The sequence below is a fragment of the Eublepharis macularius genome, chromosome 5, assembly GCF_028583425.1.
Source record: "Eublepharis macularius isolate TG4126 chromosome 5, MPM_Emac_v1.0, whole genome shotgun sequence".
Taxonomy (NCBI): domain Eukaryota; kingdom Metazoa; phylum Chordata; class Lepidosauria; order Squamata; family Eublepharidae; genus Eublepharis; species Eublepharis macularius.
In genome coordinates, this window is record NC_072794.1 from 150,994,899 (window position 1) to 151,066,987 (window position 72,089).

Below are 72,089 nucleotides of genomic sequence, written 5' to 3' on the forward strand. Positions count from 1 at the left end.
ATTTTCACACACTTTCCAAAGGCAGAGCACATTGTATTAGCCAATCCGAAAAGGTACATCTAGGCATGTATGATCATCCACAAGATTCCAGGGAAGGTACTGGTAAAATCTGGATATGATATTTAATTTCATTATTTGAAGATACTGTTTTATTTGGGACTTCCTGTTTGGGATCCATGGAGGTCTAACACAGCTCTGGGAGCAGAGCTGACCGGGCTGCCGTTTTTAGTGACCAGTGGGGGCAAACAAGCCCGTGGTCCCCTGTTCTCAGGCGGAGAACAGGCTTTGAACGCTCAAGTACCTCAGGGCGCGTCGATCTCGGGCGAGGGGGGGTTCTGCGCAACGGATTCTCCCCCGTCCCTTGAGGTCCCACCCTAAGACAGGTCGGCCTATATCTCTGCGGCAGTTCTGGGGCCAGTGACGGCTGGCATAAGATCTACATGCCCAAGCATCAACAGGAGGAAAGAAGGTGAAAGAGAACCTGGTTTGAAGCAGTGATTACAACCCAGAAAGACGTTTGAAAAGGTAAAGATCACTATCTCTTGAAACGGGATGAATTACTTAAAGTAAAGAAGCATTAAAGGGGACTTTTAAACTGCAACAGTTTGATTAAAAGTAGAGGAAGACTCGGCAAGAAACAGATTAGTAAAAGAACTAAGCTAAAAGAAGTAATTAGAGAAATTGGAGGATTGTTGTTCATACCTGTGGTTGTGAGGAGATAATAAGACTGTGAGAAAGCTTCTACCATCGCGAGAGCTGCTGTGAGGAGACGGGAAACAGGAAGTACGTAATTGTGATAGAGCTGCTGGAGAGAGACGGCCCTAAGGCAGACAGGAAGAGGGCAATCACCATCTTTGAAGAGGGAAGGGCACAGGCTTCAGCAGAAGAGGAAGTATGCCATATTGGATTACAAAAATATAGAAAAACCATAGAGAAAAGACGCCCGGCATTTTGGATCTTGTAAGTGCTTTTTTTCCCTTTTGAAACCGGGACATTTGAATTAAATTAAATTAAAGGGACACTTAGCCAAGCGCCACGGAGTTAAGGAAACGAGCAGATTCGTGGGAGCGAGGCAAGTCAAGCCCCACGATGTCGAAAAAAGAGTGGCAGACGGCTATGGAAAATTTAGACAAAAGATTTTCGGAAATGTTAAAGGTCCAGCAGGAGCTGGTGAAAGAGATCAAAGAAGTTAAAGAGACAGTTAAAAGTGAATTGGCAGAAATGAAAAAGGGAATGGAAGCAACACAGCAAAAAGTTAACGTGGTGGAGAAGGCGATGGAGAATCTCTCAGACACGCAACAGACAGATATGAGGACGATGAGGGGCAGAATGGCTATTGCGGAGAGCAAGTATATGGAAAAGCAGCTAAGGTTTCGCGGTTTGCCGGAGATGGAGGGAAAGACAGCTCAAGAGCAAGTTGCTGAAGTGTTAGCTGGATACCTGGGGAAGGAAGAAGAAGAAATCGTGGCTATCCTAGATGTGGTGTATCGTATAAACTCAAGACTTGCGACCCAGAGGAAGTTACCAAGAGACGTGATTGTGCAATTTACAACCAGAAATATGAAAGAAATGATTGTGAGCAAGCAATTCCAAGACCCATTGGAGGTTGATGGCAAGACGGTGATTATTATGAAGGAGTTACCTAGATCGGTGTTGCTTGATCGGAAAAAATATAAAGCCTTAGTCCAAATTTTGAAGGACGTGAAAATAAGGTATAGATGGGAATTACCGGAAGGACTGGCATTTGAGTTTGGAGGAGTGAAAAAGCGCATCAGATCTGAATCTGAAATGGAAAAGTTTATGAGGGACAATGAAAAAGACTTACCAGCAACAAGGCTATGAATATGGAATGTAAGGTTATATCTTGGAATGTAAATGGACTTAATTCACCCAATAAGAGAAAAAGTACTTTCACTGGCTATTAAAACAGAAATGTGACATTGTTTGTTTACAAGAGACTCATATTAGAAAACAGGATGTAAAATATCTAAAACTGAGCAAATTGGGCACTCATTTTGCAGCGGCCATAAAAAAGAAAAAAAGGGGAGTGGTCTTGTATATTAGAGAGGAGCTGCAGCCAAAGTTAGTGTTTAAGGACCCAGAAGCCAGATTTTTAGTTGTGGAATGTACATGGAATTTAAAGAAAGTGCTGGTGATTGGAATTTATGCACCTAATGGAGCAAAAGAAAGCTTCTTTGAGGATTTGAGGAAGCAATTAGATGAACTTTCTTACGACCAGATAATTCTTGCAGGAGACTTCAATGGAGTTACAAATTTGGAGCAGGACAAGAAATCAGCAACTGCACAAAAGAAAAGAGGACTACTACCAAAAACTTTTTTTGCATTAATGCAGCAGGAAACTTTGGAAGATGTATGGAGAATACAGAATCCCAAGGGCAGACAATTCACATTTTTCTCCGCAAGACACTCTACTTTATCATGAATCGACATGATCTGGGCCTCAAAGGACTTAGTGTTATGGACTAAAGAGGTGGAAATAATGCCTATGGTAGGCTCAGATCACAATCCAATTATGTGGAAGTTTGGGAAAAGAACCAAGAGGAAAGGATGGAGAATAAATGAGGACTTGTTGCAAGAGGGAGAAAACTTGGAGATGTTGAGAAGGGAAACTAAGTTCTTCATACAATACAACATGAATCGAGAAGTACCAACCAACAAGGTATGGGATACCTATAAGGCAGTAATTAGAGGCATACTAATGGACTTAAACGGAAGAGTCAGGAAAAAACAAGAGGAGAAGAGACAGGAGATTACAGAGAAAATAAAAGCCAAAGAAATACTACTAAAGAAAAGACCAGGGAAGAAGAAAGTTTACCAAGACATTAAAATTTTACAAGAACAGTTGACAGCAATGAATAATAAAGAACTGGAATGGAATCTGAAGAGAATGAATCAAAAGTCGTTTGAAGGAGCAAATAAACCGGGGAAATATTTGGCATGGCAATTGAAGAAGAGAAAGGAGAAGAAGACAATAAATAAAATATGTGAGGATAATAAAGTATATCTGGAACAGACTGCCATTAGTAGAGCCTTCTACAAATTTTACGCTAAATTGTATAATAAAAAAGAGGTGAATAAAGATTCAATAGCGACATATTTGGGGAAAATGAGGCTCCCAGTGATCTCGGAAGATTGGAGAAATAAATTGAATAGTGAAGTGACAGAGGAAGAGATAAGGAAGGCAATACAGTCAACAAATCTGGGTAAGGTGCCAGGGCCTGATGGACTCACAGCTAAATTTTATAAGGTAATGGTCAATGAACTGGTGTCATTCCTAAAAGAAGTGATCAATGGTGTTATGAGAGACCAAAGAATTCCAGATACTTGGAGTGAAGCTAATATATCATTGATCCCTAAAGAAGGACAGGACTTGACTAACGTCAAAAATTACAGACCTATTTCCTTACTTAACAATGACTATAAGATCTTTGCGAAGATCTTAGCGGAAAGAGTAAAGGGATGGCTATCCGAAGTTATGGGGGAAGAACAAGCTGGTTTTTTACCGAATAGACAAATCAGAGACAATTTAAGGACAGTTATAAATGCTATTGAATATTATGATAGGCGTTGTGATAAGGAGGTTGGGTTCTTCTTTGTGGATGCTGAAAAAGCATTTGACAATTTGAACTGGGATTTTATGTTCGCCACTATGGAACAGCTACAGTTGGGAGAAAGATTTATCAGAGCAGTAAAAGAAATCTACAGAGACCAGAGTGCAGCAATTGTGGTGAATGACGAGGTGACTAAGAAATTGACTATAGGCAAAGGTACAAGACAAGGTTGCCCGTTGTCTCCACTGTTGTTTATAATGGTTTTGGAAATTTTGATGATACAGATCCGAGAAGATAATGCAATCCGTGGAATAAAGATAAAAGACTTTTCCTATAAGGTCAGAGCATTTGCAGACGATATAATGTTAATTGTGGAAGATCCAATTGAAAACATGCCAAGGGTAATAGAAAAAATCACAGAATTTGGAGATTTGGCAGGTTTTTTTGTAAACAAAAAGAAGTCAAAGATACTGTGTAAAAATATGACTAAACAAAAACAACAGCAACTTATGGAAATAACAGACTGTGAAGTAACAAATAAGGTGAAATATTTGGGAATTGAACTGACTGCAAAGAATATAGATCTATTCAAGAACAATTATGAGAAATTGTGGACTCAAATAGAGCGAGACTTGATTAAATGGAATAGATTGAATTTGTCATGGTTGGGAAGAATTGCAGCAGTCAAGATGAATGTGCTGCCAAGAGTGATGTTTTTGTTACAGACAATACCAGTTATTCGGGATTCCAAGCAGTTTGAGAAATGGCAGAGAAAGATATCGGACTTTGTTTGGGCAGGCAAAAAGCCTCGAGTGAAAATGAAAGTGTTACAGGATGCGAAAGAGAGAGGCGGAATGCAACTGCCCAACCTAAGACTTTATTATGAGGCAATCTGCTTGGTTTGGCTGAAGGACTGGATGATGCTTAAAAATCGCAAATTGCTGGCCTTAGAGGGATACAAAAAAATATTTGGATGGCATGCATACTTATGGTATGATAAAGTAAAAGCGGATTCTATGTTTTTACACCATTACATTCGGAGAAGCCTCTTCACAATATGGAAAAAGTACAGAGATTACCTACAAGAAGGAATTCCCTCCTGGGTGGTTCCTTATGAAGCGATAGATCCGAGAACTGTTGATAATGAACAACAGTGTTTAACGTATAAGGAGATAACACGAATAGAATTTTCTAAATTAAGAATAAAGACGCAAGAAGAGTTGTCACCAAACTATGACTGGTTTCAATATAGACAGCTCAGAGACCTTTATAAATCGGATTGTGTCAAGGGAGGGATAAGAATGGAGAACTTGGACTTGGAGGAAGTAATTTTACAAGAAGACAAAAAGGAAATTTCAAAGGTCTATAAAGTGTTGTTAAAATGGTATACTGAAGAAGAGGTAGTTAAGGTGCAAATGGTGAAGTGGGCTATAAATTTTAATAAAGAAATAACAATGGAGGCGTGGGAATATTTGTGGAAAAATACTTTGAAGATTACGACATGCACTAACATTAAAGAGAATGTCTATAAAATGATCTATCGTTGGTACCTGACACCAAAGAAAATTGCACTAGGGAATGTGAACACGTCTAATAAATGCTGGAAATGTAAAAAGCATGAAGGATCTTTGTACCATATGTGGTGGACTTGTGAGGTAGTCAGGCAGTACTGGGGGGAAATAATAAGAGTAATAAGTGAGATTTTACAGTTTCAAGTTAATAAGAACCCAGAACTCCTGCTACTGAACTTGGGAATGGAAGATATTCCAGCACAACATAGGACATTGCTTTTTTAAATGACAGCAGCGGCTAGACTTTTGTATGCGCAAAAGTGGAAAGTACAAGAAGTGCCAACTATCGAGGACTGGATTCACAAATTGCTGTACATGGCGGAGATGGATAAACTGACAAGAAAACTAAGAGACCTTGATCCAGGACAGTTTAACACAGATTGGGAGAAGCTGAAACAATATTTGGTGAAAAAATGGCAGGTGGGAGGAGAACTGTGGCAGTTTGAAAATTATTGAAGAAAAACAAAAGAAGAGAGAAGTGACTATACCGGGGGGAGGAGAGTTAAAGAAGAATTACTAAGCAATTATTCTATTTGATTATTCTATACAGTATTAAGTAATAGTTATTATGTGATATATAAGAATAGAAATTAATTAACTAATTATGTTGCTGGCAGATAGGGGTGTAATTGAGAATTAACAGAATTAAAATTCATGAATACAAGAAGGGGGGGAATGAGAAGTAGCATATAGAATATAGGTTAAATTGATTGACTTATGCTGAAGGTATTTTTGGTTATAGCGACATTCAGAAATGTGCAGAACATGGGTCAAATTGATTGACTTATGTCGAACGTATATTGTGTTTATAGGTATATTTAGAAATGTGTAGAATATGAGTCAAATTGATTGACTTTATGTTATAAAGATAAGAGATATGAGAGATATAAGAGGAAGTAAAGAGTAACATATAGAGTATAAGTTAAATTGATTGACTTATAAATGTATTCATCACTTATGAGTAGGGATGTGCGTTTCGGCATTCAGAATGCCGAAAGAATGCCGAAACAAAAGTGTTTCGGCTTCTTTCGGGGAATGCCGAAACGTTTCGGGGAATGCCGAAACGTTTCGGGTAGCCGAAAGAAAAAAGCCGAAACGTTTCGGGATTCTTTCGGCTTTCTTTCGGCTTTTCTATGGGAAAATGCCTCCGTCTTCCAGGACGCCTGGAGGAGGCATTTTCCCACCGAATAAGCCCAAAATTGGTGGGGACCTTCCTCTAACCCTTCTCTAACAACCACCCAAGTTTCAGACAGATTGGACTTTGGTGGGCCATGTTATGGCCCCCCAAAGCAGGTCCCCCCATCCTCCCATAAGAAAGCGAAGGAGCAGCATATTGTTAGCATGCTGCTGCAGATCTTTCTTCATTATTTCCTATGGGGAAAAAATGAAGAGGCAGGCTTCCTTTGCCAGGGGTGGCATTTTGCATGCAAAATGCCCCCCAGCCCTCAGGGGCCCTTCTCCCACCCCTCCTCCCACCCCCCACCAAGGCTCAGCCTGCTCCCACTTGGGGGGGCATTTCATGGCCTCCCCAAGTAGGTGCTCTGCTCTCATCTCTACCACTGACAGCTGGGGGAGGCTTGTGTTGCCAGGGGTGGCATTTTGCATGCAAAATGCCCTCCAGCCCTCTGGGGCCCTTCTCCCACCCTTCCTCCCACCCCCCACCAAGGCTCAGACTGCTCCCACTTGGGGGGGGGCATTTCATGGCATCCCCAAGTAGGTCCTCTCAGCCCCTAAAGTCCACCCCTTACAGCCCCACACAAACCCAATTCCCCCCCAGCTGCCACACACAGACCCAAATCCCCACATTAGCCCCTCACAGACCCAAATCCACCCCCACCTGCCCCACACCCATAACCCCAGGAACAGGCTGGCAAAGGCCAGCCCTCTCCCTTTGTTCCCTATGCTGGGAACTTCTAAACTCTCTTTCCCTAGGCAATTCTGCACAGCCCAGGGGTGCCACAATGGTGGGCACACTTCTGAGTGCCAGCTGGTCCCTGTGAAAGAGCACCTGAACCACAGACACCCTCCCTCAAATTCCCCCACCACCTACAGAGATGGCTGGCCAGCCAGCCCCATTGTTCCCTATGATGGGAACCAACTGCACAACAAAGAATAAAACAAGAACAACACAAAATAAAGTTTTAAATTTTTTTTCTCCCTTCCAAAGTACAAGTAGGCAAAGCATTATGACACATTACACCAGCAGTCCCCCACACAGAAAAATAACACAACTCACTTAACATCAGAGAATCACAAAGCATGATACCTGTCAAAAACACTTTATTTCTTGAACAGCTTTAGGTTACACAGCAGGGGGGAACACCAAAGGGCATGGCAGCACTATCTTACACAAAAATAACACAACTCACTTAACATCAGAGAATCACAAAGCATGATTCCTGTCAAAAACACTTTATTTCTTGAACAGCTTTAGGTTACACAGCAGGGGGGAACACCAAAGGGCATGGCAGCACTATCTTACACAAAAATAACACAACTCACTTAACATCAGAGAATCACAAAAACACAATTCCTGTCAAAAACACTTTATTTCTTGAACAGCTTTAGGTTACACAGCAGGGGGGAACACCAAAGGGCATGGCAGCACTATCTTACACAAAAATAACACAACTCACTTAACATCAGAGAATCACAAAAGCACAATTCCTGTCAAAAACACTTTATTTCTTGAACAGCTTTAGGCTACACAGCAGGGGGGGGGGCACCAAAGGGCATGGAAGCAGTATCTTACACAAAAATAACACAACTCACTTCACATTAAAGAATCACCCCAAAAAATAGCTGTCAAAAGCACTTTATTTCTGTAACTGCTTTAGGTTACACAGTAGGAAGGCACCGCAGAGCAGGAAAGCAGTGTACTACGCAAAAATAACACAACTCACTTCACATCAGAGAATCACACAAACACAATTGCTGTCAAAAACGGTGAAGTGGGTTGTATTATTTTTTGTAGTACATTGCTATCATGCCCTGTTGTGCCCCCCTGCTGTGTAACCTAAACCTGTTCAAGAAATAAAGTGTTTTTGACAGGAATTGTGTTTTGTGATTCTCTGATGTTAAGTGAGTTGTGTTATTTTTGTGTAAGATAGTGCTGCCATGCCCTTTGGTGTTCCCCCCTGCTGTGTAACCTAAAGGTGTTCAAGAAATAAAGTGTTTTTGACAGGAATCATGCTTTGTGATTCTCTGATGTTTTGTGTTATTTTTGTGTAAGATAGTGCTGCCATGCCCTTTGGTGTTCCCCCCTGCTGTGTAACCTAAAGCTGTTCAAGAAATAAAGTGTTTTTGACAGGAATCATGCTTTGTGATTCTCTGATGTTAAGTGAGTTTTGTTTTAATTTTTCTGTGTGGGGGACTGCTGGTGTAATGTGTCATAATGCTTTGCCTACTTGTACTTTGGAAGGGAGAAAATAATTTTTTTAAAACTTTATTTTGTGTTGTTCTTGTTTTATTCTTTGTTGTGCAGTTGGTTCCCATCATAGGGAACAATGGGGCTGGCTGGCCAGCCATCTCTGTAGGTGGTGGGGGAATTTGAGGGAGGGTGTCTGTGGTTCAGGTGCTCTTTCACAGGGACCAGCTGGCTCTCAGAAGTGTGCCCACCATTGTGGCACCCCTGGGCTGTGCAGAATTGCCCAGGGAAAGAGAGTTTAGAAGTTCCCAGCATAGGGAACAAAGGGAGAGGGCTGGCCTTTGCCAGCCTGTTCCTGGGGTTATGGGTGTAGGGCAGGTGGGGGTGGATTTGGGTCTGTGAGGGGCTAATGTGGGGATTTGGGTCTGTGTGTGGCAGCTGGGGGGGAATTGGGTTTGTGTGGGGCTGTAAGGGGTGGACTTTAGGGGCTGAGAGGACCTACTTGGGGATGCCATGAAATGGCCCCCCCAAGTGGGAGCAGTCTGAGCCTTGGTGGGGGGTGGGAGGAAGGGTGGGAGAAGGGCCCCAGAGGGCTGGGGGGCAACACAAGCCTCCCCCAGCTGTCAGTGGTAGAGATGAGAGCAGAGCACCTACTTGGGGAGGCCATGAAATGCCCCCCCAAGTGGGAGCAGGCTGAGCCTTGGTGGGGGGTGGGAGGAGGGGTGGGAGAAGGGCCCCAGAGGGTTGGGGGGCATTTTGCATGCAAAATGCCACCCCTGGCAACACAAGCCTCCCCCAGCTGTCAGTGGTAGAGATTAGAGCACCTACTTGGGGAGGCCATGAAATGGCCCCCCCAAGTGGGAGCAGGCTGAGCCTTGGTGGGGGGTGGGAGGAGGGGTGGGAGAAGGGCCCCTGAGGGCTGGGGGGCATTTTGCATGCAAAATGCCACCCCTGGCAAAGGAAGCCTGCCTCTTCATTTTTTCCCCATAGGAAATAATGAAGAAAGATCAGCAGCAGCATGCTAACAATATGCTGCTCCTTCGCTTTCTTATGGGAGGATGGGGGGACCTGCTTTGTGGGGCCATAACATGGCCCCCCAAAGTCCAATCTGTCTGAAACTTGGGTGGTTGTTAGAGAAGGGTTAGAGGAAGGTCCCCACCAATGTTGGGCTTATTTGGTGGGGAAATGCCTCCTCCAGGCGTCCTGGAAGACGGAGGCATTTTCCCATAGAAAAAAGCCGAAAGAATGCCGAAATAATTCCGAAAGAATCCCGAAAGTCGAAAGCCGAAAGAGATTCTTGTTTCGGCTTTCGGCTTTAACGATAGAGAATCTTCTTTCGGCTTTCTACTTTCGGCTATAGCCGAAAATTTTTGGCTTGCACACCCCTACTTATGAGTACTCAAGTTATGTATAGGGAGGGATAAATTGTTTGTCCCATATTGATGACATTAGAATGAATAAGTTAGAGTACAGGATATTGAGAATATTACCAGTATTATTACTATTGAATAACATGCCAGGAATGTATTAGTTAGTTGATAAGTGAAGGGAAATTGATTTAGTACTGTGTTATAATAGACTAGCTTAGAAGAGTGTGAAAGTATATGTTTAATTGACAAAATAAGTTGAAATGAGTAGGGGAAGAATAGACAAAGGGTTGGAAAACTGTTGGAAGTCAACAAATGGGGGGGGAAGGGAGGGGGTTAGAACTGGAATATTAAAGTAATCTGATTGTTATAAATGACAAAATATTTCTAATTCCAATAAAAATTTAATAATAAAAAAAAGAAGATACTGTTTTATTTTGATATTTGATATTCAGAAATGGATATTTGACATGCAATGTTATATACGATTTTTTCATATTTAATAGGCCCTGCCCTGGATGGTCCAGGCTAGCCAGATTGTCATATATGCCTGTCTGCATATCTGCCATGAATGTATTCTGTGTTATGTAATGGTCCTCTGAGGGCATGAGAAGTTTCTTATTGATGTTAATAAATATGAGAAGTTTCTTATTGATGTTGCAAGTATTTACTTTCTCTTTCCCCGCTGCCTCCAGCAAATGTCCTTGAAGACTGGCTGCAGTCAGCTTGAAATGTATCCTTCTTGGGAACCGAGATGATTTCATTCTTTGTTCTGTCTAGCCTAAACTTAGCTTCTCCTCTCCACCTCCCTGGCTCCTTGATGCTCAGACTTTAATGGTCCCTATCCTGATGGCGGGAACCTTCACTATAACTAACATTACTGACCCCATCCACATCACTTCTGCCAATTCAGTTGTCTGAGCACCTTGAACTGGATGGGTCTCTAATAAAGTTACTTCCACTACACCTGTGTGTTTGCTGTGGAGAACTTGGAGAATCTACCTGCCAAGGACTGACACAGATCTTATCAGATCTCAGAAGCTAAGCAGAGTCAGCACTGGTTCATACTTGGATGGAAGACCACCAAGGAGGTCCCAGGTTCCTATCCAGAGACAGACAATGGCAACCCTTCTCTGTTCATCTCTTGCCTTGAAAATCCTATGGGGTTGCACATCCCCCCAGCCGGTATATAATAGAGAACATGAAGTGCTATCTGATTTTTGGACATATGTCATATTTGAATTTGCCATTATAAAGACAATCAAGAAATACCAAAATCAAAAAGGGTCCAGTAGCACCTTTAAGACTAACCAATTAAAGGTGCTACTGGACTCTTTTTGATTTTGCTACTACAGACTAACACGGCTAACTCCTCTGGATCTATGACCAAAAAATACCAGTAACTTTAGTCGAAGTTCGGGGTGTTTTTGTTTTATAATCTCATTCTGTGGGATGTCACCTGTTTTATTTAGATTAGCAGATTCCACAGCCTTGCATAAAGAATCCGAATAGACTGAAAACACAAGCTGCCCTAATACAGCAATATTTAATAAATATTCTGCTACTCCAAGACACTGGCTGAGCAATACAAGTCTTGTTCTGCCAAAAGATGTCAGATAGCATCTTGCTGAAGCCATCAGTGCTAATGTTCTTGCTTCCAGGTTCCTACAGCTGATAGCATCCACTGACCATTTCTTCTGTGTTTTCGCTATCACTAGACCTCCCGAGAGATGTTCTGGAGGAAATTATTTGTGAATTCCATCATGCCTTTCTGTTCCCCTCACCATGCTTTCACAAAGTCTCCTTTTCTAAATACGAGGAAAAAAGAGATCCCAGCACTGTCCTCTCTTGCTTCTGAGGCTGAAAATCAGCCAGGATAGAACATTTGAAATCAAAATTAAAGTGGGAGTGGGTATGCAAGTTTTAGGTCACAGTGCACTCCACTTTCTTTTCAAAAATGCGTGCGCGCGCACACACACGCAGAGCAAGGATCCTGGGACAGAAGGAAAAACTCATGTGGCAATATTGTCATGCTGCGCAAGTGAAAATTTTAACAGAAGAGATGTGTTCAATGGAATGGGAAGTACAATTGCTAGATGAACGTAGGAAATGAAAATGAGCCAATAATGAAAATTAAGGGAGGAATAACAAATTGTTTAAAAGAATGCAGTGCCCCATCCTCCAAGTTTTGTGCACATCCTGGTATTTTTCAGTTGTAATCCTAACCCTGATATGGCAAAGCCACTCTCTCTGCCAGACACAATCAATATTTCTGGATCCTCTGCCCAGCAAATCACTATCCTAAGGTTAAACTACACAGTACATTGGAGAGGGGGAGATTTGGGGGCTCATTTTCAGTTTCTACTTTCCATCTTACATTTGTGTTTCCCTTGAAGGAACAAGTCTGTAGTCGGGAGGTGCTCTCAGAGCCAGGCCTACTGCTGGATAAGCAAGTGGCAGCTGTAGCCAGGAGTGCCTTTTACCAGCTTCAACTGGCTAGCCAGCTGCTGCCTTTTCTGGCCAGAAAAGATCTGGCCACGGCAGTGCAGGTCCTGTTTCCATCTATATTAGATTACAGCAATGCGCTCTGTGTTGGGTTGTCTTTGGAAAAGTCAGTGCTGAGTGCTGCAGCCGGGATGTTGACTAGATTGGGTTGCTGGGACCATATCACTCCAGCCTTGGTCCATACACCATCACTCCACATTTGTTTCCAGGAAAGTTTCAAGGTGCTAGTGTTGACCTTTAAAGCCCTATGTGGTCTGGGCCCAACATACCTGAAAGACTACCTCTTCCCTCATGAACCTACCCAACCACTACAGTCATCTTTGGAGATCCTGCTTCTGGTGGGCCTGCCTTCTGAGATTAGGTGTGTGGCAATCCGGGAGAGGTCCTTCTCAGACTAAGCAGCAAAACTGGAACTCTTTCCCCATGGAGATTTGTCTGTCCCCTTCTAATGCCAATTTCCACCAATGGGAGAAAACATTTTTCTGTTGGTATTCCCTCAGTGGTCTCTCCTTCTTGCTCAACATTTTCATTGTCGTTTTAAAGTCTTTGTATATATTTTAGCGATGTTTTCATTATTTTAATGATATAGGGTGGTCGTTGGTTTTAATGGTTATAAAATGTGGTTTTGTTATGTGTATTTTAATTTGTTTGCCACCTTGGTGGGCCTTATGAGGGCAGAAAGGTAACATACATTTTGTAAAACAAATAAATACAGGAGGGTAGATCATTGTACTGTGCACTGGAGCAGAGCAGAATGAAAGGTTTAATTTGCCATTTGCTTCATATTTGTAGTCCAGCATGAATACTATTTATATTTATTTAATTAAGCACTTCTAGACCACTATTCTTCCTGAAAGGACCCAAAGCATCTTGCAGGGTGGGAGGGGGCAATCCAAATTCCAAAAACAAAAACAAATCTGGACTGGTTGTCCTGGTCCACTGTCTATTCAGGATCTAGTTTGTGACCCTGGGGCTAAGAACTCCAAAGGCTTGTATCTCTGGAGCTGCCTAGGCTAAATCCTTGCAGGTAGAAGAGAAAGTTTGTCCAGGTGGACTTCAACTGCTTGCTAACTTGCTGCCAGCAAGCTGGCAGGGTGTTCCTCGTTTCCCTCCTCTGAATATTATGGAATGGGTGGTGGGGATGCTATGGAGATAGAGACTTAGATTGACAAGGGTAAATCTCCACTTTGTGTGGCCTACATAGAAGTTCAAAAAATGGAAGAGTTATCAAGCATTAAGAAGGTCACAATGTATGGACAGTGGGCTGTATGCAGTTAGGTGGTGCAAGTGTCACAGCTTTTGCCAAAGTACTCATAAAAACAGAATGATTTATTATAAATGATTAATGTTGTGCGGTACTTCCTGCAGTTAACTCTGTTTCCTGTACTTTTCCTTTTTGAGACCCACTCGCCACCTCTGTGATACCTCAACCCATCCTTTCTTCCTTGCATCATTAATCATCCCCCCAGCCTCCCCCTTTTGGAGAGCTGCCCCGTATTTCATGTTGTATTTGTCTTATTAAGCATGTAAGCACTGTGTGGTAGAGGAAAGCATTTGCGCCTATACTTTTGAAAGATGATATATAATTGAATTACATTAAATTATTGCATTAACTTCTGACAGGCCAGTCATATAGGAGACTGAAACACTCGGAGGAGTTTAAATAAGTGAAATGGCTAGAAGTCTTTGTCACCTCACCCCTAGGAACTATCCGTCTTACACACGGGAACATCAAGAGTTTCTATGTTGCTATTAGTGAAGCTAAATGATAATGCAACTTACCTTGAGGTTCTGCTTGAAGGAGACCAGGACGGCCATCCATTAAAAATCTAGCAAAATCTCACACTGGATGTTTTCTTTCTACCTTCTAATTTTCCGCAACGTTTCACTGAATTCCATGTTGGCTTCTGGTGTAGACATACCAAAACACATCAAGGTGAGACCTGTCTGCATCCAGACGCTGACCTCGCGAGTGTTCATTATCCTTCTACCTTCTCAAGCTGCCTGCCATGTTAGGCCCGCTGGATGCAGCTGCTGAATCGTTTTGCTTCTTCCATTCTCGGCCTTCTTGCATTAACACCCTGTAATGTCACCGCCTGAGTTATAAATCTTTTCCTTACTGAAGGTCAGCTTCAATCTTGTATGAAAATGAATGTCATAATTACTGCCACTCACTTAAAACAAGTCCTAGCTTTTTTCCCAAAGACCTAGCTAACTTTTATCCCATTTATAACCTCCCTTGTATTTCAAGCATTTTGGCTGTCAGAGTGGTAAATGACTTCCCTCCCATTTATGCCACCTCCCAGAATATATAATGGAAATGTCAACTAAAGCTTTTTTTTTCTTTTCCAGGAGATGGAAAGCATTATGTGGTCATTTTGCTGCTGGTTCCCTTTCTTTATTGTTTAAATGGTACCAAAAATAAAACTCAATTAGGTCAAACAAGGAACATGCAACAAACATCAGCAACAGTTCGACAGGGGTGCAAGGCAACTATGCATCAGTCAAGCATTCATTGCACATTGGTGCACAATTGAACAGTGAGAAGCCACATGGCTGAGTGTAGGAAGCACTTCTTAAATTGTTGCAAAATTGTTGCAAAATAGATGCATCTGACAAAAAGACCTGTGGTTCTTGAAAGCTTATGCCACAATAAAGTTGGTTAGTCTTAAAGGTGCTACTGGACTCTTTACTATTTTGCCACTACAGACTAACATGGCTAACTCCTTCTCTATCTTAAATTGTTGGAAACTGGATCTTGGAGTACTGTCCATCCACAGTACTGTTCTTCACAAAACTACGAGCCAAGCTACAAGTGACGCCTGACACAGGTTGGACACTTGTCAGCTTCCTTCAAGTATTGATGGGAAATGTAGGCATCCTGGTCTTGCAGCTGTAATGGAGAGCCAAGCTGTAAAACCAGGATGCCTACATTTCCCATCAAAACTTGAGGGAAGCTGACCAGTGTCCAACCTGTGTAAGGCGTCACTTGCAGCTTGGTTCTGACATAGCAAGTAGCACATCAAACAGTGCAGATGAAAGATGTGACCAAAACAATGAGTCTTTTTACATAAGACATATTGCACAGGGATGCTCAAATGAAAGATCTTACACCTGTTCTCCCAGAGTACACTTGAATATAAAAACACCCAGAAAGTAAGTTGAGTGTCCCTGTGTAAAATGTCTTGTGTAGAGAGACTCAATGTATAAGAGGAATAGTGGAATCTTACAGAATTTCAGAAAGTAAATAGCAAAGGGTACAGGGTAACATCTTGGTTAAGAGACTGAGCTGTGAGCCAGGAAGTCTCTGATGTCAGCATCACCTGTGCCAACAACTTACTAACTTACCTTAGATAAACCACCACCTTTCAGACTCAGGCATGTATGTCTACACCACTACAGATGCAGTGGCAGAATATCTCTTTTCCAGCCTCAGTGCATGTCTTGATCTATCTGAAGGACTCCCTTATATCCCCACCTTTATTTATATATTCATTAAACTATTTATATCCCACCTTTCCTCTTGGCTCAAGGCAACTTACCAATCATAATAAAAACATTACAGTTAAAAAGCAACCCTCCTGCAAATAACCCCCATCCTCCAAGAGATAATTATGCAGTACATATTCCTTTTAAAAGCCCTGGCAAGTAAAATGACCTTCACCTCCTCCAGGAGCCCATTCCATAGAGTGGGAGTAACAGTGGAGAAGGGACAATCCCTGGTTGAGGTCAGGTGGGCTACATTAAATGGAGGAACCACCAGTAGGGGGCAGCCTAAGAACTGCAGTGCGTTTTTGGGGCTATGTGGAAGGAAATGGTCCTTCTAGGTGTTCTCCTCCTTCTGGTGGTCCATTTTACTACAGTCTTTTCCTTTTCTGCAATGGCAACTACCATGTGGAACAGGCTCCCTCAGGAGGTGAGGGGGAACACCATTTTTAGAAGTTTGTAGGAAAGTGCTGTAAGACAATTTTATTTGCAAGGATTCCCCATGGGGTTTAAGCTACAGGAATTTTCTTGAGGAGAGAAGTAACTGCAGCTTGCTGCCTGCCTTTCTCTCTCTCTCTCTCTCCATTCATTCATACAGAAAGAGGATTTGCTTTCTTGAACTCTTACCCTTTTGATATGTTTGTTTAGAGAGCTGGTAAAGCGCAAGTTTTTCCAGAACAACATTCTAATCTCTCCTTAGCCATGAACTCTAGAAGTTGCCTTTGAGATTGCTATCTAGCCCCCATTTCATGAATACCACTGGCCTTCCTTCGAGGATGCAGCAAGGGTAAAATGCTTTAAACATCATAAGCACCACATATATCTGTGGCGGTGGTCCTATTCTACATCCCAACCATTCAGCTTTAACTTAGGCTGGTTTGCCTACTTTTCCTTGTACATTTTTGCAAATTGCTAAAAGTGTCCCCTATTTTTTTTGGCTCTGGGATGAGGCATGAAATTATATGGTGTTCCCCCTCACCTGCCCTCTTTGAACAGATTGGCAGAATATCCAGAAATCAGAACCTTGTAATTATGGGTGACTTCAACTTCCCCGATGTGTGCTGGGAGACAGGCTCAGCAAAGTGTCATGAATCACGCAATTTCCTGACCTGCCTGGCCGATAACTTCCTTTTTCAAAAGGTGGAGGAAGCTACAAGGGGTTCGGCCATACTAGACTTGATATTAACCAACAGGGAAGAATTGGTAGATGAGATGAAGGTGGTGGGGACCTTAGGGGGAAGTGACCATGTCCTTCTTGAATTCCAGTTGCTGTGGGGAGCCAAGGAAGTTCATAGCCAGACTCATAGGTTAGATTTTCGTATGACCAACTTCGATGAACTCAGAGGCTTGATGAGAGTCATTCCATGCGGGAGTGTGCTGGAAGGGAAAGGAGCGAGAGAAGGGTGGGCTCTTCTCAAACACGAGGTTTTGCAAGCTCAAGCCCTCACTATCCCAGCAAGACGGAAACATGGTAAGGGCTCCAAGAAACCGATGTGGATGCACAGAGAGCTCCAGAATAAGCTAAGGGAGAAAAAGGAAATGTTCAGGAAATGGAGAGAAGGACAGACCTCTAAAGAGGAGTATATGATGGTTACTAGGTACTGCAGATCAGCCATCAGAGAGGCCAAAGCTCAGTACGAGCTGGGTCTGGCTAGGAGGGCTCGCTACAATAAGAAAAACTTCTACAGATATGTGAGAAGCAAACCCAAGGTAAAAGAGGCAATTGGACCGCTGTTGGGAGTAGATGGAGAAACTCTGATGCAGGACAGAGAAAAAGCAGACAGGCTTAATGACTTTTTTGCCTCTGTTTTCTCCCTGAAGAACTCAGGCACATCTAGAGATAGTAGAAAATGTGGCAGGACACCTGAGTTGCTAATTGACATTGACAGAGAGGTAGTGGAGAGGCATCTGGCTGCACTGGATGAATACAAATCCCCTGGGCCGGATGGGGTGCACCCAAGAGTGCTGAAAGAACTTTTCAGAGAACTTGCAGAACCCCTGTCCATCATCTCCAAGGCCTCCTGGAGGACTGGGGATGTGCCACAAGATTGGAGAAGAGCAAATGTTATCCCAATCTTTAAGAAGGGGAGGAAGGATGACCCGGGAAACTACAGGCCGGTCAGTCTGACTTCTGTTGCTGGGAAGATATTAGAACAGATTTTAAAGGGATCAATCTGTAAGCATCTGAAGGACCACTCAGTGAGCCGGGGAAGTCAGCATGGTTTTGTTCCCAACAGATCTTGCCAGACCAACCTGGTTTCCTTCTTTGATCGAGTGACCAGCTTACTGGATCGGGGGAACTCTGTTGACGTGATTTATCTGGATTTCAGTAAAGCTTTTGATAAGGTCCCCCATGACATTCTGATGGGCAAACTGGAAGACTGTGGACTGGACTATAGGACAGTTCGGTGGATAGGGAACTGGTTGGAGGACCACACTCAAAGAGTGGTGGTCAACGGCGTTTCATCAGATTGGAGGGAGGTGTCCAGTGGGGTGCCGCAGGGCTCGGTTTTGGGCCCGGTACTTTTCAATATTTTTATCAATGATCTGGATGAAGGAGTGGAAGGGCTGCTCATTAAATTTGCTGATGATACCAAATTGGGAGGAGTAGCAAACACCCAGGAAGATAGAATTAAAATTCAACAAGACCTGAATACTCTGGAGAAGTGGGCAGCTGTGAATAGGATGCAATTCAACAAAGACAAGTGCACAGTATTACATCTGGGCCACAAAAATGGGAAGCACAAATACTGGATGGGGGATACACTTCTGGGCAGTAGTATATGTGAAAGGGATCTTGGGGTAAGAGTGGACTGTAAACTGAATATGAGCAGTCAGTGTGATGTGGTGGCAAAAAAGGCTAATTCAATCCTGGGTTGTATCAAAGGGGCCATAGCATCGAAATCGCAGGAGGTCATAGCCCCTCTCTATACTGCCTTGGTCAGGCCACACCTGGAGTATTGTGTGCAGTTCTGGAGGCCTCACTTCAAAAAGGATGTGGACAAAATCGAGAGGGTGCAGAGGAGAGCGACAAGAATGATCAGGGGTCTGGAGACTGAGCCCTATGAGGAAAGGCTGAGGGCCTTAGGAATGTTTAGTTTGGAGAAGAGGAGATTGAGGGGGGACATGATTGCTCTCTTTAAATATTTGAAAGGCTGTCATTTGGAGGAGGGCAAAGAGCTGTTCCAGTTGGCAGCAGAGGGTAGGACGCGAAGCAATGGGCTAAAACTACATGCACAAAGGTACCGGCTGGATATTAGGAAAAACTTTTTCACGGTCAGAGTAGTTCAAAAGTGGAATCAGCTGCCTAGGGAGGTGGTGAGCTCCCCTTCACTGGCAGTTTTCAAGAAGAGGCTGGATGAATACTTGTCAGAGATGCTTTAGGCTGATCCTGCACTGGGCAGGGGGTTGGACTAGATGGTCTGTATGGCCCCTTCCAACTCTATGATTCTATGATTCTATATATTGTCAAAGGCTTTCAAAGCCGGAGAACGATGGTTGTTGTGGATTTTCCGGGCTGTATAGCCGTGGTCTTGGCATTGTAGTTCCTGATGTTTCACCAGCAACTGTGGCTGGCATCTTCAGAGGTGTAGCACCAAAAGACAGAGATCTCTCAGTGTCACAGTTGTCTATATCCATTTAAAATTGTTGTACACAAACTAGCAGTTGTATGGTGCCTGTTTTACATACAGAAGGTCCTAAGTAAAATATTCTGTTACAGGAAGTCAAGCAGCAGGTGTTGGACCCTTTCTTTGTCAGAAACTCCAGAAAGCTTCTCCCAGTCAGAATAATAATTGTTGTTGTTATTTATATATAGTCCGCCTTTCCCGCTGAGATCCAAGGCAGATTACGTACTGCACGTGAATACAGTATAATCAATAGCTAGGACATTCAGCACTGAGCTAGAGGAACCATGATTCGAAGCAATCTAAGGCAACTTCATATGCTCTATGCTCACAGGCACAAAAACATTTTTTTTCAAAGGAGCACCAGAATTACAGCCCTTTGAGAACGGGATTTTACTATCAACCTCACAAAAATGGAACTTGACCACACAATCCTAACACAACCCTAATGTTAATGTTTCTAAGGGCCAAGCTGCAAGTGACGAATGACACTTGAACGGCAAGTGGACCAAGCAGAGTGCAAGTGGAGGGCAACTGAACAGGGAGGAATACACTTGCCGTTCAAGTGTCATTCATCACTTGCAGCTTGGCCCTCAGCGTAATCATCAGAAAACCCAATTGCTAAGAAGAGAGTTGGAATAACAACGTTCAGGTCCCGAGCTATTTCATTCCCAGCAGTGTTAACAGTACCATATATTGTTAGCATGAACAAGGAATGCTTCTGCGCACGAGAAGATAGTAGCTCGGCTTCTCAGCAGCAATAAAATACCTGACTCCATGTGTGGCAGACATTTGATTTGGATATTCAAGAAATGAGCATTTCAATTGGGAGTTTGAAGCAAAAATAAGAGATGAGGTTTTGGAGAGAAAGGAAATTTGAATACAGCCATCCACACGCTTTCATCCCGAGATGAATGGTAGATGGCTTCTATTATTCACATCCAGAGGAGACAGGCCTACCAAGAATGATTTGGCGAGTACTGGAGATAAATCATAACACAGATCGCTGCCATCATGATCCTATTGTGAACGTGATTCTTTTCTTTAAAAATCTGTGATGAACAAATAGAAGATGAAACAGAGCATGAGGGCTATATGCTAAAAGTATTTCCCATGAAATCATCTGCTGCAGCGCCCCTTCACCTTCCCTGCCTAGGGGGTCCCTTCAAACATCATTTAGGCCAGAAAAAGGTCTCGGGTAAGGAATGTCACCACTTTGCAAGGCATTGTACAAGTATGTGTTAATGAGGAATGTGGAGATTGGTGGTATATTATATATATTTGACAGTATCAAATCGTACACACACACCCGCACATATAAATGCACAGAGAATTCAGTGAGAAGGAAAGCCCTTTTGCTTCTGAAAGGATATGGGAAGAGACTCACTCTTATATTTATTTATTTACTTTATATATAGCCCACCTTTCTCACTGAGACTTGAGGAGGATTACGTAGTGCAAAACAATGCAATGGAATAGCAGGAGAACTCCAATAAACAATGCAATAGGACTAGGATTACAAAAATTAGAAACGGTACAAAAGGAAGGTGCATAACTGATGAAAGGACCATCGAGGGACACAAGAATGGGATTCAACAGAGATGGCTACAAGGTGTACATCCTCCAATATCACTTCTCTCCCCCTTGCCCTCTTTGCTGAGGGCTTATGCCTGTGTGCTGCAATCTGCTGCTGGGGATATTCCCCTAACTACAAGCAGAGCGGAAATGCCCCACAAAGGAACACATTTAAAAGAATCCAACACACACAAAATGTAAACAATTATTAAATTTGTATACGTGATGATAAATATATAAAGTGCTCCAGTGCTATAAGTATACTCATAACCTCAACATGCATTCATCATAACCCAAACCATAGTAGTATCCATCTGGTATAAATACAATAAATATAATAAACACACAGTAATTACAATAAATAGATAGATACCATAAGTTAATACAAATGTTGACCATGAAATACAAATGCAGTTACATAACTGTTAATCCTTATCTTGCAGATGCAACAAGTCCATTAAATCACGGAGTTCCTGCAACCATCCAAGGTAAGTCTTACTCGTAAATCCTTCCAAGATTAATTTGTTGTTCTTTTTGTCCTTGCAGGTATTTGCTTCAAGTGGGATGGAAAAAATCTTGTCAAGAAGCCACTGGTGGGGCACCTCCCGATGAGTTTGCTAGCTATGAAAACTCATTTCGAGTGTCTTCATCAAGGGCAGAGAAATTATGAAGACCTTCCAATTCTTATTGAAACTTCCGACATAGACCTGGGCTGGTTTCCTGATGACGGCCAATTACATGTTCCTGATAGCTGGCCCCAACCAGCAGTCTAGTCACAGCATTCTGCACTAGCTACAGCTTCTGAACCGTCTTCAAGGGTAGCCCCAAGTAGAGCACATTGCAGTAGTTCAGTTGACATGGCATTGTGGCTAGATCTTTCTGAACCAGAAACAGATGCAGTTGACACACCCTGAACCACTGCAGCCACCTGACTTTCTAAGGTGATTGCTGTGAGCCTGACTTTTCGAGGACAGTGTAACCCCATCAAAGACATTGACCATCTCACATCACTGCTCAGGCTTTCTACTAACCGAGAGAATCCTTGCCTTGTCAGGATTAAGTTTCAGCTTGTTCACCCTCATTACTGACTCTAGTCACCAGTTCAGAACATCCACAGCATCCTTGGTATTAGATGGAAAGAAAGGTAAAACTGGGTATCATCCACCACAGCCCAAACCTTCTGATGACCTCTTCATGTAAATATTGAATAACTTGGGGGATAAAATCAGGCCTTGTGGGACTCCGTAGGTCAATGGCCATGGCCACAGGAGCCCTCTATACCACTTCTGAGACTAGTTGCCCAGATAGGACTCGAACCACAGTAACATGATGCCTCTTAGTCCCAGGATGGAGTGGCAATTCAGAAGGATAGTATTGAAGGCCACTGCAAGATCCAGCAGGATTAGCAGGGTTACATCCCCCCTGTCTAGCTCTCAGTAGAGGCCATCAGTCATGGCAATCAATGTAGTCTCTGTTCCAAATCATGACCTGAAGGCAGATTGAATTGGATCCAGGTGCTTATAGGGGTGGAAAGTGCCATCAAGTCATAGCTGACATATGGCAACCCCTGTTGGGGGTTTCAAGGCAAAGAGGCTAGCAGAGGTGATTGCCTGCCTCTTCATAGTGACCCTAGTCTTCCTTGGTGGTCCCCCATCCAATTACTAACCAAGCCAGGTGCCTATTTTCCACCTACATCGTCTGATTAGCTTATGCCGGACACCTGTAAAGGTTTCTTAATGACATTAAAGTTGATTCTAAAGGTGGTGTTATTGGTGTGATACCTGCACCAAATGGTTTTCACATGCCACAGGTATCACCTTTGAATTGTGAACCGATGCCAGTGAAATCACATCCAAAGCTTCTGACAACAGGCACGGAGGCATTTCACATAATAAAACGAAACCAGGTAGTTTGAAAATATAATGCTAGATGCATGGAGCTCTCCCAGTGGTAGGGCTTGTTGGTTCTGTTTGCATTTTGAGGTTTTTGGCTAGTGATTGCTCTTGTGGGTTTAGCTTCTCCTAGAGAAAGCATGGAGACAATTATGATGGCTGGGGGCACCTTGTTCAGTGGCTCATAGAAGTGGACCTGTTGAGCCAATCTGTTTGATACTTAGGGAGGGGGTGTCTTTAGTAGACAGGCAGGACTAGCTCTGCTGCAATTTTGGCATCATTTTCTTGAAAAACTGCCACTCTGGCTCCACAGAAAGATTCCCCATAGGGACTAATAGATCTGAATAATTTCAGAATTCTGAAAAAATAAACCCTCAAATCTGAATACCAAACCTGTATTGGGGACCCAAATATCTGAAAAATACTGAATTTCTTTCAGGTGCACATTCTTACTACCCACACTGAAGTGCCCTTCAGCAATACCACAAATACCACATGCTGATGACTCTTGTTATCCTCCTAGTTGTATGTGTATATGTACAAAGTTAGTTGTGGATTTTCCGGGCTGTATGGCCGTGGTCTTGGCATTGTAGTTTCTGACGTTTTGCCAGCAGCTATGACTGGCATCTTCAGAGGTGTAGCACCAAAAGACAGAGCTCTCTCAGTGTCAATGTGTGGAGAAGATGTTAGTAGGTAATTTATATCTACTCAGGAAGGTGGGTTTGGGCTGAGTCATCCTGTAAGAGTTTCCCAGGACGTGGAATGCTAATGGGGGGAAGCTTCACTGTATCCTGAGGAGGTTCTTTTGCATATGGATTAGTGCTTGATATGCTAATCTTCTCTGCAGGGCTATTGTGGGTTGTAGAATCTTTTGTTAGCCTGGTGTTTTTCAGAACTGGAAACCATGCTCTATTCATTCTTAAAGTCTCTTCTTTCCTGTTGAAGTTTTGCTTATGCTTATGAATTTCAATGGCTTCCCTGTGCAATCTGACAAAGTAGTTGGATGTGTTGTCCGGTATTTTAGTGTCCTGGAATAAGATACTGTGTCCTGTTTTGAGTTAGGCTATGTTCAGCCACTGCTGATTTTTCAGGTTGGCCAAGTCTGCAGTGTCTTTCATGTTCTTTTATTCTTGCTGGATGCTACACTGTGTGGTCCTGATGTAAACTGCTAGTGAAACGTCAGGAACTACAATGCCAAGACCATGGCCATACAGCCCAGAAAATCTACAACTAACGGTCTCCGGCCGTGAAAGCCTTTGACAATATATATGTATACGCCAGAGCTCATTTCGAGGGGGAACATGCAGGAATGCAGTTCCGGCAGTTCCTCAAAGAGGTCACGTCAGGTGGCCCCACCCACCTGACTCTCGGCCATTTTGGGCCTGTTTCAGCCTGGATTGGGGCCAAAATGGCCCGGATCAGGCCTCTGACGGGTTGTAGATCACTCTCCTACTCAGCAGCGGCTTGATCCTGACCATTTGGGGCCCCTTTTTGGCCATTTTCAGCCCCTTTTTGCCATTTTGGGCCCAATTTCAGCTCTGAATGGCCAAGATTGGGTCCAAAACAGCCAGGATAGGTGATGTCAGGGGGTGTGGCATATGCAAATCAGTTATGTTAATGACACACTTCCAGTGATGTCAAGGGGCATGACATATGCTAATGAGTTATGCTAATGAGTTCCTCCAGCTCTTTCTACGAAATGACCCCTGGTGTAAGCTATGTATATATGTGCTGTCTGTATACTGTATACATATTCCATTTTACTGGTCATATTTTTTTAAAGACTTTCTAGCTTTTAACATGCTTTTCAGTTCTGTTAATGATGAGAATTTATTACTTTTGTGATTTTTATAGTTGTGAATTGATGTTTAATAACATTCAATTTATATAGCGCCCTTCACGATGACCTAACACCCACTCAGAGCGGTTTACAAAGTGTGTCATTATCATCCCCACAACAACAATCACCCTGTGAGATGGGTGGGGCTGAGAGAGCTCTTAGAAGCTGTGACTGACCCAAGATCACCCAGCTGGCTTCAAGTGGACAAGTGGGGAATCAAACCTTGTTCTCCAGATTAGAGTCCTGCACTCTTAACCACTACACCAAACTGGCTCTCTAGTTTGTTGTTTGCTATCCCAGAATCATATAGTTTAAGGGTGGTGTATAAATTCTCAAAATAAAATAATGTCCTGAATGAATCATAACCAAGTTATTTGAGCAAGCAGAAAATTGCTTCTAATTCAAAATAGCACATGGCATATCACATTCCTGTCATTAGATCCTCGCCTTGATTTCCCTTGGGCGTGCTCCTTTTAGATCTATTGGCTGGTCAAGCCTTGTTCATACTTCAGAACAGTGCCTATGGAACAAACACAATGGTAGACAGATGGCCCGACTCTTTCAAAGCTTTGCAAATATATTTTTTAAACTGGCTTCTCTTGTAAGTCCCCCTAGCCCAGTCTCCAACTTTGAGTATAAATTCTTCTCCCTAATGGATGATCACTTTCATACATCTTATGTAGTGAGCTCTGACTCATGAAAATGTATGCAGGAATAACTTTTCTTAAGGTTTCAGGTGCCACTGAACTCTTTTATTGTGTATCTTTGATTTTCAGTTTCTTATAGCAGGGCCTGGCATTCGATGAATTTGGATAGCCCATTTGAAAATCTATTGACTTAGAGGAGAGGCCTTGACAAAGAGCCAGTTTGGTGTAGTGGATAAGAACACGGGATTCTAATCTGGAGAATCAGGTTTGATTCCCCACTCCTCCACGTGAAGCCAGCTGGGGGACCTTGGGTCAGTCACACAGTCTAGGAGCTCTCTTAGCCCCACCAACCTCATAGGGTGATTATTGTTGTGGGGATAATAATAACATACTTTGTAAACCACTCTGGGTGGGTGTTAAGTTGTCCTGAAGGGCGGTATATAAATTGAATGTTGTTGTTGTTATTATTGCATGTAAAAAGTTCAGTCTCTGACATCTCTAATTAAAAGAGTCAAGTAGGAGGTGATCTGAAAGATCTCCACCTGAGACCCTGGACATCTGCAGCCAGTCAAAATAGGCAATATGAACCTTGACGGACCAAGAATCTGATCCAGTATAAGGTGGTTTCATGTGTGATAGCCATGTTAACTTTTCTGAAGTTGTTGGCCATTGAATGTACAAACTTGAAGCTATTACACAGGGATACAATATAAGCATTGGGATTTGGGGAAGGAATTGTCTTTTGTTAACAGGAATTGTGTAAAAATATGGCCCTGAACCCATGTTTCCTTTTCTTTTATTACCGTTAAAGAATCAGGCAGTTCAAATCAATTTTATGTCATCAATCAACTATTGATTGTTTTATATGATAGCATTTTCCAGGGCCCACTCTCTAACCACACTTGCTGCTCTGGGAATTAGACACAGCAAAGACAACATTTCCTTGCCCCACTGCCTTTAAGAGGAAACAGGAAGAGATTGCTAGAAGGCTGGTTTTACTAGGCTTCACAGAAAGTTCTATCTACCTGCTCCTGCCTTTCTGACCACAGCCTTTCTGCTAGGGTTGCAAGACATGACCTGGCAACTGGTGGCAGTCCAGAGAAGTAGGGACACAGGGCACTGTCAATGATGTCATGACATCACTTCAGGGGGGAAACCTGGAAGTGACATCACACGCCTCTAGGAATTGCCAGATATACCATGATAAAACTATAGAGTTTCTGGCAATTCTTAGGGAGGCAGTTACTTCATAGCATCAGCCTTTTTTTGTTTGTTTTATTTTTCTCCTACCACTACTCAAACACATTTGAAAATTGGTGTATCAAATACTACATAAATTTTATTTGACATACATATGGATAATATATTTTACAAATGGGGACCTGCAAGAACTTGTGGGAGGCATCACATTTTCTCCTCCCTCACCATTTACTTTTCCACTTCCATAGCCTCTCCCCTCTTTCTGCTTCCTTCTCTCCTTCCCACCCACCAGGCAACCTACTTTTATCTGCCCCCCTGACTTCATCTTTCCTTCCTTCTCTCCCCCTGGCAGTGTCTCCCCTGGAAAAGTCTAGCCAAGTTTCATGGTGCTGGCCACTAGGCTGGTACCTGTTGTGTGGTGATGATTGGGTTGCCTTCTCCAGCTGGCAAACCCAGAAAGAATTGGGGGTGGGGGGACATGTGCCATCATCATTCCAGTGTGCGACATCACTTCCAGGAAAAAACAGAAATGCAGTCACTACATTGTGTGTGTGTGTGTGTATGTTCTAAGCTTAGCTCCAGCCTTTGTGGTTAAACCATAGAATGTGTGTGAATCCTAGAGCTTCGCTCCCAATCCTTTCCAGGTTTCACTAACCCCCCCCCATTCACCCCATTTCCCAGTGCCAGCTTTGGAAGTGCCTGTAGGGATAAATGGTGAGAGTAGTCTGTGTGCTGGTCAGACCCAGTTTCATGGCCAGGCTGGGGCCAGTTGTGTGGGTAGTGAGTCTCCAGTGGTCACTGCCAAGCTTGTCCCAGGTAAGTCCTCCATCAGGGGACATAACAGTGGAGGGATGATGTCCTTTGCAAGCTGTTTGGCCTCCAAGTGATGCCCCTTGCATTTGCTTTACAGAAACCAAGGCTTAGAAGGCTTGTTGTTGTTGCCTAACAACCTCCAAAATGGTTACTGAGAGCTCAGATTTAGATTTCAGATTTTTCTGTATAGAATTCCCTATTATCTGTCCATAGCTTCATTTTGCAGATATATTGATCCACACTCTATGCCCTGGTTTGGAATTAGCTGTACTTGAATCAGTTTCTAATCTAATGAATGCCAACCAGGCAGAATTTTACAGGCCTATGGCCAATTTTACCCATATGTGCTGCTAGAAGACATGATTGAATTTAATGTATTTTGTATTTCATTTTTGGCAGCAGATTATGGATTTATGTACACGTATTTGTGTTTCATATTTGAAATAAATTAGTTTTATTCTATATTTGATGAAAGAATTTAATGGCACATTGGTAGGAAAATGTTAGAACTATTCAGACATAAGTGATTTGTCCAACTGTATTTTACTGCCTTCTGACTAGAACAAGATCTACTATTTACCCTGGACTCTTCCAGTTTCTGTTTCTACTCTTCTCTCTTCTGTGTTGCCCTGGTCATCCACCAAGGAGTTTGAAGCAGCATACAGGCTTCTTCTTTCTCTAACTTTGCAGAAAAAGCCACATATTGATCTGTGTACTGAGTATGTACCTTTCATCTAAGGACTCAAGGCGGTACATGGTTCACCACTCTGCTTTATCTCCACAACAACCTTGTGGAGAAGATTAGATTGATGAAGAATGCCTGGGACATAGGGCCAAGCTACAAGTGACGAATGACACTTGAACGGCAAGTGGATCGAGTGAAGGGCAAGTGAACAGGGAGAAATACACTTGCTGTTCAGGTGTCATTTGCCACTTGTAGCTTGGCCCATTGTTATCCAGTGAATTTCATGGGCATCCAGTGGAAGATTTCTCTATGCCCTAGGGACCTTGCAGCAGAAGAAGTATGAAAAAAAACCCCTCATGCTAGCTCCTTGTGTAAAGTTATAGGGTATCTTGTACTATTTTTCTGCTTCTGCAAGCCATTTCTGGGCACTCTAAGATATATAGAGGAAAGGACTCGACGTTGCACAAGATTGTGTCCAAGTGGAATAGTGCTGGGCCTTAGGGTTGCCAGGTTCTTTTACACACGCACTCTTAGGCCTGCATGATGACATCACTTCTGGGAAGTGACATCACTTCTGAGAAGTGATGTCATTGTGCAGGCTTGGGAGCAATATAAGAACATAAGAACATAAGCAAAGCCATGTTGGATCAGGCCAGTGGCCCATCCAGTCCAACATTCTGTCACACACAGTGGCTAGAAATCCAGTGCCATCTAAAGGACTGTCAGTGAGGCCAGGACACCAGAAGCCCTCCCACTGCCTTCCTTCCAGCACCTCAGCACCTCACTCCACCTCAGGAACATGCCCAGGAGGCCTTTTCCCCTGCCTTTACCCACTGCCAGTGAGATGAGTGGGGGTGGGGGACGGAAAGTGGGAGCGGCGACCCTACTAGGCCTGCTTATGTTTCTGCTTATGCATTGCTGCATGCAGATCTGCAGTGGCTATATCATATACCTACCCGTAATCTCGGACTGATGATTCCATCCACAGCAGGCCTGGAACTTCATCTACTGGCCTGCAGAAAAGGCTGCCCTCTAAAAGGACTGCCCATCTCCTAAACCTTAACCCCTTCCAGCATTTAAATCCTAGGCCCCATCTCTGTCGTAACAGCAGGCTACAAAGACTCCTCTGAAGCTGATTGCGAGGCCTGCCACCGTCAGAACTTCCCTCCGCAGAAAAATGATTACCGTGTCCCGAAAATGTCAATCAGATATCAAAGATAAATGAAAGATGGAGAAATAAAAGGTACCATTTATTTAAAAAAAGGAAAGGAGAACGAGAAAAGGAAGGCTTCGGGAGACATGTTTAGGAGCACTTTGAAACATTCGGGAGAAACAAATACATGCTCAGCTGCCCATCTTGAATTTTTCACTGATGAGCCCTCCCTTCCCTCAAAGCATTTCCAAGCCAATGCAATAAATAAAACAGCAAAATCCTTGCCAGGATCCAATTTCCATTCCTTGTGACTAAGTGTTGCTAGAGCTGATATCAGCTCATACACCTCCCACTAACCAGGTGCCTTGTGTGTCAGTGGGGTGGGGGGGGGAGACTGTGATGGAGGTTGTCAGAGCCAAGGACATCCTGCTCTTCTTGCAACTGGAGCAGCATCGGCTGTGTGGCCGAGTCACCCTGATAGCGCTCGCCTGTTGAGTTTTCTGTTGTTTGGGTTTTAATTCGCTTTACTAAGATTGCTTTTCACTCACTTAAGTGACAGGTAGTTATTTGTTTTGCAGGGTTCCATTTGACATTTTTTGTTCGTGTAAAAATGCTAATAATAATAATTAGTGCTTTTTAAGAGTTGTCTGAGGTTTTAGCACTGGTGCATATTGTTAATCTCAAACGTCCCCCAACACTTGGCTGTAGACGAGATAGTATGATAGTATTTAACGATAACAAAGGAGCTCATTATATTAAGACCAGGTTGCAGTATCTTTCAGCCTTCTCGATTGCAAGGGAAGACTTAACATCCTCGGCATTTGTTTGCAATGTTAATGCTTTTAGGGAAAGGGGTGAAAACACAGCAGTGTGGTTTTGTATCTTGAAGATTCTTGTTGGTCAAGTCTTACATCTCTTTCTTTGAAACAGAAATGCATGAAAACTTAGGTTAGGACCAGGGCTTTTTTTCAGCAGGAACGCGGTGGAATGGAGTTCCGGAACCTCTTGAAAATGGTCACATGGCTGGTGGCCCCACCCCCTGATCTCCAGACAGAGGGGAATTTAGATTGCCCTCCGAGCCACTGGAGTGGTGCGGAGGGCAACATAAAATCCCCTCTGTCTGGAGATCAGTGGGAGGAGCCACCAGCCATGTGAACATTTTCTCCGAGGGCAACCCACTGAGTTCCGCCACCTCTTTTCCCAGAAAAAAAGCCCTGGTTAGGACACACATGTATGCAGTATTGTTTTTCTTAAAAAATAGGTACTGGTACTCATGACGTTTGCCACCTTGGGGGCCCAAGCCCGCCATTCAAAAAAGATGCTGGTACTGTGGAAAGAGATACCAGTACTGAAGATACCGGTACCAGCACATACCACCAGGAAAAAAACACCCCTGCATGTATGTATGGATGTGTGGATGGATGGGTGGATAGATGGATAAATAAGAATTGTTTTCTTTCTGTTACTCATGTTGAAAAGCCATTACACTGTCTGAAACACAAGCTGTCTACATCTTAGTTTTTCTACACATTTCCGAGAAAGCTATTCAAGTACACAAGGATGTTAGTTGGCATTGGCGGTCTAATTGCTATTTAAATTGAGAGAAGTTTGCTGATCACATGGAAAATCAGGTGATACCAGAAGTCCAATCTGGTGCCATTGGCAGTGGTGCCAATGTCACTGTTTCCAACATTCTGTCACTAAGGGGGCTACCACCAGGTTTTCCTTTGGAATCATGAAACAAAATCTGTCTTCGGCCTTTAGCTTGTCTGGATTGGCCCTCAGCCATCAGACTGTAGGATTCTGGCTTCAAACTGAGAGTCTGGCTGTTGGCTGCCTATGTGTTTGGTTGACCTGCCTAAGGACCTGGCACTCAGAAGGAAACATCCCATACTTTAGAGTGGTGAATAACTGATACTCAAAGTTCAAAGTTAATTTAACAGGTCTGAAGCTCTGGCTCTCAATCTCCCTGGCAAAACTCTTAGAACAATATTCTTTTTGTATTCTCATTGAACTGGACTTCCAGAACATGGAGGTACCTTGGTGTTCAGATAACTGATAACTGTTATCAATTTTGAATTTATGCTTCATTCAGTAAAGAGAAAAATTAAGACATATGGAGAAATGTGTTTGTCTTATGTTAGCCGCCTAGCTGCAATTATGGTTGATTGTAGTGTCCAAATTCTACTTTTTTATATTTCTAGCTATTCCAATTTATTTTGTTATTTTCAAACTGAAGAAATGGCAAACTTTTATGGATAGCTTTCTCAGGAATAAGAAAAAAGACTGAATAGGGTTTTTTAACAGTAGAAAAGAGCAAGAGATCAGTAGCACCCAGGGCTTTTTTTCAAGGGGAATGCGGTGGAACAGAGTTCCAGCACCTCTTGGAAATACTCGGCAATAGTGCTTGAAAATAATAATATTTCAAAGAATCCTGTGTGTTTCTTCCTCATTTCCCTCTTGAGAGTTCCGCCACCTCTTTTCCCAGAAAAAAACCCCTGGTAGCACCTATAAGACTAGCAACATTTATTGTAGATCAAGACGGGTAGCCGTGTTTATCTGTAACAGTAGAAAAGAGCAAGAGTCCAGTAGCACCTATAAGACTAACAAAATTTGTGGTAGGGTATGAGCTTTCATGAGCTACAGCTCATATCCTACCACAAATTTTATTAGTCTTATAGATGCTGCTGGACTCTTGCTCTTTTCTACTGCAACATTTATTGTAGGGTATGATTTTTTGTGAGACACAGCTCACTTCTTCAGATACAGCTAGAATGTGAGTCCATCTGTCCTTATATCTTGGAGAGGGGAGTGATTTCAGAAACTAAATGACAATAGCAGGTAAATGACAATAGCTGGTGAATGATAATAGCAGGCATAATTGGATTATGTGGGTGGAAATGAGCATTGGTAATGAGACAAGAAACCTAGGTCTCGATTCAATACAGGTGTGTGCATTGTCTTGAGCTTCATTATCAGTTGTAATTCAGCAGTCTCTCTTTCTAACCTTGCTTTGAAATTCTGTTGCAGGATAACTGCTACTTTTAGGTCATCAGCTGAGGTCCTGGAAGGTTAAAGTGTTCCCCCACTGGTTTTTTAATATTGATACTAAGATGCCAACTTTGCTCTCAATTAGATCCTAGCAACACCAACAGTGGACCCAATAACATCAGCCATACATTCTCAGGTTCATATTCTTACTCATTCTCTAATGTGGTTTATGTCCTCACATGTCAGCAATGCCCTTCCACCCTCTACATTGGACAAACTGGGCAGTCCCTTCGACAAAGATTTAATGGACACAAGTCTGACATCAAAACCACAATAATCCAAAACCAGTGAGGGAACACTTTAACCTTCCAAGGCATTCATTTGATGACTTAAAAGTAGCAGTTATCCTGCAATGGAATTTCAAAGGAAGTTAGAAAGAGAGGCAGCTGAATGTTAAGTGAAGTAGGTTGTGGAGACAGTATCGCTCCAGTCTTGGTCCATCTACAATCATTCCAAATTTGTTTCCAGGCACAATTCAAAGTACTGGTGTTGACTTTATAAAGCATATACAGTTTAGGACAACATACCTGAAGGACCACCTTCCCCTTATGACCCAATCTGACCTCTATAGTCATCTTTGGAGGCTCTGCTTTGGGTGCCTTTGCCTTCTGAAGTTAGGCAGGTGACAACCTGGGACCTTCTTGGTCACAGCAGTAAAACTCTGGGATTTTCTCCCTAGGGAGATTTGTCTGCCCCTTTTGGTTGCCATCTTCTCAGGGCCAGATCTAGGGTTGCTGGTGCCCAGGGCAACCCAAGCCCAGCTCCCGATGCTGTGTGATGATGTCATTTCTGAGATGTCATCATGCAGGGGTGGAGCGTGCCGCCAGTGCGGCAAGCCGGCTGCCCCGGCGCACAGTGTGCCGGGGAGCTTGTGGTGGCAGCGCAGGCAGCTGGGAGGCCGCCCGTGCCATTTGCCTGCCCCACTGAGGGGGCGACCAGCTTGCTGTGCACTCCCTGTCCTGTGGGGCAGGCGAATGGTGCAGGCAGCCTCTCCCCCTCTGCTAAGCTGCCTGAGCTGTTGCTGGTGTGCTCCTGGCGGCTGGCTCTTTGGCGATGCCGGGGGCAGACTGCCCCCCCAGTCAATCCAGCCCTTCATCTTCCACCAGTGAGTAAATACTTTTTTATTCCATTTGACATTCCCTTACTGCTCAATATTTTAATTGTTGTTTTTATGTCTTTTATGTCTTTTAATATTGGTTTTAATCGTTTTAATGATGTGTTGTTGTTCTTTTGGGTTGGTTTTAATGGTTTTAAAATGTGATTTCATTATGTATGTTTTAATTTGTTAGCTGTCTTTGTGGCCCTTATGAGGGCAAAAAGGTAGGATATAAATTTTGAAAAATAAAATGAAAATGAACATTTGTTTTTGCAGTTATCACATTAAATGTCTAGAAATTATTAACCAAATCACTACCGCTCGGGTTACTAGACCATTTTGCTCTCCTGGTTCCCCCCCCCGCCCCCACTGCATCTCTGTGTATGCAGAACAGAACACTGAGTTATTTGCATTAAAGGGGCATTATTCTGATCAATTCACATTCCTTATTATATGAATCTGCCATCTACTTAGTCACACAACTGATACTTCTAGCCCTGTTTTGTCAATTCTGACTGACAGCAGTACTCCATAGATTCAAACAAGGGTTTCCCCAAAGCCTGATATTAGAAATCCTTTAAACTAGAGTTGGTGGAAATTGATCCTGGGACATTTTGTATGCAAAATATGTGCTCTGCCACTAAGCTATGGGCCTTTTATTTGGGAAAATAAATTATCTTTTTATATCCTAAAAAATAAAAGGCACATACAGTCTAATTTTAGAGATATGGATCATAGGATTTTTTAATTACTGCTATGGTCAGACTTGGAACAGACCTTCTCATTATGGCAAGTTATTTAAAATTATTAAAAGTATTAATACCATTGACCAAAGAGCTGCTGGTCAAGTAGCTTAAAAATTGTATGTAAGTTCACATATTCAAGAGATAACCAGCTCAGAAAAAAGGTTCCTGTCCTCTCCCACCTTGACTTCTCTTGTTGTGCAATTGCCGGAGGTGATAAAGCCCAATAACCTTGCAATGAGTCATCACTGCAATGTCCTGAGAGTAGCAAGTTGACACGTTTAGGTTATTAAGCGATAACAGCAATTTTAAATAACCTTCCGTAATGGGAAAGACTGTGCCAAATCTGACCAGAGCAGTAATAGAAATTAATAATTAAACATCTATTTTCTTTGGTGGCCTTTTTGTGAAATCTACTCAGACAAGACAGAGTCAGTGGAGAAAATTAAAATCCTGCACTTTTATATACATAACAAAGACAACTGTCTGTAATCAGCACTAATACTTTCTCTCTGTCCTAGTTTTCTCACAGACCAAAGTTGGTGTGTGTGTGTGTGGGGAGGGAACAACAATCTGATTCAGCCAGAGAAATGCCAATATCCCCCGAAATGCAGAGACCACACGAGAATATTGACAGGATGTTACCTGTCTCCCATACACAGGCAAACTCTAATGGCTGCAGGCAGTGCCAGGAAGTCTCGAAGAGATCAAAAACCATACTATTAAAAATGTATTTCAGAAATAAACAGTGTAAATCACAGCAATGAAGTATAAATTAGAAATGAGTTGGTGTCGGAAATATCCACATCTCCCTGAGAAGAAAAGAAGAAGAAGAAAGAAGTATCCTTTGAAGATGCTGGTTTGCATAAAGATTTGGCTAGCCAGGATTTGTCTGGACTCTTAAAATGAAATCTCTACAAATGAAAAGCCCAAAATCTCACAAATAAAGAGTCAAGGAGAAGATGATGAAGTTTGCTATTATTCTGTCAATGCACATGAGGATACCTATAAGGAGGAGGGCAGAAAACAACTTGAATTTTCAACTGTTGGTGAAAAACAATAAAACAAGAGAGGGAAGAAAGAGACAAGAGTAATAAAGGATTGGGAGAGGCCTTGATAACAGCGATGAGCAGACTAGGGGCTCACAAGAAGACAGGATGGGAATGACCAATTGGGAAACATCCCCCTGTCACAAATCTCACATTTCAGGCTATTTTCTTCGTTTTCCTTTGTATTCTCCTACTTTAACTGACTCTTATTTATTTATTTCTAGTCCACCTTTCTCACTGACATCCATGGTGGATTACACAGTGCAAATGAAATACAATATTATCAACAACTAGGATATTCATTGAGCAAAGTATAATAATGATCAACAGGACATTCAGTGAAAGAAACACAATAGGGTATGGTAGCATAAAACTGAACACAGAGGTGAAATCTAACTGGGGAAAAAAGCCTAACTAAGGGCCAAGCTACAAGTGACGAATGACACTTGAATGGCAAGTGTATTTCTCCCTGTTCACTTGCCCTCCACTCAATCCACTTGCTGTTCAAGTGTCATTCGTCACTTGTAGTTTGGCCCTAATTTATATGACATGTTTAGCAATGTGGAAACTTCCTAGTAGGTGCATGTCTACATCAGCAGACAGTGCCCAACTGTGTAGCGTAGCCTCTCTGTCCCTACCAAGGCATATCTCTAAGCTACTTCTTATGACTAGACATGGGCACAAACAAAAAAACCCGAACATGGTGTTTGTTGTTCGTTGCCATCCACGAACAATGAACACTGATGAACACGATCCTGTTCACGAACTTGTTCATTGTTCGTGGGGGCCAGCAGGCTCTCCTCCAGCCATCAAGATCCCTACCACACCACTCCCAGAAACCCTACCTGAGCAGGCAGCAGGAAATGTAGCAATAATAAATAATAGCTTGGCCCCAGAGCCTGGCAGCAGCCCTGGAACCTGAAGGGGTAGATCCCTATCCCACCACACACAAAGAAAATTTAAGCTCCAATGCACTCACCCTGTCTCTCTAACAGCAGCTGTCTCTCCCTGAAAGCCAGAGCTGGGAGCCCCTCCCCCCCTGGTCTTTTGTAACAAATTTGGAGCTCCAGTCCACATTGGAAGAAAGACCTGCCTATCAAGCTAAATTGGCTTAGATTGGGGTTTCCAGGGCAACAGCAGGAGTTCAGACAGAGTTCAGAAAATCCCTGCCTAAATTGCCAAGAGAATTGATTGCAAATGCCAGACTGTCTGGCTTGATGAACAGCAACAAACAGCATCGAACAAGCTTGCAATGACCACCTGTTCATTTAGAACGGGGCCTCATGAACAGCTTGTTCGTGAACAGCAGATTGGGCTGTTCATGGGCTTTTTTAGACTGTACTGCTGTTCGTGCCCATCTCTACTTATGACACAGTCCTATAATCTAGGTAGAAAATCCTCCTGAATAATTCAGTTTTGCATAGTTACTGTGACATGAATCCAGGTGGCCAGAGTGATCATGTCAAGGTAGGAAGCCATTTCCCAGGCTGGTCTAAGTTATAAGAAGGCCTTTGCAGATGTGTTTACTTGCTTCTCTAGTAGCATCGCTGGGTCTAGTATAACCTCTGGTTCTTTACTGAGTCAGAACCCCTGGCTCTTAACAGAGTCAGCCAGGGTCAACTGAACCCCATCAAAAGTTGAAAGCATAATGTCCTTCAAGATCTTTGTATTTTCCACCAGCATCCCTTCCATATTGACTGTGTTCAACAGCTGTCCAGCGGTGAGTCAAGTACCTCCACTGTATCACCAAGGGATTTGGATCAATAGAGTTGAGTGATATGGCCCCACCAATTGCATAGGTTCAAAGAGGCTTTATAAAAATGAAGCACTGCAATAATCAGAATGGCTTGTGATGCCATTCTCTTCTAAATGAGATGATTTCATTCTTGAACTAGGCAAAGGTGGCCACAAGCTGTGATGGCCAAGTGGCTAATGCAAAGCTGTTCAACATGGCACTATACCGATGAGGAACGTAGCCAGAGAATGTCAAGAGAAACAGGTCTGGAGTTTACCTCAGTTGCCAACACTGACCATAGTATGGGAGCTGTTAGTTTTCAGAGCAGGGTCTGCAATGTGAACATTCTAATTCAAGCTAAACAGATGGTAAACTGTCTCTATATAAATGAATTTAGAGCGCTTGTTTACACAATTGGTTGTTATAACAACCCTTTCGTTTACTCTCTGATTTGTTTTTACAAGTGAACTGGGGGTGAAAAAATAACCCCTGGATAATTAGGGGACTCTTGAATTGACAGTACTGTAACATGATCATTGTCTAGGTTAGGCCGAGTTACCTGTTTCCCATACAGAGGCAAACTGTAATGTTTGTAAAAAGCCCTTTGCTTTCATTGAGTCAGCCTTATGTCCTATCTTGATCCTAAAGAACTAGTTTGGTACAGTTGTTACCACCACTGTACCAAATTTGGAACAAAAGGATTGAAAGAGGATATGTTCTTAATGACAGGCCCACCAAGGAACTCCTTTTCCCTAGAGACTCAGCAAAGTCAGAGCTGGGACATTTTCCTGATGTGACATGGGTCATAATGGGTTGGATCTCATTATTTCCACTTTCCCAAGAGCTTTTGCACAAACAGAAACACAAGGAAATGCCAGCAGCAACAGCTTACATTAACAGTGAAATCCTATGGGCTTAGACTGGAATAACTCTGTTTAGGATTTCACTGCAAGTCAAACATATTGTATCCCCACTTGTGTTTTTCTGCTTGCCCACGCATGTGTGCAACCAATTCCTGGGCACTATAATACACGGACAAGAACACTAAGTGTTGCAAAAGAACTTGCACAAACGGACCTGTGTTAGGTCCATTTATGCTTCCTCTTGCACATCACTCCATCCAAGCCCTTCTCTGGTATTGCTTCCAGTGGTTGGTTTTAAGACAGGCAGGTTTCATTCTAATTCAGTATTGTCTTACAGTGTATTTAAGGGCTATTCTGCTAATGGTTTTACAGAATTTTGATTTTAATGTTGATTCTTGACCTGAGTCCATAGGGATGGAGGAGCTTAGAAATGCAGCAAAATAAACAAACGAATAATATATGAAGAAATTACTTGTAAAATAGGGTTTGGACACATACTGTGTCCAAACCCTATTTTGCACAAATTCTTGCACAAATTCAATGTGTTCTTTACCATACAGCTTCCTGCTGGATTGTGCTCCAAATATGCAATGCAGATTTTGTATTTGACCAAAGTCTGTAATGGCAGGACGTACTATGAGAAAAACCAATAAAACATCTCAGTTTTTCCTTTTTGTGAAAGTTTTCTTTCTTACGACTGCTGTTAAGGAATACATTCCGACAGTCCACAGATATTCATTTGTTTTGCCTCCAAGTTTTGCTGAAACAAAGTACTCCGATGAAAGATTTGACTACCTGAAACCATTTATTTTGGTAGCGTTTCCGCCATTAACCTTAGATCATCCTATAAAGACAGCTGGAAAAGAAACAAATAAACACATCTCATTCATCATGAAGTGTGATAATAGAATGTTTTACGAACAGACAAAGTGCTTTTCTCTTGAAAGGAAACCATGCAATTTTAACACTGCATATGAGGATATTCCCCAGGCAAGTGGGGAAAGAAAAACTATATATAGATATCAAGGTGTTTTCATGACATCCCATTAACGGTAGGGACACCGCCTGAAGGGCTGTTGATGTCATCAGAACACTGTGCAGTTCAAGATGGAACCAAGGAAAGATTTGGAGGGTCTGGATTTTGACATTAAACTTTATTGTCCTGATTTATTTAAAAGGAAGTTCAAAATAACAACATGTTTAAATGTCTTCACATACTCCAAGAGGACTTTGGTAAAAAACGGTATAGATGCATGCCTTCACCCCACAGAACTTCTAGTCAGAGGAGTCAGGACATTTTGGTGGTACCCTATTTCAAAAACTGATAGCACATGAACAGTATCTGAAGTTTTAAAAATAATTCCAGGGCAATTAAAAAGGGGGGAAAGGGAAAGAAGAGGGATCCTAGCTGAAAGGTGGAAAGGATGAAGGAAAGATTCATTATGAACATAAGTGTCAGAAAAACAATTCCACAGTGAAGAAGAGAATGGAATCTACCATTTCCCCTTCTCCCTCCCTCTTCAGGCCCCCACTCTCACCCCCGCTGTGTCAAGCTCTGTTTTTGGTGCTCCCATGACAGCACTTCAGAAAACCCAATGAGTTGCAGTGGGAGGAGGTAGGAAAGCCCCATCCTTTGACTTCCACTCTGCTTCTAGTTCTTGTAATATACAACATTATGTACTTTTATGCTTTGGGGTTTTAGTGAGTGGTTTTTAATGATTATTACTTGTAATGATTATATGAGTTTATTTTTCATGCTTTGACTCTGTGAGCCACCTTGAACAGATCTTTGAAAATGTGGCATGCAAGTGTTTTAAAGGAAGGTGAGGCGAGGAGAGGAAAGGAAGGTTATATACATTTTATGTTATTGAAGTCTGAATTTTAATATTGCCTATATTTTTCATTATTGAAGTAAATTGCATGTTCATGAACAACTAGCTCTGAAACAGCACACGTGTTGCTCTGTTTGATTTTGCGGAGGAAGTGACAAGACCAGGGATACTCAAAGCATAAAATTAATTTTGTATTTTTTCAATTTTTAAATTTTTGAAGTGCAAAGTGCAAAAGTGCTATAGTGAATAAATACATAATTGATCATACAGTATAAATACAAAAATACAAAGTCCATTCGTTTTCAAACATGAAATCATCAATCTTCACTGTCCGGAATTCATTCAAATCTTTAAAATGCAAAATGCCAATAATGGTGAAGGAAGCCGGTAGATAGGGAGTTGTGCAAGATGTTGTTCATTCACAGTCCAAGAACTTGAATAAATATCTAAAAAACGCCGACGGGAATGTGCAGGCAATTATTATTAACCCGTTTCGTGAGTAAAAAACTCACTTCATCCTGAGCATAAAGCTATTCAGACCGGACATACTGTGGAAGTAGAAAGTAACAATAAGCGAAAGTAACAATAAGCGAATTCATTCAAGTTCTTGGACTGTGAATGAACAACATCTTGCACAACTCCCTATCTACCGGCTTCCTTCACTTCACTAAGGCCACCTACTGAGCTCTTGGCAGTAGTGGGATTCGAGCCAGTAGAATGCTGCTGATTCGCAGCTGAACCACTTAACCACTGCGCTACAGCAGCTTTCTGTAATTTAAAGTAATATAGCCAGGGCTTGGTAAAAAAGTGCAAGAGTCCAGTAACACCTATAAGACTAACAAAATTTGTGATAGGGTAGAGCTTTTGTGAGTCTCACTTCTTCAGATCTTGATCTATAGCCAGGGTTTGTGTGGCTAGGAGGGTGTGTGTGTGTGTGTGTGCGTGTGTGTGTGCACACGCATGTGTGTGTTATCTGGAAGGGTTCTCAGCCCTGCATACTGCACTATGCTGTAGTGAATATGAATAGGGTAAGAACAGTCAAAAACTTTGGAACTTCACAAATTCTGTAAGAAGAAATAAAACTAAGACATGAGGGATGGGAATATGGGATACAGTTGTTTTATGGAAACCAGCCGTATCTTTTTAAAACACCTCAGGTTTTGGCTGCCCTTATGTTCTTAACTACATTGGTATTTCTCCTCCCCTCACACCCAGATCTGATCTTGTCAAATCTCAGAAGCTAAGCAGGGTCAGCCTTGGTTATTAATTGGATGGGAGACTTCCAACAAAGACTGGGGTTGTGGAGGCTGGCAATGGCAGACCCCCTCTGTTAGTCCCTTGCCATGAAAACCTCACTGGGGTTGCCATAAATCAGCCATAACTTGACAGTACTCTCCACCACCATATACAATATCATTTGCCTGTCTCGCTGTTCTGTTTTTTCTTCTCCGTTGGGAAAAGCGGCGGTGGGGGTGGTTGCTGGGCCCACAACAACCAGCAAACATTACTGTATGTAAGTGAAAGGGGAAACTAACACAATTTAGAAGCTGAGCTGCACGAAAACGTGGTGTGGAAAAGCCCAATGTTGTTGTGGAGTTTTTTTCTGCAGAAGTTTCCCCATTTTAAGTGGTAACTGTTAGCAGTATGTGACATTTCTAGTCTGTCCAGGGTGTTACTACTACATGACAGGTCAAGTCTGTCACCTTCATAAAAGCAAAGACCATCTATCCTGGCAACACTACACTGTGGAGTCCCTCTGAGTATTACCAATGTCATACCAAATATCGTCAGTGGTATTTATCTGCTCTTCATCTCTGCCATTTATTGGAATGCCTGAGAGAGAGAGAGAGAGAGAGAGAGAGAGAGAGAGTTCTGATTATTTTTGCATGAAGATCGCTTCTCCCTGCTCCCCATGAAGTTTCAAGCTGCAAAGCAGTTCTTAAAAAATCCAGGAGAGTTAATTTGTCCTCATGGCAACTATAATTAAAATACAACATTCCTGGCGGCGGCAGTGGTGATGATAGGGGAACAGGGGGATACCTGTAAAATGAAGGTTATTGTTGCCTCTGTTATTAATTAATTATTATTAGATGCTGTGATTTAAAAGAAATGATCAGTCTTTAGGATTTTGATGCTCCCTATTATCCTCATTAGGTAAATGGTGAAATAAAGATGAATGAATTAACAAGCAGATGAATTAATGATTAAAGCAGCTTGGCATACTTGAGATTAGGTCCCGTTAAGAGCAAGGCTGAACTTCAGGATGAAATGCCTGCAGTTCAAGGAGATGCTCAAATGCAAATCAAGATGAGGCGGGAAATTTTCAAGCACACACACTAACACATTAATACACACACACACATACATACAAATAGTCCCCAAAAAGAAAAGGGCCTTGAAACATAGTCTGGTTGCTGCAGGATTTTATTCTGGTGCCACTTTAGAGACCAACATGATTTTCAGGATATAAGCTTTTGAGAGTCAAAGCTCCCTTCTTCAGGTACGTACGACTGCTGACATACCGTTTGATTAGAGCCAATGATGTGTAAATGGAAATGCAAACTCACTTTGTACAGTTGTGCTTGTACAAGCAATAGCATTAGATTTACTGCAATAAAGATGAGTCGTTAATAACTTGCACAATGTTTTGCACAAATTGGGATAAAATAAGTTTAATTTAGTGCAAGCTACCAGTGGTCTTCCACTGGATCTAACCCACTGTGTACTTGTAGCCATACCTCCACTTTTGGAAAATGAAAATGGTCTTTCAAATCTCCAAAGAAGTGCTTTTCCTTCCAGGCCATTTTGATACCGATCCCTTTTCATTATCACCCATCTTTACTATCCTTCAAATGTCCCATTTCCAAGCAGGTCCCATTTCAGCTATTGTGCATACAAAGGAACATGTGTAGAGGGGGAGTCAAGCATGCTGGCCCTGCCTTCCTGCCACAATTGAACTAACTAGTCACATTCCAATATGAACATCTCCTATATGTAATACTAATTGGATAAGCATATGTTCCATTCCTGTACTCAGGAACATTAAAAAAGCATCATTCCCAAGCATGGAAATGAAGCCTTCATCCTCTATGTAAGAGGTATGTATGTAGGTGCTGTTGCCTAACAGGTGCATATGCAGGTGCAGGGCCAGTGCATACAATCACAAGCAAGACCAGAGTGATTAATCCTTCTTCACCTCTTGAGCTGGTTTGCCAGTACAGTGCTGGCAATGGGAGACTGGGAGGAGGAGGGATGGAGACAGGTGAAATGATGTGTCACAATGCCATGACACCAATTCTAGCTGTACCTGGAAGTGATTTCACTATATTGTATGATTCTCTAGGGTTTCCCTTGAGCTCTATGGTAAAAACCATAGAGATTGGGAAAATTCCTAGAGTGTCACACAATGTAGTGATATCACTTCCAAATTCCTAGCAGGAAGTGATGTGATGGCACACAACACCATCCATTGAACAGTGGTGGAGGGAGAGGATTCCCTGAGTTGGGAAGGGGGGGAGAGAAATTAAAAAATATCAAAGTTCTGTGCCTCTCTACATCACTTCTGAGGAAAACCCAGAAATAACATAGAGTAGTTCTATGAATTACTGGAAACTCTATGGTAAAATTCTGAAAGTGAAATACTGAGGCATAGGATATCACAACCCTCCAAGTTACCACCCCTGAGCCTTCCACTGGTTGCCGGATCCTCCCAGGGCCAAGGGTGAAGCCATACCTGGCCAGGGGGGAAAGAGAACCACAGCCTTCTCTAGTAGTGGCAGTGGAGGATTAACTATCACAGGGCCTAACTCTGCACTGCAGCAGGCTTGAAGCAGCCAGAGGTTGCAAGTAGAGATGGGCACGATCTGCATTACGATAAAAAAAACACCACGATAATGGCATTCGCACAATTGGGACCTGGTGGATCGTTGTCTTCCACGGCAAACGATCCAGCGGTTGGGAGGGGGCTGGACCGGGACTGGATGGGGCGATCATGATAGGATCGGAAAGCTAGACATTCAGGCGCCAACAATCTATTCCCCTGGCAACGGAGGCAGGGGAATGCCTGAGCTCTGTTTGAAACTTGATAATATTTCCCCTAGGGAGGAAAAGCAAACAGTTGTGAGTGAAAAGGTGGCTTCCTGAGAAAAATATAAGCAAAGTGATTGGGAAAGGAAGGGGTTAAGAGAGAGAGAAAACTTTGAGTGCGGCTATCAGCAGAAGCTGTTTTGCGCTCTTCCTGAGTTCATTCAGTGCGTTGAAAGAGTTAACACTGAGAAGAGATCTCTTCTCAGTGTTAACTCTTTCAACGCACTGAATGAAAACAAAAACCCCTTGCTTTGAGAGCAGCTATCAACTGAAGCTGTTTTGAGCTCCTCTACTGAGTTCATTCAGTGCATTGAAAGAGTTAACACTGAAAAGAGATATCTCTCTCCTCCTGGCTTCTCAGCCCAATGCCTGCTTTTTGCAAGAAGTTGATATGTGATTTGATGTTTCATTTGTGTTTTTCCTATTTAAAAAACCATAGGATCCGCGAGGATCCATGTGGATCCTGGTTTTACTTTCTTCCTGTTTAAAATATGCTTTTGGAAGACTGGCTGCTTGCTTTTAAAATCGGGTGGGATGGAGGATTCTATCCCTGCTTTTTTTTAAAAGCTGGCTGAAACTTGTTGACGGGGTGTCTCTTTCTCTCTCTATTTGGAGAGGCAGGGACAGGTTAAAAACTTTCCCCCCCTCTGCTCTAAGTGCATGTGTGTGTGAGGAAACGTCTCCTCCCTGAGGGGAGGTGGCTCATCGCCGGGTTAAAACTTTCCCCCCCTCTGCTCTAAGAGTGTGTGTGTGTGCGTGTGTGTGTGTGTGTGAGAGAGAGAGAGAGAGAGAGAGAGAGAAAACGTCCCCTCCCTGAGGGGAGGCGGCTCATCGCCGGGTTAAAAACTCCCCCCCCTGCTCTAAGTGTGTGTGTGGGGGGGCGCCCCTCCAATCCCAGATCCCAGATCCAAAACAGGACTTGATCGGAGTGAATTGGTGATCTGGGGTCGTCACCAGCGCAGATCCACAAACAGCTTGATCGGTATTTTTTTTTTATCGTGCCCATGTCTAGTTGCAAGTAAAGAGCTTTGGAAGAGACACCACTTCCAGGATCAGATCTGGAAACTAGGCCTGAGGCAAGCAACACAGAGGCCATATGTTGTTACTGCAAGAATGCTCAGGATAGCCATAATAATAACAACATTTGATTTATATACCACCTTTCAGGACAACCCAGAGATTTGTGATTTATTCCATTAAACAGAAGACTCATCTATTTCTCTGCCATCCAGTTGTTTTTGTGGATCTCTCAAGGAGGTTGGGATCTCTCCCAGTGGGATTTGGCCACGGGGACTCATGGAGTACCACTTATGCATACAGAGCTGATGGTCATCAATGAACTTAGCATACATTTTTGAATTCACCACATGCAGATGCATTATTAAGAGACACCAGTGACTACTTAGTGATATGAAACTGCTCACTATATGCTACCCATTAGCCTTTTACTCATCTCAGTTCAACGTGATGTTTATAATTTCCTTGTAGTGCTTATTTCCAGAAAAAAAGAGATGTAGGACCTCAGGTGTTTCTAGAAACTCCAGTCTTTGCTCTAGAAGTTCTTCTGTTGAAGGGACTGTTCATGGCAAAGGAAATGAACACTTCTCTTTCCTCTGTTCTTATTTAAGCTATTCTAGAGTTTACCACTTATATAAAAATCAAACAGTACCTCTGAACCTGGTGAACCCTGGTGAACCCTGGTGCCAGTAGTTGCACAAAATAGGAGTCAAACCCCCACAGGTGTTTACCTGGCATTGCTACCTGAATGCCCTTACGTTGGGTGATTCATGCCACATCCTTTACATCGTTATTACTATGTGTAGAGGAAGAAGAAAGGAGTACGATTAAGTGTTTGTTCTGCTTGACTTCTTATTATTGTATCAATGGACCCAGAGAGAAAAGAGCTCCTGAATGACTCAAGCTCTGCTTTTGAATTGTTTTGTTTACTCTATCCATGCTGCATTGTCCGACCACTCTCATTTTGCTACAGCAGTTTTATCCGGAACACTTAGAAAACAGAGGCTCTCCTCCTCTTTCAAATATATTTGAAGCATGGAACAAGCTTGGAATGGAATCTGGAGATTCTTCTGATGGGAGTCTCAAGCTCAAGTGTTAGGAGCCTGGGGGTGATCCTGGATTCCTCCTTGACAATGGAGGATCAGGTCACTGCAACTGCCAGGTCTTGTTTCTGTTATCTTCACAGACCAGGAAGCTTGCCCCTTATCTCTCATCCCGCGACTTGACTACAGTGGTCCAAGCAATGGTCACCTTTAGGCTGGACTACTGTAATGCACTCTATGCTGGGCTTCCCCTGAACATGATCCAGCGGTTACAGCTGGTATAGAATGCAGTGGCGCGGGACATCACCGGAACGTCAATGTGTGCGCATATAACGCCGGTATTGTGTCAGCTGCACTGGTTGCCAGTGGAGAACCGAATCAGGTTCAAGGTTTTGGTACTAACCTATAATGCCCTATACAGACTGGGACCGGTGTATCTGCGGGACCGCCTCTCCCCATATGAACCCCAGAGGGCTCTTTGCTCTAGTGATAAGCATCTATTAAAGATTCCTGGCCCTAGGGAGGCCCACCTGGCATCGACCAGGGCCAGGGCTTTTTCAGTCCTGGCCCCAGCCTGGTGGAACACTCTGTCCAATGAGACCAGGGCCTGGCGAGATTTATTAGCATTTCGCTGGGCCTGTAAGATGGAGCTGTTCCGCCAGGCATATAGTTGATGCCGGCGGTGCACCCTAGCCAGGGGAGCACAGTATATGCCCACCCTACTAGTGACACCTCCATCTCTCATACATCCCTGGCAAAATACTCTGAAGATGGCTAAATAGGGGGTCATCTGGATTATGTGCCGCTGTGTTTACATACATACATACATATATGTGTGTGTGTGTGTGTGAGTATGTTTACATGTATTTTAATCTATGTATTAGGATGTTTTATGATTTTAAATTGTATATATGATGAAATATGTTTTTAAACTTGGTTGTGATCCGCCCTGAGCCTGCTGATGTGGGGAGGGAGGAATATAAACAAACAAGCAAACAAACAAACAAACAAACAAATAAGTGGTTGGATCAACAGTTCCTTGAAATAAGGAAGAAGTGCAAATTTCTGCAGGTTTAACTGAAGATCCACAGAGAGTTCTGTGTGCCCATAACTGTAGGCATATTTGGGTGTTTTTGAAGGGTTTCTGATCACACTGTAGCTATTTTCCACTGTATCCCAAATGTGCATAGATCCTCCTGCTAACGTGGTCACCATGTTGTCTGAACAAGGGCAACTCTCATATTCTGCATGTGTATTGTTTTGGTATGCACAAACAGCCCACTGGGTTTTTCAAGATTCTGATTTGCATGTACCAAGGCTGTACACGCATGCAAAATATATGAGTTGCTCCTGTTCAGACAACATGGCAACTGCACATATCAGAAGCATCACAGGTAGCATGTGTTTTTGATATACATCAAACCCAGTTTCCCGGTACACCTGAATGCAACATCTGAAAAGGGCAAGAAAGACACAATGCATAGGTTTTATTCACCCCTTTGGCTGAATGCATGGAGGGTCAGGAGAGTGGATACCTTCCATGTTCAGTCCTGATTGCCCTTCCACACTTTCTTTGAACATGTGAAAAGACTTAAGTTAATCGCACCTTTAAGGGCTTCCATTCTGTGATGATGATGATGTACGGGAAAGTTAATGCTCATCACATACCAAATCCTCCCTCTGAAAAGTCCAGTAAGTCAGATATAATTGACAAGGTGCAATTTGATAATTGACAAGATGTGATTCCTGCCCATTCATTTGGCATATGCAGTGGAGAGTAGCAGGATATCGTTGCTTCCCTTATAAGTCAATCAAAGTCATTTGCATCCATCGGCAGAAGCACTGAAGGTTGTTTGGCACCTGTTCCTTATTTCGAGGAACTGTCTTTGCAGAAAGAATAGATATAGTTAGTGACAAAAAACAACTCATTTTCCTACCATCACATGGTAGCCCTGTTCACAGGTTATAGTGAACATACAATCTGTGTACAGCATGCACATGCTTTTTTCTTTATATGTGTGTTCATTAATTTTCATGTTACATTCAACACATGTACAGATGATCTACTATACAAGCCTTGCATTTATCCAGATTCTGGTTCCTGGTTTCGTTTGTAAAGTGAACATGTTGACTCTTTCTTAGAAACAGATGTATGCACATACAGGCAGGATGTATGTGCATTCAATGTAACATGTAAAGTAGGCTGGTGTGGGATTCAGGTGCAGCCTGTGACAGACTGCATTTAACAGCAGGTTTATGCAGTGCAGCAGAATCAGAGAGCTGGGAGGGGAAGAGTTAACTACTCCCTCGACAGGCTGCTCCCTCTTTTCTGATTGGTCAGGGCCAGCTTGAAAAAAAAACCCTATATTATAAGCTGAGTTCTGAGGAGTGGCGTTTTTTTTAAATTCCATATTGGAGTTTCTGTCAGTTAGAACCAGTCTGAAGACAGTCAGTTGGTTTCTGACAGGATTTGGAGTCAAGCAGTCTAACAAGAAAAGTCAGACAGATTCTCCTTTAGGATGAAGAGAGAAGACTCCTTTGCCTTAACTGTAGTATTACTGTCCTGAGGAAGAATTGTATGTAAGAATTCAAAGTCTAATTGTCAGCATAAGCTGAAGTACGCTTTACACAGACACTGAAAACTAGGAGTTTGGGGTGACCGTGATTGGGTAGTGGGTTGAGACTCCCTTTCAAGCCAAAAAGAAGAGGGGTTATATCTTCTGAGCAGAAGAAGATTAATTCCTGCCCAGTTTCTAAGGTGGTTTGGCTCTGAGGAGGACTCCGAGTCTGTCGTGAAGGGAAAACGGTTTTAGGCTGCTCAGGAAATAGAAATATCCTCTAGTTTCAAGCAAATAGTGAGTTAGGTGCACAAAGAAATTAAATAACTCCAGAAAACCTGAACTGTCATAGGAAACTTCCTGAAGGAACATTGTTGCTGTAACTAAGTTACTAAGTAAAACAAGTCTCCCTGTTAAGAACCAAGAGTATATGAAAATAAGCTTCAAGGATACTATTTTGCCTGTTCCATGAAGTGTATTCTGTAATGCTAACAAAATTTTACTGTCGCATTTCCATCCCCTGAGTACAATTACTCAATCCCTGCCTGTAAGATAAAGTTGTTATTTCTTTTTGAATGTTATACAATCTCTAGTGCGATTTCCAAGTAAAAAAGGAAGAGGGGTCCTGCTTTTCCCCATCAAGTTTCTGGGCTGGACTAAAAGCCAAAAGTATATCTGTGTATCAGGGAGGGACAAACAAATTATCTATACAACAAATAGTAACACACTACTTGGGACAGCTCAGTGAAAGCAGGGAGACTGAATTTTGACAGGAAAGTCTGTCTCACATTGGGGAGAGTGAAGGGGGGGAGCCATCATACAGCCCTAAGTTTTTTTTACTGAACTGCATGCACCAGTTTGCATCTCTGAACCTATATGAACTAGAGCAGGCCCAGGAAGAATGCTAAAAGTGCCACACCAGACCCCTTTGTTCTTCATGCAGGCCCAGTTTTCCACCCAAGCAACCAAGGCAATCTCCTGAGACACTGGCAGGGCTACTGGAGATGGCAGTGTGAGAAAAGGCAATGCGTGTAGTTTCCAATCATCATGGTCACCCACACAGCTGCTATTTGGTCTAAGGCAAGCCCCTGAGGTGCTGGCAGCAGCAGTGGCTTGCTCTTAATTCATTTAGCCAGATATAAACCTCATCTCCCTCACCCTTTGTTTGCTGTCTTACTAATTTATTCACAGGTGTGCATTGCATTTTTCAGCACATGGGCCAGTGTAGTGGTCAGAGCAGGGATCTCCAACCTTTTTGATCCTGTGGGCGCCTTTGAAAAGCTGGCACAGGGTGGTAAGTGCAACTGCAAAATGGCTGCCGTGGGAGGTGCAGTCAACCATAAAATGGCTTGCTGCAAGAGGTGGAGCCACACACACACCCAGAGGAAGTCCACATGTAGGAGAGAAGAATGGTAATTCCAAAAATACTCTAGAAAATAGGAGGAGGAGAGAATAAAACTAACACTGTGATGGCAGTTGTAGCCGAAGCATCATTATTTTAACCTGCACTGTTAATGAGATCTTCAATGGCCAGTCAGAAACTGTGCTAGGCAAGAGCCCCATCTGCCCCCTGAAAACATTAGGTGGGTAACAGGAAGATGTCAATGAGTGTCAAGTTACATCCATAGGCACCACATTGGGACCTCTGGGTTAGAGTGTCAGATTAAGATCTTGGAGATTCAGGTTGAATTCCTACTATGCCATGGAAACTCACAAGGTGACCTTGGGTCAAGTCATGCTCTCTCAGCTTAACTTAACACACAGAGTAGGTTTTGTGAGGATAAAATAGAAGGAGAAAGATTCTGAAACCTGCTTTGGGTCCCCACTAGAAGAAAAAGAGGGTTGGAAATATCTAAATACTTAAATAAATGGTTCCTACTCCTGAAGCAGTGGCTTTTAGAAGTTTCTCATGGATAGTAATCAATTTCTTGAAATGCTCACACTCCACTTTGTCTCAGCAGTAGTTTATTTGCTGACTGATCTCTAGAAGTTGGTCACGGGTTCTTTTTTTTTAAAAAAGTAATAATGGATTCCACATATGCCAAATGGTATACCTTCATTTGTAAAATCAAAAAGAGTCCAGTAGCACCTTTAAGACTAACCAATTTTATTGTATCAAGTTCTCTTCGTCAGATGCCTGATACAGAGACTGGTCAAATAAGAGTAAGAGTCCTTTTTCCTGTCCTGTCCTGTCCATGAATTTATGAAGAATACTTGGGGAAGGAGTCATAGGGCCAAGCTACAAGTGATGAATGACACTTGAACAGCAAGTGTATTTCTCCCTGTTCACTTGCCCTCCACTCAATCCACTTGCTGTTCAAGTGTCATTCGTCACTTGTAGCTTGGCCCTCAGTGGGGAGACAATTCCACATTAAACTGGGTACCAAAGTGGGAAGAAAAGCTTTTTTTGCACACACACACACACACACACACACACACACAAAAAGGCATTCAAATTCTGTAAGTCTCAAGCAACCATTGCATTATGCAAGGTAGTCCTTCCTTTAGTCTTTCCTGAAGCAGCTTCATGGAGTGACACTATTCTCCTCCTGCAGATTTCCTAAAGTGGTAACAAACTTGTTACATTAGGCTTTTGCTTGACTCAACCTATCAATTTTTCTGGTCCCGGCAAACCTTCTCCAGTTCCCCCATGTATCTTGCTGTTCTGAGCTATGATTTCAGATGCTGTGTTATAAATATTCCAGCAGCACCCACAAGCATTACAGAGTTCCAGTGAGAAACCCCGTTCAGGAAAGATTTACAGCTTGGCTGTAAGAGTGGCGTCTGGATGCAACTTGGCACGCAAGGTCTCACCATAAGAGCCCATCCGTTGGGCAATAAATCAATCCAGTTATTTTTAAAAGAGAGAACTGCAAAGCACCAAGTTTTATCATTTGCTGACACTTCCTTGATCTTAACATGCACCTGAATTCCAGGAGCCAGCAGAAAGCCATTGCCTCCATGCATTCACTATTACTTTAAAATAAATGTTAATATTTGAATAGTGTTAGCACACCTACTTGCCTTTTGAGAGGAGAAGGTGGGGAAACCTTATTCAAAGCAAGGCTCACCAGAAATGGGCTGGAATGCCAGGACTCAGCCCTTGTGCCTCTCAAGGAATGAAAAAGCAAGTATGTGGATTTCAATCCAGGATAGTTGTGCGTTGGTCCCACTTGTTACCAGAACTGCTCTTTAATAAGGGGGAAATTAGCTTTAGCAGTCTGTAACTAAAATTAGCGTGGATCTAACCTATGTTTACGGAGGTCCCGATTCCAGACACTCTAGTGACAAAGAGGCAGACTAAAATTAGGTTCAAACACGTGTATTTACTAATAGTGTGGCATCAGCCTGAACTTGCACATACACACAAGAAAACATACAAGACCTAGGAAATACAGAGTAGGAAATATAGAGACTTTCGCATTAGCAGGTTCCCAACGTTGGTGGGGAATACTCACAATCCTGAAGCAAAGCAGAGACACAACAGCGAGGTGGCCCAATGCCAGCACTGGGACCACAGACGGACAGCGAGGGGTTCTGGATAGGATGGCATGCGCACCATGCGGTCTGGGAGACCGGCTTAAATACCCCAAAACGTACCCTGGGGCTGGTGCTGTACTTGGTGGTTCTCACAGATTAAAACAAAGGTTCTAATGGGTTACTGAATGGCTTAGATGGGCCACTTTGGTAATCTGATTGTGATAAGTGACACCTCAGGAAGAAGGGACAAAGGAGGGAGGGGGAAATCCAAGCGGGCTGAAAGGATGTTCCAGCGGACAGGGCTTGTCCTGATGTCATCAGCTCTGGAATGCGGAGGTTTCTTTGAGATGCATTCTCTAAGTGCTTGGGATGGTCGGCACTTAGTTCCTTCTCCGGGGCGGCTCCTAAGATATGCAGAGCGGGGCGAGGTACTCTCGCTGCGGACGTGGTGTGCCCGCTTCGCCGAAATGGCTTCCCAAAGCAGTCTTTTCCCCTGGGTCTTCTGGCTGCCTGAGAACATGGATGCCGGCTGGGCATAGCTGGGGCTGGATAGCAGGCTGCCCGGTAGCGAGGGCAAGCTCGGGGACCGGCCCGCAGGAGGCTCCAGGCGGGAACTGACCAGGGAGCGCCTAGCCAGGCTCGCTGGAGGTTTCCCCAGCAGGCACCCGGCTGCTAGCAGCGGCTTGGGGCCCATATGAGGCAGGCTTCCATGGAGGCAGGGGGAACAGCACGTAAAACACAGTCCAAAGCAGGGAACAGGCACAGTCCGTGGCAGATGGCAGTGCAGACACGGGGCACACTTGTAATAAAGTCCAAACACACACTGGGAAGTCCAGATATAGGCCAGGGCAGAGTTGCCCAGGAAAAGAGTCCTTTGTGCAGTTAACCAAACATGGAGTCAGGGAACTACACAGTCTATTGCAGCAGCAGGGTAATTAACAAGCAGACAGGAAACTGACACGTGTACCAGAACACACACGTGCAAGGCAATCTTTGTGTAGCAGCAAAGCAGCAACGCAGGAAACTTTAACACAGTCCATGGCAGGCCTTAAAGCAGGAGAGGGGGCCTGCTTGGCAACACACTGATATCAATGAGATTTAATAAGGATGAACATTCCTCTTTGGAATGGAGTGAGTGCCAATAAGTGTGGTCAGCTAGACCTTGGTGGATAATGCTAAGACAGAATACATTTACTATCAAATCAATATCAATACATTTAATTATCAACGTGGCCCCATTTGTGGATATTTAAATCCAGAAACTGGAGCCATGGACAGACAAGACAGGTCTTTCTACAAATCTGAGAAATGCCCCAGGTTTGCAGAAAAAAACAGAAATCTAAAAAAATCCTCAAAACACTAGGGGGGGGGGGTGTTAACGTTCTCCCAAATAACAGAAGCAGTGCAAGTCACTTTAAGAAACAAATATCCTCAGTGGCTGTTCTAGTAGGGGTGTACACCAAGATAATCCTGTGATCTGGACTGTGTGTGTGTGATTTTGCCCTGACTGCTTATTTCCAGGTAGGATATTACAAGTTCAGGGGTCTCTGGGACCATTATTTTCAATGGCTAATCTATTCAAGGGTCTGGGGCAAGTGTTTATGAAGAGAACAGGCTCTCCTTCTTTGGAGGTTTTTAAGCAGAGTCTAGATGGTCATCTGACAGCAATGCTGATTCTGTGAACCTAGGCAGAAGATCAGAGGGAGGACAGGGAGGGTTACATCAGTGCCTAGTTCTCTGCTTATTTTTTGCATGTCCAGGGCAAGACTGATCACCACCTTGGGGTGAGGTAGCAATTTTCCCCAGGCCTGTTTTGCTAGGGATCCTGCTGGAGTTTTGCCATCTTCTGGGCATGGAGCAAGGGTCATTGGGTGTGTGTGTGAGAGAGAGGGGAGTTAATTGTGAATTTTCTGCATTGTCCAGGGCATTGGACTAGATGATCCTAGAAGTCCCTTCCAACCCTATGAGTCTATAATGGCACCAAATTTGCACAGAACACAGTACTCCTTCTAATCTAAAGACCTCCTAAGTTTCAAGCAGATTGAACAAAGCGACCGATTTTACAGACCCAGGTGCCTTTCTGTGCAGCCCCACTTCTCTCTCTGTTAATTCCTAAAATGGTGGTAGCCTAGCAGAAAAGCTACAGATCAGTATAAAAAGTCATTTAACTTTCCTACTCTTACAGTGATTGACTAACTGTTTAAAAATTGCCTTTCTGCTGAAAATTCTAAATTTTCTGTACTTCCTTGATGTAGTCTGTTTGTTTAGAAAAGTAAGGAAGAAGAATGGCACCTTTCTCATCATTCCCTATTGGAGTGGTGGTGATCAGGGCTATTTTCAAACAAATGATACTAAAATTGCAGAGGAGCGAATACAGCCTGTCCACTCAAGACCACCCACGTTTCAAGCAAATTGGACCAAGTATTCCAATTCTCTGGTCACTGGTTCCTTCAGGCTTTCTACTTTAAGAGGGGAAAAAGCCTCCAGACCCACAAGATGGGGTGGGAGGATTAGTAAGCTAAGGTTCTGCTATTATTCTGCTATGGAGGACTTTGAGGTGACTGGAAAGGCAGTTTTTCAACCAAATGACACCAAAATTGCAGGGGAGTGACTATTGCCTGTCCACTAAAGACCAACCACATTTCAAGCAAATTGGACCAAACATTCCAATTCTGCAGCCAACAGTTTCTCCGAGTTTTCTACTTTCAGAGAAAAATCTATCTAATTAGTGAGAAAAATAGGAAACTTCAATGGACAAGTTTGCCCAATTTTTTTTTTTAAATGTGAATTAAGTTCCAATTTTTTTACACTTAGGGATTTCAGTTTCCTGAGTGTGTTATGCATTTCAGCATGCTGATAATGAAACAGTTTGTTCCAAAGTTTTGAGATATTAATCTACATAAAACAAGAATTAATAAAATATAAATGAACTAGCTTGATATCTGTGCTTCACTGTGGTATTTAACTTCTTTAAATCCAGTTATAATATTTATGAGTATGGAACATTTTTTTTTTTTAGTTGGCAACCCTAGCAAACTTTTTGGGGAAGACTGGGAGGTGTGTTTTACCTCAGGACACGTTCAATTACTCCCAATAGTAACTGCATACTCTTTAGAATGTGGGAGGTGAGGACCAATCAGGCCACATATGCAAATGACCTCTGTGTTCCAACTATGTCTGGGTGGGGGAATGAGGTGTGGAATGTTGTGTGCCTCAATCAGCCTTGAAAGGCTGGCTGAATCAGGGAAGAGTGGCCAAGCTGGCAGTAGGCAGGGATGCAAGTAGGCAGCAGCCTGCCAGCTGCACAGGGAAGCTGTATCCCTATGGGAAAACACATTTGACCCCTTTTTACCCCCTTAGGGGGCAAATTTCTTAAAATCCTTTCTTATTGAGCCCCTATATCACAAAAGGAACGTCCTTCCCAAATTTCACATTTCTAGGTCCAGGGATTTGGGCTGGGCATTGATGAGTCAATCAGGAGGACCCTTGTCTTTATATATACAGATATATGGATTCTCTAATAAATCTAAAAGGCTGAGAAAAGCGGGAGGGGATTTTCATCAGCATCAAAAGGCACTTCTGTAATTTTTTTCCCCTAGGGATTGCAACAGCAGTGGCAAAAGTGTTTGGCTATTAAGAAAGTATTGTCTTCACTCAGAATAAGTTTCTTTGCCTCTGGTGGCCCTTGATTGGCTAGAATTACCCATGTGACCAGTTCTTGGAAGCATTGCCTTCATTCTAAATCAACTTTGTTTGCCTCAATGACATCAGCAAATAGCCAAATCAGATTGACTATACAGCATTGTGAATTTATCATGTTCACTGGATGATCCCTGATTGGCTAGACTCACTAACCGGCCCTAACCAGAAATAAATGGCAAAAAAGCATCAATAGATAGGGGAAACGATGGCTGTTAAAAGCTTTGGGGAAAGGTTAAAGTTCACAAATTTAAGCAGACATTAAGAAATAGTTCTGCCCACCCAAGCACTACTTTGGATTAAAAAATCATCATGGATAAAACACTCCACATAGCTGTCATCTAATTTAAAGACATCAATTTGGTTTAGTCTAACCTCACACTGATAACTCACCAGTCTGTGGTGATTTCTTGCTTCCATATTCAACACACCAAGCGTATTCCATTGAATAACTTAGATACCTTTGAGATCACTATTTCCTGTGTTCACTTTGTGTTCAATGTGGTTTCTTTTCAACAGTGTCAATTGGGTGTGATGTGGAGTCACAGAGGGAGGTTATGGATAGATGTTCTGCAGTTTCAGGAGTTCCAGGAGTTTCACAAAATCTGAGCCTAAGATCTTCTGAAAGCAATTACAGCTTTGTTGACTTGGGTATTTATTAGCTAATGATGAAGTGAATGTTATTTCAGTTGTGCATTTAGATTTCATTGTACGCTGTCAAATGTTTCTTAAACTTCAATTGCAATTTACTGAACTTTGCCAAAGTAGACAGATTCTGTACATTTCCCACACTGGTAGAATCTCATCACACACACTAAATTTGCAGTGTTTGCTCGTTCTGTTAGGAGATCAGAATTTTGTTGTAGACAATTGGTTGGATCCAGCCACTTTTTTGCTCAAACTTGCCCTCTCCCACAGGGCCTTTATCCTTGCAGTTTTCAAGATCCCCTTTCAGTGATCAAAGAGGTCTCCCTCCTCCATTTTTTCACTATTGGGAAACTTTGCAGGATCCAACTAATGTGCAAAATTAGTTGGTAGCCATCAATACAAGTAAGTGGGTCGGATTCAAATGAAACTGGCAGTTTTCACTAATACTCTCTTTGGGCGGCAGATCTCCCTCATGTTTCCCCTCAGGATCCCCAATTCCTAGGAACAGCATTTTGTGCAATGGGCTAAAGTGCAAGAGAGAAGGAGTTTCATTCCACTGACTGAAAATTTAGTTTAGATTTCCTAAGCATTTGGAGCGCCATCTTTTGAATTCTAATACATTAATAATGTTAAATATAAACAATTCCCTGTTTCTCTCCTTATATCCCCCTCCCTTGCTTCTTCCCTTTGTTGAATAATTCAGCTTCTGTACAGGCTCAGCTGACCTTTGCTTGATAAAGTCATATTTCCGAGCATTCGCCTGCGTTTGGTATTTTTAATCAGGTTCAAGTCCGCTGGCCACACATCAGAGCTGAGAATAATGATGCTACAGATATGTATTTTAGCCAAATGATGTTCTCTCTGCCACACACACAGCCCCCAAATCAACTGAGTTGTTAACTAAAGTGTAGGAGAATTTATGATGCTAAATAAAACCAGGGAGGGAAAAAAAAGATGTTTTAATAAGATGAAAATCCAAATGTTAAAATAATGAGCCATCTGTATGGGTGGCCCTCTCCTGAGATATGCCAAGAGCTTTACCATCTGTGAAACATTTACCAGCTGTTTCCTTCCTCTTTTTTTTGTAAGAACATAAGAAATCCTTGTGCAACTGACACATCCTAGGGATATAAGCAGGTTCGTTCGGCTTCAAGACGTTGTAGCAAAACTAGCCTGGCTAGGACAATCCTAGAAACAGTTTTGGAAGTGGTGCTACGGTTGCCTGCTTTTGAAAGCTTCCTTTTCCTCTGCCTGAAGTTCTGACAAATTGCTCTGGAGAGGGAGTCTGTTTCCACATCAGCACGCCTCCATTAAGAATATTTAGCATTTTTGCTTGTTACTGCATTGTTTCAGTGTGGTGCTCATCCAGGATCATTCCAGGAACTGTGCAATCCACGTGCATTCGACAACAGCGCTGTTCTTTCTATTTTTAGGATGAGTTTAGTACATTAAAAAAAAAACAGTGTCAGACTTCCATGCATGTCCTCTTTATACATAGCCAACAGCTGTGCACATATCAGAAAGAAAGAAAAAAAATGTTGAAAAGTGGCTGGCATTAGTGAAGATTGCAAACTTCTTTGCGGTGCACAAAACACAGTTTTAAAAATATAGGGTCCACCTACGCACCTGGAAGCTGTCTTGCACAAACTTTATTCCATTGGGGTTCTTGTGCCACAATTCATTTCCTTGAATTGTGGCAGAGGAGAACAGGAGAACTTTGCAGATTATATTGTATCTCTCTGTCTCTGTCTTTCTCTCTGTTACTGACTTACTATCTCACTGTCTTAAGGCAAATGAACATGCAGAACACAGATTTTTTCAAACTCTATTATCCGAAAGGGACACCACTGGCACTTAACAAAGTGTCTTAATCAAAAGTTGGACAAACATCCCTGAAGATCCACTTTCCAGCTCCTATCCATTATTTTTAGATATCTATCCAATGTATAGCTATAGGGGAGTATTTTGTAGGGTATATTTAATTAACATGGCATAACAGGGAATAACAGCCCAATGTCTATCCAGAGTGCTGCATGAACTACATGCCATACAGTTCATTCTAAGACCCCTTGACTTCAATCAGAAGGATGTAACTCATCTTAGGATTGCACGGCTCAGAATCCTCAGTGACACACAGTTCTTTAAGACTAACGAGATTTCCAAGATATGAGCTTTTGAGAGTCAAAGCTCCCTTCATTAGATACATGGAGTGAAAAAGAGATCATCTAGGCAGAGGGTGGGCACAGTTTTTGCAAATTAGAGTGTCAGGAAGCTGCCTATAATACATGTTGTAATTAGTGTGACAGGGCCTGGGTACAAAGTGCTGAAAATTAGCGTCTGTGAAAAAAAATCCAACGTCCCAATTCAACATTGGGGGTCCATTGTTCCGAATTTGCAAATAGATTCAATTTCAGCAATCTCACATTGTACTTTTCCTTTGAAGTTTCTCTGCTTGAGAACTGCTACTCTCAGGTCAGCGATGGAATGTTCTCCCATTGGTTTCTGACTGTTGTGATTTTTGATATTAGTTTTATGTCCTTTCATTCTTTCATGAAAGGATGGACCCATTTGTACAATATAGAGAACTGGAGGAATGCTGACACTTGATGGCATATCTAACACTGGAAGATGAATGAGTGAATGAGCCTGAGATCATATAACTGGTGTTGTGAGGTCCAGTGATCATGCTGTTGGAGTGCATATGGGGGCAGAGTTGGCATCTTAGTTTATTGTAGGCCCTGGTCACAAAGTTCATGACCCTGTTGGGAAGTGCATTGTTGTGAGTGAGGAATTGTTTAGGGGGGGGGCTGTCTGTGGGCAAGAAAAGGGTTGCCTCCTAATGTCTGTGAGAGAGGAGTATCATTGTCCAGCATAGGTTACAGATCATTAATGATGTATTGAACTGGTTTGAGTTAGGAGATGTATGCAACTACCAGCAGTGTTCCGTTGCTGTTCCGTTTGGGCTCATTTTGTAACAGGTCATCCCTTGGTATCATTTTAGCTTACTACATCCAATGGGTATTGTAATTCCAGAACTCTTTGTTGTAGATCGTGCAAGTGAGAATCTTGGTCAGAGGGACAGGTTGGCTGAAGACAATGGATTGTTTGATGTGTTAGCTGATGACTGGAGACAAGTAGATATGTTTGGTGATCAATAGGTTTTCAGTAAAAGGTGTTTTCAGTATAAAGTGGTTTTTATGCTTCCAATCTGAATTTGTACTGTGGGTGTCTAGAAAAGGTACTTTTGTGTGGATTGATTCATGGTCAGGTTGATGTTGGGGTGGAAGTTGATGAAAGTCTTGTGAAATTTCTCCAGTGCTTCTTTCTCATGTGACCAGATGATGAAAATGCCATCAATGAATCTCAGGTACAAGAAGAGTGCTAGCAGTGGGAACTGAGGGAGTGCTGCTCCAAGTCAGCCATGAAAATATTGGTATATTGGGGTACCATTGCACTCAAATCTTGCTCCTCTACTACAGACCAACATGGCTACCCACCTGGAACTACATAGCAGTTCTGTGGCAGATTTTCTGACTGCAGGAAGTCTGAAATTGAATGCCAGCAGCTTGAGGTCTGCCAACTTGAAGAGCTCCTACCCATTATGAGATTATAAGAAAATGAAGTTGTCTGTTTCAGAACGTTTTCCAGTACTTTATTAGAATAAGTTGTGTTTGCATTTGTTTATGTAATAGAACATTATATTTTAATAATAAAGGGAAGTTCCTTGCAATAAGGAACAATTGGCAAGGCCAACAGGGGCAGATCAAGGAATCAAACAACGGCTGGGATGGGGAGAATTCTGAAGCAATTGCCCAGAGTAGTTAGCTATCTCTATTTGGAGATACCAGTTTCTGCGGTTAAAAAGGGAAGTGGGGCACATGCATCAAAATATGAGGTGAATAAGCCACTAGAAATTACAAGTTAATACAAAAATGAGGTGGTATGTGCACGAGAATGTCTGTGAAAAAGATAAGAGAAAGTAAATTGGATTTGCCAATAATCTACTTAAGTGTTGGTTGAAATGAGACTGGCAGATGGGCAGAAGAACACAAGAACTGGTTTGTGGAATCAAAACAGTGTTCTGCCTAGTTTATCTTTCTGTTGCCATGGCTATTAATATCGATAGGTATCCTGTTCTCCAGGATTCCCCCAATTCCTTTTTTAAAAGCCCCTTCAAGTATGGACAATCTTCACATTGTGTAGCAGATAGTTCAGTTAACAACTAACTGTGGGAAGGAATACCTCTCTTTGACTGCCCCAAGCTGCTATAACTTAGTGGTTAAATGATTGGGTTGTGAATCAGTGCTCTGCTAGTTTGAATCCCACTACTGCCACAAGCTCAGCAAGTGGTCTTGGGTCAGCCACTTCCTCTCAGCCACAGCTGTATTGTGGGGATAACAACAACCCTGACTTTGTTCACCCCTCTGAGTGGGGCAAAATCTGTCTAGAAGAGCAGTACATAAGCACAGTTTTTGTTATATTGTCGAAGGCTTTCACGGCCGGAGAACTATGGTTGTTGTGGATTTTCCAGGCTGTACAGCCATGGTCTTGGCATTGTAGTTCCTGATGTTTCGCCAGCAGCTGTGGCTGGCATCTTCAGAGGTGTAGCAACAAAAGAAAGCGATCTCTCAGTGTCACAGTGTGGAGAAGTTGTTGGCAGATAATTTATATCTACTCAGGAACGTGGGTTTGGACTGAGTCATCCTGTAGGAGTTTCCCAGGGTGTGGAATGCTAATGGAGGGAGGCGTCACTGTAGGATACTGTGTCCTGTTTGAGTTAGGCTATGTTCAGCCACTGCTTTTTCAGGGTGGCCAAGTCTGCAGTGTCTTTCATGTTCTTTTATTCTTGTCTGGATGCTACACTGTGTGGTCCTGATGTAAACTTGTCCACAGCTGCAGGGTATACGGTATACTCCTGCAGAGGTGAGGGGGTCTCTACTGTCTTTTGCTGAACGTAGCATCTGTTGTATTTTTCTGGTGGGTCTGAATACTGTTTGTAGGCTGTGCATTTTCATAAGCTTTTCCATCTGATCAGTGATTCCTTTGATATATGGCAAAAACACTTTTCCTGTGGGAGACTGTTTTTCCTTAGTTGTTTGATTTGTGCTTGGTTTATTCGCTCTTCTGATTTCATTTCTGGAGTAGCCATTTGCTTGAAGTGCATGGATTAGATGATTAATTTCCTCATTGAGAAAGTGTGGTTCACATATCCATCTTGCATGGTCTACTGTTTTTTTATGCCTCTTTTCTGTCGAGGGTGGTGATTGGAGTTTTTGTGTAAGTACCGATCCGTGTGAGTTGGTTTCCTGTATCCTATTCTAAGACACTAAAATACTTGACAACACTTCCAACAACTTTGTCAGATTGCACAGGGAAGCCATTGAAATTCATAAGCATAAACACAATTTCAATAGGAAAGAAGAGACTTTAAGAATGAATAGAGCATGGCTTCCAGTCCTGAAAAACACCAGGCTAATGAAATACTCCACATCCCACAATAGCCCTGCAGAGAAGATTAGCATATCAAGCACCAATCCATATGCAAAAGAACCTCCTCAGGATACAGTGACGCCTCCCTCCATTAGCATTCCACACCCTGGGAAACTCCTACAGGATGACTCAGCCCAAATCCACTTTCCTGAGTAGATATAAATTACCTGCCAAAATCTTCTCCACACTGTGACACTGAGAGATCTCTTTCTTTTGGTGCTACACCTCTGAAGATGCCAGCCACAGCTGCTGGCGAAACATCAGGAACTACAATGCTAAGACCACGGCTGTACAGCCCAGAAAATCCACTACAACCACAGTTTTTGTTGTTGTTTCATATGGTTGCCAACCTCCTGGTGGGGCCTGCAGTTCTCCTTAAATTACAACTGATCTCTGGGCAACAGAGATCAGTTCTGCCAGAGACAATGGCAGCTTCATCGATCCATCTTGCTCAGTATCATCTACTAGGGCTGGGAAGCAGCTCTCTAGAGTCTCAGCAGGTGGTGTTGTCCAAAAGTATTTTTTTTTCAATTCTAGTTATTTTCATATATTATTGCCTCAATGAGCCTTTTTGTATTTTGCTCATTTTCACTGTCAGTATTCCATTTGTTACTTTAACAGATTTTACATGGTATGTGCCATGGATATGCAACAGAATTTTTTTTTTAAAAAAAATGTATAAATGTAGTCAGAAAAAAAGCAGGAGGAAACAGAACAGGACATATCCTCATCCCAAGCTGCTGTAACTTAGTGGTTAAGTGATTGGCTGCAAATCAGCACTCTGTTGGTTTGAATCCTTCTTTTGCCATGAGCTCTGCAGGTGGCCTTAAGTAAGCCACTCCCCTCAGCCCCAGCTCCCCAGCTGCATTGTGGGGATAACAACAACCCTGACTTTGTTCACCCCTCTGAGTGGGGTGATGATGACTGGAGACAAGTAGATATGTTTGGTGATCGGTAGGTTTTCAGTATAAGGTTGTTTTTATACTTCCAGACTGAGTGATGTATAAGCACAGTTGTTGTTACCACCACCAGTCAGCGTCACTAAATGAAGTTCTATTATCCTAAGAGAAGGAGGAAAACTTTTCTTAGGCAGCTGAAACAGTTTACAAAATCTATGAAAAAGACTTTAAAGAGCAAACCTAAGCAGATCTGCTCAGAATCCTATCCAGGTCAGTTCATTTAAGCTTACTCCCAGGAAAGGTTCTGAGGACTGCACTTTTAGGATGCAGAAATGTTTTCTGTGAGCCAAATGGGAGGAGAACTTTGCTTCTTGCTATTGAGGTGGGGGGGGGAGGGGAGGAGCCCGGTCTAATTTTCTTAGATGCCAAGGGCTGTGGCCATGTGGATGTAGTATGCCTGATATCACACCTCTCTATATATTGTTTAAAACATTATGTTCTGTCATATCCTCCATTAGTTGGACTTTATTCATAAACTAAAAAAATGCTCTTTTCTTCCTTATCAAGAAGGTATTCCAACTTCTAGATCATTCAGCTGCATTTTTGCTGTCTTTTCTGTCTATATGATAGCTTTTGTTTTTTAAATGGGGCAGCATATCCCAGTCAGAACACTGTTAAGTGCCATTCTTAGGCAGATTTCATGAACAAGATAAGTAAGTATAGAGCTTCAGACAGGGGATTCTTTTTTATAAAAAAAAATCACCAAAATTACATTGATCATATTGCCATTTTGAGTAATGCTATGGGAAAGGTTTCCAACTTTTAAACTAGTCCCTTTAGCTGTCCCTTTAATGTCCGTTTGATCTGCAGCAATTATTAGCTCTGCACCATGAAAAGCTTCAATGGCAGATTTCTGCTTATTAAAGGGACAGGACATTGTTTTCCTAGCCAATTGGCAACCTTAGCTATGGAAATGTGACATAGCTTAAGGTCTCAGCATGCATCAATTGAACCTATTTCAGATGCACCTGAATATGTAACTACATACAACATCAGAATGATGATGTCATACTTCTTTTTGCTCTCAAAGACTAGGACACACCTAGGGATGCTATTTTTTATTTATTTATTTTCTTTGGATTTCTATTCCGCCCTCCACATGAAGGGCTCAGGGTGGATTACAACATATTAAAGCACATCAATTTATACAGTTATAAACCATGAATAGATTGATAAAAACATAGTGTATTATAACATATTTCACATATAAAAATATATATTCAGATATATATTTAGATGGCGGCAATCAATAGCAGCAGATATAATTCGACATGATAAGGTGGTGGACAACATTAGTAGGGAGGGATTCAGATTATATTTTCATCACTTCCTCCATTTTTCAACCAGTGGAGGCCAAGCCTGACCTCAGCCATATGCCAGGAGGAACATCTCTGTCTTACAGGCCTGGTGAAATGATAACACATCCTGCCAGGCCCTGGTCTCAGTAGACAGAGAGTTCCATCAGGCTGGAGCCAGGACCGAGAAAGCTCTGGCTCTGGCTGAGGCCAGGCGGGCCTCCTTGGGGCCAGGGACCACTAATAGGTATTTCTCTCCAGATCGGAGCATCCTCTGGGGCACATATAGGGAGAGGTGGTCTCGCAGATAATGCTGGTCCCAGTCTGCATAGGGCTTTATAGGTTAATACCAAAACCTTGAACCTGATCCAGTACTCCACTGACAGCCAATGCAGCTGGCACAGTATAGGTGTTATATGCACTCCAATTGGTGCTCCCACAATAACACACACAGCTGCATTTTGAACCAGCTGCAGTTTCCGGGTCAGGCCCAAGGGAAGCCCTGCGTAGAGCGAGTTACAGGAGTCCAGCCTAGAGATGACCATTGCCTGGATCACCATAATTAAGTCGCTGACTGAGAGGTACGGGACAAGGTTCTTGGTCCATCGTAGTTGGAAAAAAGAGGCAACCACTGCGACCTGTGCCTCCATTTTCAAGGAGGTGTCCAGAATCACCCCCAGACTCCTAACCAATGACACTGGCGTAAGCGGCGCCCCATCAAAGGGCAGGAGTCGGAGTCCAGCACCTAACCCCCCACGACTCAAATACAGGACCTCCATCTTTGCAGGATTTAATTTCAGTTGACTCTGTTTCAACCAACCAGTCACAGCATCAAAGGCATTCTCCAGGACATCTGGGGCCGAGCCAGGCTGGCCGTCCATCATCAAGTATAGCAGGGTGTCATTTGCATATTGTTGACACCCAAGTCCAAAACTCCACACCAACTGGGCAAGGGGACACATATAGATGTTAAACAGCAACGGGGAGAGTATTGCCCCCTGTGGGACACAACATGGCATAAGTTGGTGGGATGACAATCTCTTCCCAAGCACCAGCCTTTGTCCCCAACCACGGAGAAAGGAGACCAGCCACTGCAAGGCAACTCCACGTATCCCCACATTGGCGAGGCGGTGAGTTAGAAGTTCATAATGAAAAAGCATAACCTTCAAGCAGTGTTCAGACCCACCCGAAAAATACAACAGATGCTACGATCAGCAAAAGACAGTAGAGACCCCCTCACCTCTGCAGGAGTATACCGTATACCCTGCAGCTGTGGACAAGTTTACATCGGGACCACAAAGCGTAGCATCCAGACAAGAATAAAAGAACATGAAAGACACTGCAGACTTGGACAACCTGAAAAATCAGCAGTGGCTGAACATAGCCTAACGCAAACAGGGCACAGTATCTTATTCCAGGACACCAAAATACTGGACAACACTTCCAACTACTTTGTCAGACTGCACAGGGAAGCCATTGAAATTCACAAGCATAAGCAAAACTTCAACAGGAAAGAAGAAACCTTAAGAATGAACAGAGCATGGTTTCCAGTTCTGAAAAACACCAGGCTAACAAAACATTCTATCCCCGACAATAGCCCTGCAGAGAAGATTAGCACATCAAGCACCAATCCATATGCAAAAGAACCTCCTCAGGATACAGTGAAGCCTCCCGCCATTAGCATTCCACACCCTGGGAAACTCTTACAGGATGACTCAGCTCAACCCCACCCCTCCTGAGTAGATACAAATGACCTACATCTTTTCACACTGTGACACTGAGAGATCTCTGTCTTTTGGTGCTACACCTCTGAAGATGCCAGCCACAGCTGCTGGCGAAACGTCAGGAACTACAATGCCAAGACCACGGCAATACAGCCCGGAAAACCCACAACAACCATCGTTCTCTGGCCGTGAAAGCCTTCGACAAAGCAATATCCCTAGTCCAGAACAGCATTTTATGGGGTTATAAAGTTAAATAACCACACCCCCTTCCTGAAAACACATCTCTTAAAGGACACATCCTTTAAAGAAAACATTCCTTAAAGAAAACATGATAAGTCAAATTTCATATTTAGACCCTTAGGAACCACAGTCTCTAAATAAAAGATCCAAAACGTTTCTCTTTGGAGTAGTCAATTTCCTGATATACGACCTTCCTTATCTCTGACTACCTCCAGAACTGAGAATCTCATATCGCATTCAGTGTGTTGGGCTCTTATGAGGGCCAAAAGGCAAGATATAAATTATGTTAAATTATGGTAAGTAAAATAAATAAATACATTCTCCTGGAGAAAATGGCTGCTTTGGAGGGTGGATTCTGTGGTATTATACCCTGCCCTCCCCAGGCTTCACCCAATCTGGATCTGGCAACCATAGATCCACTTGCAGGAAAACTTTTTCAGCTGTGATCCAATCCTTGTGGTTGTTACTGGATTAGGGCTCTTTTGTTTATACCTGTACCTGGCACCTTGGTGGAAGAATTCAGTGGGAGCGAGGTGGGGAGGGAATGACAGATTTGACATCTCACTGATACGCAGTATCACTTCCAGTGTGAAACCGGAAGTGATATCTTCACATGGTCACCCCTCTCTAGAATTCACCCAAAACTCTATGGATGTGTCCTAAAATGTTGCATTGATGTGATGCTATTACTTCTAGTTTTGCACTGGAAGTAGGGTTGCCAGCTTCCCAATGGGGACAGGGGATCCCACACCCCCAGGTCACATTTCCCACTCATACTGAGCGGCAGAGGGAAAAAATAAAAGTAAAAAATGGCTGTCAGCTGATGGCATGATGTCACTTTGTGGAAAACCTGGACATTATATCATAGTTTTCTAAGAATTTTGCTCTATGATAAAACCACAGAGTTTGGGAATATTTCCTAGAGAGCTCTGATGTTGCTTTCAGGTTTTCCTAAAAGTGACATCACAACGACGGCCACCCACCCATGTCCTCATTCCCAGATCTCCTGCCGGTTGCCAAGCCGTGCCTGGCCACCCTAGATGGAAGTAACCTTATGCACTGGAACAATGCCAAATCTCCACATTTCCTTCCCTTCTACCCTATTAAGCAGAAAACCTGGCCTCCTTAACATGGAATGATGCATATTGTTTTTTCCCCCTTAATACTTTTAAGTAATAAAACTCAATGTCCCAGATAAGCTTCTGTGCCTTTAAATTGAGAGTTAACTCTTAAACTGCACGTTTAATCTTCACCTGGGGAATTTTGATTTATTTTTCTTTAAATCTGAAACCCAGAAAAAGCCGCCTTTTAATAAACAGTCCTTTCCCCCTTATTTTATCTCATGGGGTGCCTGCATTTCTGGTTCTAGCTAAGAATATTAATCTTGACGTTAATGGCAGCATCTCGTCCAGAATTCCATATTGTTCAGGGGGAAATGGTCTTTCTCCTCTCTTTGTATCTGATTAGAATTTTATAACTGGAAAGAAAAAACAATCATGGCTGTGACATGAATTTCTGTGTTCGAGGGTAATTTTAGTAGGCTTAATTGCCTTAATCACACACTTCAGGGTATTTGGAGATGTGTTATAATGTGAGACTGCAGAACTTCATTTATCCAAATGGCCTGGGGGACATTTTAAAAAGTCTCCCCAAAAACAAAAAAGATAGAATGACTCTAGATCTATGAGAGTGCTAATCACAAAGCAAACTGGTTGACACAGGATTGTGGAGGTGAGAAGCAAGGCTACAGCCTTACAACAATTTAGAGGGGCCTGTCGGGCAAAAATGGGGAAATTATACACACACACACCCTTCTCCCACGGCTAGCTGGGCCTGTTTTGCAGCTTGTTCCTGGCAAGGAAGTTTTGAAGGCACTTGCAACTGGGACATTTGGCTTTTATGCATTTCCACAATGCCCTAAAACAAATGGCATCCCTTGTGCACAGGTCAAACTATGGCCATTTCCACACATCTTTAAAGTAGTGTGATACGTCACCCATTTACAAAACAGAGTCAGGCAGCCACAAAAGCACTATCATCGCTGTCTGCTTTCATTTTGTAAATGGATGGTGTCAAGAATCGCACGAGGGAGCTGGCAGCCTTCCCTGAGTATCCTGTGTGGAAACAGCCATAGATATAATGTTAATGACAGAGTGGGCAGGAAAGTTTGCCCACTATTGTCCAAAAAAAGCCCTCTTGAATAATTCAGTTTTGCATCATTTGTGGAAGGCCAGAAGAGTGGGGGCGTTCCTAACTTCCTCAGGTAGATCATTCCTTAAATGGGAACCACCATAAAGAACATGCCCATGTGCAAAGTGGCACCTGAAGAAAGCCCTGTTCAGATGAGCAAAACCACCGTGGTGGAATATAGTAAGAGAGGCGGTCCCATAGATATGATAGACCAAGGCTGTGAAGAGCTTTGTAGGTGGTAGCCAATACCTTGAATTGGGCTTGGCAACTGATAAGTAGCCAGTGGTCCTCCTAGCTCCCAGTAATAGCCAAGCTGCAGCATAACTCAGAGTCTCCAAATTAACTTAGAGGGGAGACCTATGTACAGTGCATTACGGTAGTCAAATCTCAATGTTACCATGGCATGGATGCAGGTGGCCAGATTGGGTGTGCTGAGGTAGGGGGTCATCTTCCAGGCTAGACTGAGTTTGTGGAAAGCATTTTTTGTAGCTGACTTAATTTTCTCTTCTAGCATTAGTGCTGGATCCAGCATAACTCCGAGGTTCTTAACTGAGTCTGCAAGGGTCAGACAAACTCCATTGAAAGTGGGGAATATATATGATGTCCTTTATGATTTCTGCCTTCCCAAACAACATCACTTCCACCTTGTCTGGGTTCAGTTTCAATTTATCTGCTTTCAACCATTTGATCACAATTGTCAGACAGCAACCTAAGATCTCTACTGCAACACCAGGGGATTTGGATAGTGAGATATAGAGCTGGGCGGCATCTGCATATTGATGGCATCCAATTCCATAGCTATGAATGAGTTCTCCTAAAGACTTTACATAGAAGTTGAATAATATGGAGGATAACATTTCACCATGTGGAACCCCACAAAATCATTCCCATTCTGCAGGTAGCTGGTCCCCAACAGCTACCTTTTGAGTTGGATCCATGAGAAACAATTTAAACCAATCTAAGGCACAACCCTTAATATCCACTTCTGCCTCCAGTCACCTCAATGAGATTTCATGGTCTGCTGTATCAAAGGGTGCAGATAGATCCAGGAGGAGCAACAATGAAACATGGCCTTTGTCTATGTTCAGACAGAGATAATCAACTAATGCCACCAGAGCAGTCTCTGTCCCATAGCCCAGCCTGAATCCTAACTGAAATGGGCCCAAAGCACCAGAGTTATCCAAGAAGACGTGGAATTGGTCAGCTACTGCTCTCTCAATCACTTTGTCTAGAAAGGGCAGAGTAGAGACTGGGTGATAATTAGTCACATCATTATTGTCCAGAGATGGATTTTTTAAGCAGAGGGTGGATAACCACCTGTTTGAGTAGTCGGGAGAAGGTGCTCTGGGTTAGTGACTGATTTACAATAGAGCTCAAGGGCTCCTTTATGTGGTCTTTACATGCTTTTTCAACAACAACAAAACCTTTGCAAAGGTATCGTAGTTAATTGTCTGTTCTTGAGACTGCAAAAGTTCTGATTTAGGAGTTAGACGATGATGAAATACCTTGAATAATTGGGATGGTCATGAATTAGCTGATGCAATGGTTACACAGAAATAATGGCCGCTGCTGTCATTGCTGCTTCATAGGTCTTCCAATGGGTTCTGCAGCATGCTCTTATCAGTTTCAGTGCACGTTTTCCACCAGCATCTTTCTAGACATCTTCCAGCCCTCTTTAGGTCACCCTGCTCCATGGTAAACCACAGGGCAAGCTTCTGTGACAAGGGAGAGAGAAGTTGGCGAGGGGAAACCCTAAGATCCCCAGGGAATTTTGTAATCTAGAAGGGTCCATGAGCCTTTGTGGGTGAACCATTTTAACAGGTCCCCCTTTTGAGGAGGGGATTGTTGAGGCGATTCTCACTGTTGCCTGCAGTAAATAATGGTCAGACCATAATTCAGGCTGTATCTCCAGCCACAAGGAAAGGTCCTCCTTCAAAGCCTCAATGCAAAATATTAAGTCCAAGGTGTGAACTCTTTTGTGTGTGGACCTGCCACTATTTGAAAGAGGCCCAGGGCCACTAGGGAACTTATAAATTTTGAAGTTAATACCAACTATGACCAAGCTTGTGTGCTGTGTGACAATGAAGCCCTTACTGTTAGATGAACCATATTTGAAGATGCCTGTCTGTGAGGAAAAGTGTATTTCTAGTCCCTGTTTCAACAATAGAGTGGTCCATGAGAATACAGAAACCAACCACTCTGTTTTAACCATTTTTCCCATGTTCATGGACTTTTCAAAAAGGGGGATTTAATCCTAAAAGAACCTGTTTTAAAGGGTCAGACCAGACAAGATGCTAGGAATTTTGTCTAAGAAGCTGCTCAGTTTTCTTTCCTGCACAGTGACCCAGTTCCAGTTAAGAAGACTTCAGTATCTGAAATGGCCTAAAGAAACTACTATGATATGTATCAGTGCAAGAGATAAACATGAAAGGGGGTTTAACCTTCGTCTCAGAATTGGGCCTCCAAACACTAGTGTGTGTAAAGTGCCACCAGGTCACAACTGACTTACGGCAACCCCTGCTGGGGATTTCAAGGCAAGTGAGAAGCAGAGGTGGTTTGCCATTGCCTTCCTCTGCAGAGTCTTCCTTGGTGGTCTCCCTCCCAAGTAGTGACCCTACTTAACTCCTGAGATCTGATGAGGTCAGGCTGTACTATGTCTTCTCCCCTCCCCTCCAAACACTTGTCATTCACAAAATGAGAAAAGCTTTGGGAGCTCCCAACATGGAACAAGGCATCTCATCGTGTTTGATCTTCAAGCTATTTTCTTCCCCAACAACATTTGAAAGGAAAGTGGCAGGTAAGCTTCATAAATACATTATAAACCCAGGTACTGTTGCTATGACTGTGCCCACCCCCAAAATAAAATCCCCACAACGGACACAACCAGCTTTTGTGCTGCATGAATTTTAGAGAAGTGGTAATTTAAAATAAATAAATAAATGAATAAAAATGGGATTGGGGAGCGCCTTCTTTCTGTGCATTATTAATTGACTACCAACATGGAGTGGGAACAGAAATGCTTTGAACGTCGTTCTGCTTTTTTGACCCTGCCTCCTCCTTATTGGTATAATATTTATGGTCTTGTGGAGCTTGGCTCTTCTGTGGCGTGTGTCTGTCTGATTTGCAGCACAGGTGCCGTGTAGGTGGGTGCTATGTGGGTTTCCCCCTGCTTTGCCAGGATGCCTGAACTGTGCTAGCTCAGCACCAAGCTCTGGCAGTCCCAAGCATTCTTGCAGCCAAGGCTGACAATCTGTGCCAATTTGTGGAAGCAGTTGGGGGTTCAGAAACCTTTTCTAAACTTGTCGGATTGTATAAATAGCACAAATCTGTGCCTCAAGAGAAAAAAAATAAAAGGAATAAATCTCCCCCCACCCCCGCCCCCCTGAAAAAGAATTCAGTTCAGGGAAACAGGCCTAGAAGAGCAAAACGGCATTAAAATTTTATTCTTTATACATAGGCTTCAAAGGCCCTGATCCGTGGCAGGGCATATCAAAGGTGGGCTCCTGTGCCCATTTTTTATATATCTGTGTAGTGATTGTTTCTGGAAAAAGGAGAACGCTTCCAGACTGGATTTCTGGCAAGTGTGGAGGGAATCCGTGGATGTGTCTCAGAAGCCAAGCAAAACCAGGCTGACTAACATTTGGCTGGATTTCTTAAGATTCTCTCATTTGCGCAGAGCTCAGTGATGCTTCATTTGCTCTGGCTTTGAGTTTTCTGCATTGAACAAGGAGTTGGATAAGATTGTCTGTAAGGGCCCTTTCCAACTCTTGGGCTTCTCTGCTTGGCAGGAGGACAGTGGCATGCTGTTTCGATGAAGGGGTTTTTGGTGCACGTGTGAAAATACAGCATGTAGATGATCCTTCCATTCTTTATCTTGCTATCTGTTGCTCTTTGAAGCATGAAATTTCCTCCAAGCCAGCTTGCCAACTCCCTGATGGATCCCAGGAAGAATTAAATTTAGGGCATTAAGTTTAGGGCAGGGCACGTGGCTC